The sequence below is a fragment of the Saccostrea echinata genome, unplaced genomic scaffold (assembly GCF_033153115.1).
Source record: "Saccostrea echinata isolate AGI-Se365-2 ecotype Australia unplaced genomic scaffold, CSIRO_AGI_Sech_v1 ptg000009l, whole genome shotgun sequence".
NCBI lineage: Eukaryota > Metazoa > Mollusca > Bivalvia > Ostreida > Ostreidae > Saccostrea > Saccostrea echinata.
Window position 1 is genome coordinate 36,445,431 of NW_026889758.1, and position 72,089 is coordinate 36,517,519.

Here is a 72,089-nt window from a genome sequence, read left to right on the forward strand (position 1 = left end):
CTAGGTGCATGGTTATGATCAAGGTTGCCTCTTCCAAAATTGTGAAATTTGTGGCCCCAGGGTGAGGAGTCCTGCAGGAGGGGGGCTCTATTGATTATATAGTGAAAGTGCATTACTTTTTGAAAATCTTCTCTGCTCGTAGGTATTTACATGTAGCAGATAAACCAAGTATATAGTTATGAAAGGCAAGGGCGCCTCTTCCAAAATTGTGAATATCTTGGCCCCTGGGTTAGGAGAAAGTTTAAACTATAACATTTTGTTCACCTAACATACGTTGACGGGTACTCATTACTCAAAACACTTGTACAATACATGTATGTAATGTAATATTATCATATTGAGCAATCGACAATATTCACCTCTAACTTCAGCTGTCCTCATGTCGTGTAATGACTATGTTGACCTCATATTCATGTAAGTCAATAATAGTATCATAATGTGCAAATTGTTCTTTTACATTATTTCTTGCATACTTGAGTAATATCTCAAATTATTTAGTGCATTCTTCAACGATTTAAAAATACATATACATGTATATAAAATTATACAAACCTTATCGCTCTAAAATGAAAAACGTTCAAAGAATTTGCATTTTGAATAAAAATATTAAACTGAAGTACAAAATTCAAACAATAAATTCCCTTCTGCTAAAGGTGTTTATTTGCCTCTTTCTGAAGATATTCCAAGTAAAACAGTATCACGTATTTGATTTCGAGGTGATGTTAAGTAAACAATTGAATACGAAAGGATGACCGCATTATTTCCATATTTGTTTTCCAATTAGTGTGACTGGCAAAGTTTATCTTTGCTGGCATCGTTGGAATCTTTTTCCCTCACATCTGGGCCGTAAATCTCCTTTCTTAATCAAAAAGAATTATCTAACAAACATTTTTATCATGAAACTGTATATCACACTTGCAAAAATTTTTGCTCGCACTTTTCGAAAATCTAGAATGATGAAAGCGAGTTAAAACGTTTTAATTCCAAGATTTATTGGCATATTATATAATATACATGAACCTTTTTTTCCATTGAATCCAGTGCTCTGGCATGTGGTTAAATTTACGTTTATCTTTTGCATGGTTACCACTCTTTTCAGTATATGTTAATTTCTTATTTTGTATTTTTTATAAAAGCATATAAGTATCATCATTAATATTACTGATTTACAAAAAGTTTATATCAAAAACTGAAGGACTTACCTACTCCAAAGAAAACATTAATCGTCCAAACTACGAATATATTGCCTTAGTAAGGTTAGTCATTTTGTCATTTAGACATGTAGATTTAGATTGTTCAAATTATAATTAGAAAGTAGAATCAAGTTTAAATAAATTAAAAGCATGATCTCAAGGTTATAGGACTAAGTTGGGATCACACATTGGGATTGAAAAGTATTATTCCGAAATATATCGACATTTACAAGTCAGAACACGATGCTTTGGTAAAGCTGACATTAATCCTCAATACACTGTAAATGAAATTGTTAAATTCATGGACCTAATTTAGTGACCACATAAGAGTTTTATTTGTCAGGAAACTAACAGTGACTCAGATGAGTGTTGTGGCTCATGGGCCTCATTGTCTTGTATTGATTCAGTTGATTCAGTTTGTTTTGATTCAGTGTGTTTTGATTCAGTTTGTTTTGATTCATTTTGTTTTGATTCAGTTTGTTTTGTATACAGATCAGAATAAACCTTGTAGTAAGTAAGCGTACTAATTCTGTAAGTTAAAGCAAATCACCATGTTTTTTTCCTTGTTATTGATCCGTGTCATAAGCTTTTAAAAAAAAATTAAGCATGGTTACAATGAGCAACAAGCTCAACGGAATGCCAAAAAAGCCAAATTGTTGCCTCTTGGGTACAGGTTCTATTGCGGGGTCAAATTGAATTATATTATTCTTATCTAAAGATATACTGATTGAGCAATACGCATAATAATTATGATATTTATGACCCCTGGTTGTAGGATATCTGTCCATGGGTAGAACTATTAGTTGGTCATGCATCAGAAATGGCATTACTTTTTTGAAAGTCTTTACTTTGTAAACCTAGTACATGAAGAAGACTAAGTGTTAACTTTGCATGATTATAATAAATAATAAACTTCTTTAAGTATGAAATTCATGACATTAAAATATTGGGTTTAGGCTCCAGAATGGGATCATATATTGGACATGTAATATATTTTTGAAAATATTTATCTCACCTGAGATCTAGCAAGGAAATTATTGCATGAATCTTCTGCAGATTTAGCAGACAAATTTATGCATACTTTTTTTAGCAAAGAATTATTCACTTAAACTGAGAAAAAATCTATCCCTTGTGCAAGGTTCAGTCTCGATTTTGGAGCTATATTTTTTTGATAATTTATTTTAGATCCATACGCTATAGAGTATATATATAGTTGAAAATCTTCAACACCTGGAAATGTGGTAAAACAACTGTGCGTATGATCAGAATAAGTATCAAACCTCTCAAAGCTTCTAACGTTCAGATTCTATAATAAGGAATGGAAGGAATCTTAACACCTAGGAATCTAGCATGCAAAATGAATGAGCGATATGCCTCGTTCCAAAATTGTGAGAAATGAGACTCCTGAGTTTAGAATTCAGGCCATGACAGGGCTTAGTTGAACATAAACTTGAAATGGTTTATTAGTAGAAATCTTTATTCATTTGTATCTAGTAAACAAAAGTGTTCGTACATAATTCATTATATCAAGCAATTAATCCTTTGTTTTGGGGTTATTTTTTTTTCGTTTTGTTTGTTTGTTTGCTTGTATGTCAAACTATGAACGCTTTGTTTTTGTTTTAATTTGTTTTTTTTTATCAATACGCTTCCTATCGAAATTATAATATGCGAAAGTTTAGAGTTCAGTCGTTCAGATACAAGTGTGGGAATTAAGTTATATTTACATTAAGGAAATCGTTCTTGTGATTAGTGCTTAGTAACAAAGGGACATTTTGTTGACAAAAGAGAAAAATGCTAAACATGGTTGGACAATTAAGATCTAGACTAGCATTGCCACTTTTAAAATGAACTTGTACGGGTGTGCCTGACACCAAGCTAGCTTTGTAGCTTTGTCTTAATATGTAGTTTGTAGATGAGTGTTAAGGCGCATTGACCTTTTTTTCTTTAGAATGATGCCCCCAGAACACATGCATTGATTTCTTATCTAAATTCAGTCAGTTTTGCATTTTAGTTGTTGATATATTATCAAGTATAAATCCAAATGCAATTAATTTAGGGCGGCCTGTTTACTCTCTCGTTATTTCTATTTCCCAAATTTATCTCACATTTATTTGTCTTATTATAAGGCACATGATTCTACCCAACCTTAACATGTAAAATCCTAATGCGATTTCTTGATCTTTGATGATTTATCAGAATGTTTTAATTATGTGCCAAAAATAATCGTGATACATTTCTTTTTGTAAATATTAAACATGGTCGATCGAGCATATCTATTCGAGTTAACGATACAGATAATAATACGCTGTATTTGTCTTTGTGTAAAGATACATTGAATACATTCATTTAGAACAGATCCTTTTACATGCTATTTTTTCAAGATATTTTCTTATGATATTTTCTTTTAATAAAAACTTACTGATATTATTTTGATACTATTTGATATTTGAGGGAGTACATTTTTTTTAACTTAAAATTTAAGAAGCAATTACACAATACTAGTTAATGTTTGCACTAATGCGTAAATGATGGTATAATCAAGAAATTTACCTCTGTGTTTTAAACCTTTAACCCTTTGAAGAACCATAATATACCATAGAAATTATTAAGATATTAATTTTGTAATTTTTCTTGTGCTAAAAAAGTGCATGGATCGGCAGGAAGTAGCGACACAGTCTTCTGAATATTGCCAGTGCTGAAGTATGCGATCCAAAATGAGTTCAGTGTACACAATAGCTTTCATCGCAGAAAGGAAATGCACCTGCCTGTCGGAAAGCACCTGTGGTTGCGGCAGGAGAGTTTATCGGTTTTCGCGCCAGTCCTGCAGGCGTGTCCATGGCAATACTTGCCAACATCGACATATCGAGGTGGGAATCTGACAGCGCCCAACCGTCATTCATCGTTAGTTAATCAAAGTTACAGTGGCCTTGTATGATTTTAATTTTGAAAATATTTGTTTTAAGTCTATCAGTTGTATTTTTTATCATTTCGAGTTGCTATTGCTTCTAAATCTTCCCATTTCCTTTGATTTAAATTTAAGTGTTACGAGTTTGCACCTTGACAGAAAGCTGACTTGTGATTTTTTTTATATGTGTAAACACACACACACAGATGTTATAACTCAAATTGTGATTTATTTACGTGCATGTGTTGCAAGATTTATTTGCAACAAAGATGTACATGAAAATTCCTAACTCCTTTGAAAGTTAAACTTCCGCAGGCATTTGGAGAAAATAAATGGTCGACACTAGGTGCAATGAAGTTCATAATGGGAGCAATTAATTTGATATATGTAGAAGAAAACCCTTCATCTGACTGAGAGAGAAATGTCAGCTTAATTTTTCTTTTTATTCCCTTATCATACCCTCAATATCATTTTAGAGAGACAAGACTAGTTATAATAATGTTACTCATGATAAATAGTATTACTGTTCAAAATCAGTTGTTTTTTTTTTCAAGAATGCGTTCATTTCATTTGTCGGTCAGAATATCATGCAGGTTTCTCTCTCTCTATATAAGCCAACTTTCTGCCATTTGCTAGCTTTCATTTACAATTTTATAAAAAGGCTCATTGCAACACATACTCGTGCAAAAAGATTGTCTGTTAGATTCCCAGAAGTTGAGAAGTTTTTATTCAGAAGACAATGTATTTCCAAACTTAACCCCATTCTAGGACAGGAACGCTCTAGCCAGTTATTCTAAAATTCACAATTTTTAAGCAAGTTTTTGCTCAGTTTAAACATTTATCCGTTAGGGAGGCATGTTGCATTTTCATTTTTAGAAAAGGCATAGATCATTTAAAACTCTTATTCTAAAGTTCCACTGGACCAGAAAAAATACAACTTAGTGAAAGTTTTCTGACAAAGTGTTAATTCAAATTTGTTCAAATCGTGGTCCCGTAAGATTAGGTTACAAAAGGGGATAAAATTTCTACAATGGGAATATACTGTATGGAAAAAAACTCTTTAAAATCTTCTTAAGAACAACAAGGCACTGATTAGTCATATCAAATGCAAGCATCATCAGGTATAGTGCAGATTCAAGTTTGATCAAATCATGATAGGCTGGGGCCACAATAGGGGATAAAAGTGTAGGGAAAAAATCTTTAACAATTTTCTTTATGGTCTTATGTTCAATATGGAGTTTTCGCCATTTTTATTTATATTCCTGGCGTTGCTTTTTTAATTAAATTCTCATCTCTGTAAAATATTCGCTGGTTTCTAAGCAACATTAGCCCAATCATCAAGATATAATACAAAATGATTTTTTTTACCTTTAAAAACAAAACGACTAATTACGCGATGTATAAATGACATCCCTAGTGAATTAAATTTGTTGTATCTAGATACGGTGACAAGTACAGCTCATCGGGACTGAATTCTGAAATGATAGACATTGCTCATACAGCATGGCAAAGAATTGTTTGTTGAACAGAATCGGAAATTGTTGATAACGATAACAAAATCTGATACCTAGTTTTCTTCTGACATGCCATGCTATATTGCGACTAACACTTTGCTTTATAGAAAGAAGGGGAAAAACTGACGAAAAGGAACTAAGCAGTTTGTCTGTTCGAGCAAGAAATTCGCCTACTTGTACGAGATTATATTAATTCTGTTACTTCATCTTGTTCTTACACTGTATTCAGCATAAAGGTGTAGTGTACATAAATTTAAAGTAATAATCCATAACAAAGCGGCGAAATGGTACAGCTTAGACTTCACTATCTAAGGATAAATACAACTTACATCAATAAAAACATACTAGGGGTGCCAAATAGTAGATAAATAGATAGTTTAATTTAGTTCAGGTCTTGTGGGTTTTTAAACACCTCAGACTTAATCAGATGCATGTTAGTGTTAATTGTCAACAGGTTCTTTTGATACGTTGAAAATTTCATCTATTAATCAAGTATTTATTTTTATTGTTAGGTACTGCTGTGCCTACACCAAGTAGGTATTTTAAGAATGATTCTTGTTCCCTGCGCTGCTGCAAACCTAATTTAAGACGTTTAACATAGATAGTGACTGTTCCTTTGCCAAGCGCTCGGTATAAAAAGTGAACATCACGGGTCTTTCAGTAAACTATAAAGAACCCTCAAAATTTGAGACACTTCATCTACAGCTGGTGACGTCTCTTCTTGAGTGAAAATTTTCAGATGGGACGTAAAACAATAAACAAACAATCAATTCCTACTTTGAGAAAATCCAATAAGAATACTAAATAATCAAGATTTTGGTTCAATACCCTGGGTTGAAACATTGGGTGTTTTAAATATCAAAGTAAATTTGAAGATGAAAAAGTTCCTAGAAATAGTTTTATTCAATATAACGTATGAAAATGAGAAATCTACCTAGTCCTGTTCCGCTTATTTCAGGCAAGATAATATAAAATCAAAGGTACGTTCATACCTTGTCTCCAACTATCAAGGACTGGGTATCTAACTGAAAACATTCACAAAATAGGTCAATGGTTACTTTCGTTGGTAAAGTTTCTTTAAATATAAAAGGTAAATAGCCAAACCTCGTAAGATTTCTGACCTACTTCCTATGCATGGTCTGACCGATGTCCACTGGAAAGCGCCTTCTAAAAAAAATCACCGTACAGAATCCCTAAGAGCATACATTCCCCTGTATAAATCATTGGAGAATCAATCTATTGTGTTCAAGAAGAAAGATATTACAAATAATCTTCTAGTCTGCAGTCACTGGTATAAGGTGGACAGTGGAATAGAATCTTTTTAGCACATGACCAGCATCTTTTTGGCATTTGAAGGCTACATGGCTCCAACCGAGGCTCTAAGTTTAAAATGAAATTGTCAATTGAAATCCATACAGGAGGTTTTCTTATCTACTCAAATTCAGCAAGATATTTCAGCGTTAGAGCCACTGTTGGTCCAGAATCCAAAGTTTTCCTGTAGTTGGTAATTAAATAGGCATTTCTTTGCACCAACATTAACTCTATAAGTACCCAAACAATTGGCAAAATGTAAGTTAGAAAATTGTAGCTTGTATGTTTTCTGATTTTAGTTCTATTTATTTATCTGTGTTCGTGTCTTAGTTCTGTGTCTTCATTCCATTATAGTCGCGCGTGGTAGAGCGTCTGCTCTAGAATCGCGGAGTAAGGAGTTGATCCTTACGTCGCGGGTTGGAATCCCACTGTGGGACGTTGAGACTCCTCCGGATCAGACCGTATAAACTGAGGTCCTGTGTCGCAGTAGATGCGGGCACGAAACAGATCCCTCACTGCTCAATGGCCCTGAGTGCCGGCGAGTATGGGTCAAAATTTGCAGCTCTCCACCGGCATGTGGTGGAGTCTCCATATGAGTGTAAAATTCTCGAGAGGGACGTAAAACAACAAACAAACAATCATTCCATTATAGTAATTCGTGTTTTTTGTTGTCCGTAGATTCATGGTAGCATCGTGTTGGACTGAATTCGCTCCGTGTTCTTGCATCAAGTTCTGCTAAAGTGATATGAAATCCAAATCTAGATAACATAACCTGATCTGAGCCAAATCATGCTGATAAATATATTCGGAATTAGTTGTTAAGATGCAAAGTGATACGAATTCTTAAAGGAAATTGATACAAGCAGTATTCTTACCCCATCCCACCCCCACTTAAATTAAAATATAAATGAATTATATAGTAGTGGATGAATCGCAAGTGTTTTTCCTTTAAGTAATTTTGTCTGTAAGTTAGCTTCTTACCGATTGTGCATATTTCTTAACACAAGCGACAGATTTGTTTTCCGAGTATAACCAAAGAATCAAACAGAAAGATGTTAAACGTTTATTTTAATGGTAATCGTAAGATTTTCTCCAGACTACTGGACCCTCCACACGCCCGATAACTTGAAAGATATGCCATCCTATCAAAAAGGAGGTCGTTTTTAGGGTTGCGTTTGATAAACACATTTACATAACATGATACACAAAAACAGTAACAGGAACTACATGTTTAGACGAGGATGGAATGGAAAACTGATGACAAAAACTGGTACTCGTGAGCGTTGCACTGTTCGAACACGTTCTGTCGACACTATACATACCGATTAATTCTCACTATACACTGCACATCTAAGAGTTCTAATTCCATGGTATTTTCTATGCAGTTAGATACTCCATTTAATTAAAATTTATGAACTGAAATCTACTAGTATTACACAGTTTAAAGCCAATTCAAATAATCTCAACACTATATTAGACCAAATTGAAGTAATTGAATGCTTAATTTGCATGTGTTTCCTTATACAAGTAGACAACTTTGACTTCTCTCCATCAATACTTTGTTTGCCTTTAAAAAATTTTCTGTGAGAGAATGACAGGTACCCTTTGTTGAAAATGAAAGATTAACACAATATTTTCACCTTAAGGAAGCTCTAAACACTAATAAAGATGTTTTATTAGACTTTGAAAAAATCATATCAGATAAAGGTGTACATATTGAGTTTAACTAGTTCATTTTCGACATAGGGTATCTAGCCGTCACGGTAGCTCAGTCGGTAGAGCGCTCGCTCCGTGATCGGAAGGTCATGTGTTCGAATCAGGGCCGCGAATGACCTAAGCCGATAAAAAAAAAAAATAGGTAGCAACTGTTCCTCCGCTAAGCGCTCGGCACTTTGAAGTGAAAGTTGCGGGTCCCTCGGATAAGACCTTAAAATTCCGAGACCCCGTATCACGGTAGGCGTTGGCACGATAAAGAACCATCTCTAATCAATGGCCCTGAGTGCCGAGTAAAGATCTAAATTTGGAGCCCTTCGCCGGTATATGGTGACGTTTTCTATATGAGTGAAAAATTCTCGAACGAGACGTAAAACAACAACAATCAATCAATCAACATAGGGTATCTGGCATATTTCTCCAGGAAAAAATCCCAAAGTGAATTGAATATAATAGTGAACAGAAATCAATATTGTTTCCTTACTATGAGAAAATACTAGTCTAGTATCTATAGATAATGTCTTCGATTACTTAATATTGGTTTGTAATATAATGTTTTGAATACTTTACTAGTAATCTATTTCAAGTTGTGCTAACTGTAGATTTCCATTTATCATATGAAGAAATGGTGTGCAGTTCATTGATGAGATTGCTTCCATGTGATTTACTTCTCATTAAAATTCATAAGATTCTGTATAAACTCGGAATTCGATTTTTTAAATTTTTTATATCAAAACCTGCAAGCCCGTTTCGTTTTTTTTTCTTCACTCCCCCGTCAAAGTGGTATGGGTAGAAATTTGTGTGATTAACAGCTGACAAATCAAGATACCGATTTTTAAATAATAAGTAGGTCACGTGGTCACACTGATTCAAGAAATTGCCGTTTCCAAATTAAAAAGACGGTAATAAATCTTCAAGAAATGATAAATCATTTGTATTTTATAAAGATAGGCTTTCTCGTGCACCTATTAATCCACGGAAGAACTCTATCAACTTGCACTAAACACATACATGTACATTTTATCATCAAAAATGATAAAGACGACAATTCTGTGCTCTTTTCTTCAATAAAACAATGTACTCTTGCTTCGAATTTTCAAATCAAAAAGGCGGTCGGAACTTTCACTTTGGTGTGAACAAGTATCATTTCCGGTAGAAAATATGAAGAAAAGTTAAACCATCGGCGGAAGAACTTTATTCGAAATAGTGTATAAAAAATTATATATAATTTTATAAATATAAAATAAAAAAAAATAATCAAATAAAATAGTGTATAAAAAAGCGAATTTTTATACTTTCTCTATACGGAAACCTTTATGGAATGCCGCCATTATAGCTCCAATATAGCCGATATGCAATGATCAGATCACTCTAACTGCATAAAACTACCATGGAATTAGAACTCTTCAGTGAGCAGTATTTAGTGCTTCCTTAATACAATACAACTTTCTAAAGTCTCCAAAACATTTTTCATTGGTGTAAAAAGGTAGGGTCCTTGAAGGTGTCAAGTTACACGCGTGAAAAACCCAGTGCTATCAGTAAGTTCGATTTATTTTTTTTTTTTAACAAAATATGAGCATATCTAGCAAGAGCTGTAATTTTATTCTCTATTTATATGAAGGGAATTTTCTAAATTTGAAACTACTGTGTACAGGGATCAGTTACGGATAACTGTGCCAGATTGTCTTGACCCGTGGTGTTTTTATAAGACATGTTTAACAATCCATCTGTGTTAAGATGTACTCTAAACAGAACCGTTATCAGAACAGCTTCGAAATAGATGAAATATGTGTCTAAGCGTATGTATTTCATTTGTAATATCTGCATTAAATTTCCATTTCAAACCTTCACTGCCACCAACGAAGGGCATGCCTTGTCTTATTGCTGTAGGTTAAAAAACCTAAAATATCACGTTAGCAGTTCTGCTTCATCAGAAGCCACAATGCTGACTACAAATTCTGACACGTATACGTAACGCTTCATGTAAATAGATCTGCATGTGCCACGTAAAAAATCTTATGTATTTAAAATGCAGAAGATTTTTTACGTGCTTTGTGTAGTGTGTAGAACTCAGTTTTAAAAAGTGAACATGGGTTTCAGGCATGTAGTACGAGAAGGGGGTACATTTTTGGAGAATAGTCTTTCGCTGTAATTTATTATGAAAATTTTCAATTATACGCTGCTTGCCCCCCCCCCCCCCAGCAGACGCTCACACACACACACACTTTTTGTTACAATATGGTCGAATTCTTACACTAAAAAAAATATATGTCGAAAATATATAGAAAGAACCCCCCCCCCCCGATAGGATTTTCGAGTCTGAGCATTTTTTTTGGGGGGGGGGGTCTTTTAGTGTATTTTTTAATTTTTTTTTTTTTGTAGCCCCCATCCTCTTTGAAAAAGTTTACGTTAGGATGTGGGAAGGTTTCGTTTTGATTCTAACGAACTAATAATCTTACAAATCTAACAAAAAAGGTTATAGTGTTGAAGGAAGCAATTTATTTTCTGTGAATTATTTTAAAATTTATTATTTTTCCGTGCAATTGCACATTGTCTATATATACCTTTATGAATGTTACTTTTACAATTATAATAACATGGACCTTCCAGAATTTCGAAAAAAAGCAAAGCAAAGTTTAGCTCTGGAATAAATCATTCCCCAGATTAAAAATTAGAGCAAATTGCATTAGACCTAAAGGATTTCACTGTTTGTGACGTGCTGACGCTTTGCTTGTCGAGAAGTTTAAATACTACGTCACATTGTTACCACATCAAAGGAAGTAACCGAGATCGCTTCTCTCCCACGCTAAAGTCGGTCAACTGCAATACACATCGCCGACGTATAACGGGTTTATAAAAGGGGACAGACAGTCCAGCCGTCCTTTTATTGAATATTTCCTTCACAAATCTTTTAAAAACAATTGAAAATAGAGCAGTATGCATTTTGATAAATTGAAGTTGAGGTGATTGTTTTATTCCATAACATATTTTACCTTTATCATATTTGCGTATAAAAAGTAGTGCATGATTGACTGGATTTATCAGTATCAATCCAGGTCATGCATTCTTAGATTGTAGCAATTTATTACAAATTACTGCTGAAAAATGGAGCCCACTCTATACGCATGTATTCGAAAGAGACAATAAAGAGGGAAGGCGTGTACATTTAAGTTCAAATTTTATCGATTGAAGTTCAATACATACATTTTGTATTCACAGTATAAATAATACCGAAGGACAGAATGTAAAGCCTATATTTAAATATTAACACCTCTTGATTCGGCGGCCTGGCAGATTTTGGAAAAAGATAAGCTGTCCTCGAAAATATTGAAAATAAATAATCTGTCCTCGACCGGCGAGAAAATAAATCTGTCCTTGACTAGTACTTCTACCCCCCCCCCCTCCGAAATAGAGTTTCCCTTTTTTTCTTTTGCTTGTCAACCTTATTTCAGAGTAGAAGAAAAGAAGAAAATGAATAATCTGTCCTTGACTGGTGTGATGATATGAAAATAAATAAATTGACTCTTGCCAGCCCCATGGTTTGGTTTGGTTTGAACATATTTTATTGTGATTTCTAATTACAAAGGGATTGGGCACAAGCCCTCTCCCTCAAGATGTACATGTGTATATATTATATAGGCTATAACAAGGAACAATCGTCTCTACTTCCTTTCTTCTGTTCACTTTTCCCGCTTCCCTCCTCTAATCTACTTTTTTAAAACCACCATTCATTCCAGATTCGTAGCTTTTTTATTTCAAAGAGAAGTGAAGACAAAGCTATCCAAAAAAAAAAAAAATTAGGAAATTTCAAAGAACTCAAAATTAAGAATTTGGCGGAGAAGAGGTTTCTTTTCTCATATTCGTCACTTTTTAGACACAATAACATGGAAGAGCTTAGATTGGACTGTAAAGAAAAGTTGGGGGGGGGGGGCTTTTGTGAAACAGGCCTCCGAATGAAAATTTCAATACATAAAAAAATAATAACAGTGAAAAAAAAAATTTTGTGAAAGGAGGGGGGTAAAGAAAACTGCCATTTAGAGTTCCAAAAAAAAGTTGCCGGGAGGGGTTTCTTATATTATGTGCCCGTTAACATACTTGAAGGGATAAAAACGAATCGGATTGAAGTGAGAGCTCCCCCCACTTTTTGTCGCCAATTACTCGAGTCTATGCCGTATGTAACACATCAAGGATTTGGAATAATATCAATTGGTTTTTATAGTTTGATTGAGTTAAAACAAGATAAATACTCCATTTCCAGTACGAATTGGTGATAAATATTTAGGATGCCATATTCTCTAAACGTCGTATTAGTTAATTCTGAAGCATATAAAGTAAGACAACACGCATAAGATCTTAGAAAACAAATTGCATCGCATAATTATTAAACACTGTATTAATATGTGATAAAGTTGTCTCACAGTTGCTGAAATCGCACCTGTTTCCTTTCTAACCCCCCCCCCCCTCAAACATACACACAATGGAGGATGTTTGCAAAATCTCTGTGTACGCAGTACTCAATACGTATTGTGTTCCTTGTTATGGGTATACATGTACTTACTGCTTTCTCAGTTTTATAAAGGATTGCGTTAAAAAGTGTCTCTTTTACGTAATACACAGTATTGTTAAAAAAAACCTTCTCATGCAAAAAACCTGCGGCAGTCTGTCTGTATGAGCAATGAGAATGGGCTTAAACTCTGCCAACTGATAAACTGATTTATAATTTATATAATAAAAGAAATAAGAGTGCCAAATTACCCCCCCCCCCTCCCCAAAACGATTTTCCCACAGAAATATCATTTTTGATTCGTGTATATGACATGTAGACCGAAGGCTAAAGCATCTTGTCATAATATCAAAATTAATGAAAATACTAGATCATTTATTTATTTTTCACACAATAATGATAGAATAGAGTGAAATACATGACTGTATGCAGCCACTAAAAGGTTTTCTTAGAGAGGGAAAGAGAGAGAGAGAAGAAAAAAGCTATTACACATGCGTTTTTCTTTTCGGACCACCTCCGAACCCCCTCTCTAGATCCGCGCATGATAAGGTTGTTTGGGGTATACATGTAGATCTATGCACTCAGTTCTAAAGTCCTTCAGTTCATGGTTTAATACATACACGGAATATATTTTTTCAAAGAAAAATCATTATTTTCAACAGTGTTTGAAACAAACTACTACAATCCATGACAAAGACTGATACGGAAACATTCAGCTTCATCAGGCACATTTTATGTGGCATATATACAATGGCATCACTTCAATTATTATGGACTCTAAAAAAAGCATACTGCTCTATTTTCAATTGTTTTTAAAAGATTTGTGAAGGAAATATTCAATAAAAGGACGGCTGGACTGTCTGTCCCCTTTTATAAACCCGTTATACGTCGGCGATGTGTATTGCAGTTGACCGACTTTAGCGTGGGAGAGAAGCGATCTCGGTTACTTCCTTTGATGTGGTAACAATGTGACGTAGTATTTAAACTTCTCGACAAGCAAAGCGTCAGCACGTCACAAACAGTGAAATCCTTTAGGTCTAATGCAATTTGCTCTATATATTAAGAGACTTAGTTGAGTACACTGTAATATATCGTGTAAATCGAAAAATTATATTTTCACTGCACCAGTTCGGTTATTTTGGTCCAGCGTGTAAGATTATGGCCGTAACGGTGTCTGGTAAAATAACTATATATACTAAAGATGCAAATATCAGCATCATCCCATGAATGAAAACAACACACATCGGTCATAACAACACGGCGGAGAAGAGTTTTGACATTTAAAATCAGGATGTAAGAGATAGAACTGTCTCAGATAATAAGTTCCGAGTCCTGATTCCACACAAGTTACAGCGATACAACTCTTGTCTCTATCAGTACCACCAATTACTTAGTAATTAGTTTGTAGAGGAAACAGAGCATTGTATTTATACAAAAAATATAAGTGATCTCTTGTCTGGACATACGCATATGTATGATATTTCATTTTCTTTAGATGATTTGATGTGTTTTTTAAGTCTGAAAGAGATAATGTGTGCAATCCCTTGTCATGAAATATGAATGTTTGGAATTAGCATTAAAAGGGCGAAACATATGAGAATAAACAATTTACAAGACAAAAGACTGGACGAAGATTGCATTTCTCTTTTATAGCCAAATGTGATGACTTGTGCCGTTTCCTTGTCGAGGTAAGACTAATATTTACTTCACAGAAGTTTTTAATTATAAGCTTGAGTTAATTTTGTTGATTTAAAAAAAGATTAGTTCTTTTAAAATATCGCTCCTTGCATGACCTTTCGTAATTGAAAGATATGAGGATATTTTTTTGGTCTGGAGTTCTTGAAAACAATGTTATATATGTATATACCTTTGTACAATGTATATTATAAATAACCATGTGAATCAACAGTTCCTATTCCTGACAGAAATCACTCTCTTTCAAATGTTCACCATAGTTCTTATTCTCATCAAAATTATCCATATGTAAGTATTAGCATATAATGTCTGAACCATTCGTAGATTTAAGTTGAATAAATACTTTGAAAAATTTAATTTAAAGATGATCTTAAAGCATTGGCCAAGTAAAAAATGCATCGTATTTTAGCATATTTCTGCAGAAGACTCCAAAGCTTAAACAGGGAACTTGGATTTAAAGACGTCATATTATGTATATAAAATGTAACAAACTGACATGATCAAACAAAAAATTCCTTGGAGTAAACAAGGTATTCTTGTCATTCTGTAAGAACTACGTCGATGCTCTCTGAGCTTATTGCAGTGAGGTACTCGGTGTGAGTAGAGAGGCTTTGCATCAGAAGGTAATGCTTTTGTCATTTGTGAATAACACTATATACATGTGTTGATACTTATCATTGTGTCAGAGTAATCACAAGCCGATCTGCAAGTCTGTGTATGCAAAACTTGTGTGCGTACCACAGCTTTCTCGGTGTCACTGATATTGGAGTGTCGTAATATACACTGGGGTTTGTTTGGTTTAAAAGTAATCACTATTTTGTCTCAACAATTCTTAAAACGGGAAAAAAGAATGTATGTAAAATATGGTAGCAAAAGTCTTTGTTTGTGTGTGTGTGTGTTTGTTTTAGTTATTTTTGATTGCTCTTGTTGCAATTTAAATTAATATCTTGTAAACCTAATTGCAAAATATACTTTTAGAAATTCCGGACAAAGGAGTACTAGTATGTCCAATAAATAATTTGGATAAATACAGAATGGGTTCGATTGCTGTTTGGGCAGCAAAAAATTACAGACCTCGGTTTTACTGTATCTTTTAATAAAAATTAAATGAATGAAGATACCTACCATGGAAAAGGTAGACCACCGTTTATGCTGCAGCTTCATGCGTATACGACATTGTATCAAAACATGGCAAGAAACGTTGAAAACAAATGGTTCTCCTATTGATTTTGTGCATAAACATGAAATGATACCTTAGAAGAAATAACTATACGTACATGTATTTCAAGTGTGATCAAGTAAATAATAGGGGACGTTAGTTGTCTTGCAACATGATTGATAATTATCCTGCTGACGTCATCTCTGGGAATAATATCTATAATTCCAAAATTACAATGTTTTTCCGTCGTTATGGGGAGGTCAGTTCACGTTAAGTGGACGTAATTGTGCGATGCCTTCTGTTCGTGCAGATAATTAACTAATTTCATACATGCAGTCACAGTAATTCTTTTAAAACATATGGGGACAAGAGTCGATCTTCAGCATTCGCAAACATTGTCTTGGTCAGATAACAAAATACATAGTTTAAGAAACGCACACGATCGTCATCAATATATTCCCTGGCAATAATATTTATCGGTAGCTTGTTGCTGTGACAAAACATCCCTATATTTAAGCATAGATCGATTAAATCTGGTTTATGTTGACTATAAGTTGATTGAGCACATGTTGAAAGATAATCCACTTAGCAGAATTGTTAATTAAGACGAGGCTTTCGTCATGATGATATAGATCTTGTGCACAATCAAATCGCCAATTGTTACTTATTTGTAACCTTACAAAATACTTATTATTTAGTCAGTTCATCTGCTTTTTATGTCTATCAATCAATTAATCAACAACTATGTTAACATGAAACATCTGAAGAAATATAAAGTTACACATCCTCTTAAACAATTTATATTTTTAACTTCACATCGTGGTCCAATGACTTAAACGATATTGGGTTTGACAATTCTTTGTTCACTATAAGCAACTGCGATCTTTGCAAAAGCCAAAAGCCAGCCAAAACTTCATTAAAGGCAATGCTATAAATTCCTATTAGAAATCCTTGCAGTATGGTTAACATTCTTGCCGCACATCGACATAAATCGTTTTATGGGGATCCAATATACATGTATTTACAACTTCTTTGGACACTAATTTTGTGACCTGAAATTGGTGCTTCTGGTAGAAATTTAAAAAAAAAAAACGTGTTTGCTACCTGTTTCAACTTTGCTTCTAAAGGATATAGAAGGGCAAAAATATTTAAAGACATGATAATGATATCTGAATATCTAATTTTTTAGGAGAAAAGGGGGGGGGGGGTGGCCAAAGATTCCAGACGAGTATGTTTAAAACACTCATTGAAGAACCGACCCACAAGAATAAAATACGTTACCTTGATCTAGCCTTCTCGTATCATGCCAATCAAGAACAACAAATTCATTACCAGAACACAGATAATTATGTCAATTGGGGGTCATTTGGCTAATGCTATATTGCAGCAAATAAAACTGAAGTGAATTTTACAAGCTAATTTTATTAGCTGCCAATGTTCTATTTGGGCCATTGACTCGATTAGCACTGGGTAATTATTCAAGGATGGGCTGGTATTGCTAAAATTCATTTATCCAGATATCGGTGGGAAAAAGAAGGAAAGAACACTTATAAAGTTTTCCAGTTTTCAACTACTTGATAGTCTTCAATTTATGATGATATTGAATCACGATATATAGTTCTGTGGAATCATTCCTTAAGCCGAATTCAATCAGTAATCGTTAGTCGATTTAATTCAGTAAATGAAGTGTGAAATTTATTACTTTTAAGATAATACATCACCTTAGATATCCTGTTTGCACGCAGTTTAATGCAACTCAAAGATTGACGTGCTCTTGGATGAATACAAATTGATGTTAACTAAGTGTGAAGTATTTTTTTGCAAATCACAATAGTTTTTTTTCATAAGGTGCCAAGTTCAACCGTAACTGGTTCGAAAAAATCAAAGAATGATGTGCTAGATATTATCATGCTCGTTATTTCTAGACATCTTGACGATTCTTAAATTCTGTAAGCAAAATACTTGCGCTTTCTTATGTAAAGAGATTGTAACATATACTCCAAGAATTTTATACATTAAACTACGGTTCTTTCCACTTCCCTGTGATATTCTTACGTTTATCTCTATTGAGCGTTTGAATTTCTTCATACACTTACATTCTTTACACTTACTCAAACGACTGGAATTGTGAAAATTGGTTATACAGTATTGTTTCAGTATTAAATTTTCTACTCCAGTTCATTCGTATCTACTCTAGTTCTTGCGTATTACTCAAGTACAACATAAAAATTCTACGAATGTTTGCTCTTACTTACATCAAACACCCTTCTGAAATTGGGATGACCTCTAAAATGTTTTGTCAGAATTATCATGCAACATCTGATCTACCTGGCACAACTGTTACATTCAATGTGGTGTGCTCAAAGAAACAAGAACTTGTCACAAATTATAAACAGTATTTTGACATACTAGAATAAAGATTAAAATAGCCAGGGACAGTTCGATTGGCATTAAGGTGTTGAAACGAGGTGTAAGAAATAATCGATCTTAGCATTCCAAAGGACACACTGATTGCTGTCGGCCAAGCCCTTGTGCAGGTTAGACATTCCACTAGCTGTCCTAATGTGACGCTGTGATCTTAGGTTTGCTGAGAATTGTTTTCAAGATTAAGCATTTTGGTGAGTAGGTTCAACATTTTTTTTCTGGTTACTTGTTCACCTCCTGTTGTATATTTAAATCAAAAGGAATATTTCTAGAATTACTTAGGTTTTTGACTTCGTGATTTCCAAAAAATATATCTATGCAAAGTAAGCTCATTTATTGTTTATTTATTTGTTGTGTTTGTTTCAGTTTGAATGTTTTGAGGGATGGGTTGTGGTATCTTCTAATTTTCCAGGAGCTTTCCAAACATTCATCTTTGATGGTTGCCTCATTTATTTGGTGGTGCACAAATGAGCTACTTATTTTAGTTTATAAAATAAATTTTGGTAGCATTCAAATATCTCGTATTATGAGATTAATGCTTTGAAATAGTGTGTTTGGCGTTCATGTACATGAAAGTAAATTATATTGATTTTTTTTTAAATACACTTAAGCATTTTTCGTTCAAAAGTCCAACTCCGATTCTCCAGCTCTGTTAAAAACTTAAAAGTTAAAATCTTCATTCAAGAAGATGAGGGAAAAAAAAGTTTGGAAATTTCATACTTTTTATAAAAACTAAAGAACATTAAGAGATTCTAAATACGATAAGGATTCACTTCAAGTAATTATTTCTGGTGCAGAAATTTTCTGCATTTAGGTTTAATGCATGTAAATGACTTTATGTTCTAAATACATCGAAAATATACAGCAAATCAAAATTCCCATTCAGGTAGAACAGGAATATCATTTAAGGTCATTGTTATATCATTTTGAAAATTGAATATATTTCCTCTCAGAGAAAATATAAACAAGTAACATTAAAAGAAAAGGGGGTTGTCGGCATTTGAAATCCTCTAAATGCAAAGAACCTCATTTGACATTTTCTGTGACTACTTCAAAAATGTATATGTTATACAAGTGTTGATTTTATATAGAAAAGAAACACTTCACCTTTTATTGTCAAACTTTGCAATTCAAAGTGATGAAAAATGCATGTTAAGTACGAATATAGAGTGTCCTTAGCACAGACCTACGCAAATAGATAGGCGATGAAATGTTTTCGAATTTTACTTAAAGTGCAGTTTTAGATAGTCCAATATACCTTTAATTTCACCTGTGCACATGAAATCGTGTCATTGGAATATTTGTTTCATAGAAATTCCAGGGACATGAAAGAAGCTATAAGATTACAAGCAATTTCATGTTCTGCATTTGTGATCAGGTTGATGTCAATATTTTTGCTGCAAAACCAGGCACGTCTTTCTGTGACTAACGAGGGTCTAATTAGGAGAATCAAAACTGTTTGCTTTCATGAATGCACGTGTGTTGTAGGCTTACGGAAGGATAGTTTTGCTAATTAGTTATGTTTATTTAATGAAAACATTTCAAGTTCGGAGAACGGATCGTGTATTCCCCTTCACTGAAATTTGGAATAAGATTTGAATAAAGTGAATACATTCTCTAAGATTTGTGGATTTGTACTTTAACAAAAGTGGATTGTGGATTTTGAAATATAGCATATAAAATTTAAGTTAAGCTTACACACCTTTGTCATAATTTAAGTTTTCTTTCCAAGGAAATGTTTATATACCCGATCATTTTTTAGCATTGTACTACTTTGTAATTTACGTTGGTATACACGAGTATGCTAGATTTACCTGCACATTTTTCAATATTTCAATTTTATCACATTTACACGGATAATTTTTTCCTCTCTAAAATCATTGTGCAGGATTAGTTATAAAATTTAAAAAATCCTCTCTTAAAAATGAAAATTACCACTTAGTTCAATATGCCAAAACCTCATCACAAGCATAAATGGACAATAGAACGATGGAGATCATTCCACATTATAAGAAACTCAGGGGTTTTCATTGAAAATTTAGTCTATTATGATGTCTTGGAGGAATTTTACCTTATTTTAAATATACTATTTTGTATGGGGATCTTTCCCACCCAGAGTTAACATACTTGTATGTTTCTATTTTCTCTCTCTCTCTCTCTCTCTCTCTCTCTCTGGATTCATTCTACACATGTACCAATTAATGATCTATTTTACATACTGCTTTTTCAGTGAATCAGTAATTATTATACAGTGTATGTACCTTGACCTGTGGAGAGAACTCATAGGCGTTTATGCTGCTGTTCGACCCAATTCATGTGTAATGAATAAAATATTTTCAAAACAATCATTCATCATTGATACTATTTGGAATCGACGAACGTTTCCCGGAGACTGATATCGGGTATTTGAGTACTTAGGTAGAAATTATTCATAAATATAAAACCCGGAAGTACACGGACGATGAATCGCGGGATAGTAATCCAAGAGGTGATTATATAATGAGATATGACAGCTTGATGGAATCAAATTTGAGCCCACTAATGTTAACGTTTCTACGTGTACCTCGCTGAATTGTTATGTATCTGGATATTGACCAGAAATATAAGCATTTTATATTAATTGAAGTTTTTTTTAACAGAAATGGCGTACAAGTATTGTAACATTTTCTTTAATTACTAAAAAATGGATACCTGTTAAATGTCAATATCATTCTTTATGAAAAGAAAGACTATATTATTTTGTGATGCAACATATAGATTATATATAATTTTCATTTTATATGAAATTTTTGCAATTTTTAGTACTTGCTGCGACAGGCAAATACCATGTCAAGCTATGCCTGGAATTTTTATGAATTACCATACATTAACTCTTTTGTATAATTTCTTAATTGAATGGAAATAACAAATATCATGAATTAAATGACTATTTCAAAGTTGATGTGCCTAAAACAAAGTATTTGCAAGATTTCTCAAAAGACATTGGTGCATTAATTCTCATTACTACTAAACATTTCCTACTTTTTTCATATTAACTGTTCAAAAGTACTACCTCTTTAATTTCAGCGAGTCATAAATTACAAAGTTTTAACCAAACACACTGTCATACACTTGCGTAATAGGATGATATTTCATAAACTTTAAAACTACTGTCATGTGCAGTGTACAATCGTTAAAGTGTCCTTTAAGATTTGTACGCATAAAGATGACGTATAACGTTAGGTCTGCTTTGAATCAGTGATTTTGGACTTATATCGTGCCCTTCACAGGTAAGGTCACCCAGATTACAAGCTCATCATTTCCGCTACTGGTATACTCATTGATTTGGTCTGATCTTATCATGTTTATAAAGGTAGATAGGGAATATTTTCATTTTCCCTAATCTTACAATCTGATCTGTTATTCTGTTCATCATTGACCGACCGGACTTCTGTTTAGGCATTTCTTGTCGTGCCTTGCAGCTGATAGTTACACGCTGCATCACCTTTCGCCCTTTTGCGACCAATTGGCCTTAAATTATTCCAGTCAGTGGAAAAAAATGATTAAAGATAAACAATTCTGAAAAGACATCATTTCTTAATTACTCTTACATGAAAATGTTCAAAACAAGAAAAAGCAAAGACGTGTTCGTCTGGTCACTCAATTATTTATGGTTGTTTCATATCAAAGCAGCATATTGAATATCGGAGCCGTTTTATTACTATTTTCATTTTCCTCTGATAATGGTCCGTCGCTATAGCTTTTAGATTTATGATTGTAATCTGTCTTGTGCATTTAGTAAGCTTAAAGAAATCGTTTGGTAATATTTGCGTGATAATGAGACCAATAATAAGCCAACATCATGTCAGCACCAACCTTTATTAAAAAGATCTAAACAATACTAGATATATACAATATTACTGCCTTTTACAGTTGATAATGGGTGGAGAAAGTAGGGGCTAAGCTTAGGTACGAATTGATTTTTTGTAATTGTAATCTGTAAAAAAAACTCCATACTAGTGCTCGTTTAAGAAATGCTAGCGATTTTAACCAAGGAAAAGGTCAATTGATGCACACAAATATAGCATTTAGTCACACTTTAAATCCTAACAGTTTATATCGGCTTTGTCAGCTATTAAAAAATTAATTGATCTTTATTTTTATTCAATAAATGCAAAAAAGACCTTGAAAAGTAATTATTGGATAAAAACTACTGTAAAGAATATTGATTCCTGTTAATCAAATTCCAGCTGTTTTTGGCATCATTAAGAACAAAGCTCGAATTCTGTCTTTATATATATATATATATATATATATATATATATATATATATATATATATATATATATATATATATATATATATATATAATGTTCATTGATTTTTATATCAAAAATTCAAACAGAGGCGGAACGGGGATCTGTGTTCATTAAAAACACATGCATTTATGCATTTATAATTAGTACTCAAACAGCAAGCTCTTCCTGGCCTCAATTGGTCGTTGTCACTCGAGTCGATGATCCTATATAGATAAAGTGATATTTTTTGTCTTATTTCCCCCTTGTCCAGTCGATTTTTGTCATCGATCGGCCAGTCAATCGGGTATTAGTATTTGCTTTTTAGATAATCCTGGCTCTCGCGTGGAATACCGAGAACTTTTATTTACCGAGGTGCCTGAAGCACAAGAAAGTAAGCGGGAGTTGTGCGTTTGTTTTAGTTCCTGTGTTGGCTCTAATTACAACTCTGTGTTAGAAAAAGTACATTGTTTGATAAGTGGATTTAAGGGAGACATTTAAAAGATCCATATTATACTACGAGTGATCTGACAACTTTATGAATTATTGTGATGTGTTCTTACCGTATGTTTAAAAAGATATGATTGGATTCATTAACTTATTCTGTTAAGTGAAACGGATGATTCCAATTTATAGTTCATAAGCAGAACATAGAGGTTTGTAATATTTCTCTGGGGAAAATTAGGGGACAGTGTTTCATTCTTTTCAATAAACGCACAATTAATGACTCAGATTAAGTTGTCGCATTCATTAGTTATATCAAAGGGTAAGAAAAAGTTGTTGACCTCCTGATCAAATAAAACCAAGCTGCTATTAAGGTTAGTAAATAAATAAATTAATATTCCTTTTTTTTATCATGCCCTCCAAGCCCGCCGTTTTAATCAAATATGCAAACCAAACAACATACTCTGGAGAATTTACTGTCGATTTTTAATGGAATCGAACATCTACTGATAAATGTATCTGTTGTAGGACACTCGAGAACGATCATACATGTACAATGAAGAGTCATTTTAGCTCACCTGAGTCAACAGCAGCAATCTTACTGAACGAAGTCTAAACGTCTTTTAAATAGAACTACTGAATTCAACTTCTTTTGAAGAATATCTGGACCGATTAAACAATCATTCTTTGGTTAATTGTCAAATTAAATGTCATGGTCAAGCGTCAGGTTTTCCTTCTCGGAGAGATAACAAGGAACAATAAAAACAGCAAAGTTAATCCTTCTCTTAAAAACATTGATGCCAGATGGAACAAGTTTCTTACATAAAATTATTCAAACCTTGACCCATGAATTAAGACAGGTGTCTCAGTAAGGTTCATTTAAATCATTTTTTTTAACTGAAGGACGATCCAAGTACAATAAGCCTTCATTTAATTTTTCAAATTGGTATGCAAAAATACTTGAGTGGTTTTTTTTTTTAAATTTGCAATCAAAAGCTTATCTAAGATAAATGGTATATAAGCTTGTGTCTTACCACTTTCTAATCAGAAGACAGGTTTAATGTAACGTTTAATTTCCGTAGACTTTTTTGTGCACTAGATTTTTTAAGTACGTACTTGAAAGATTTTTCTTCTATATACGCATATATCTTAGATATTTTGTGGATTAAATGCTTTTTCGAGTAAAAACAAAAAAAAGATACACATTCGCTGTACCCAAAATCTCGTAAAAGTCTTGAATGAATCAAAGAATAGAAAGTAAAATGGTCACCCGAATTATCATATTTTAGCATTAGTTCAATAAGTGGATTCATTGTGGCAAGCTTGTTGTCGAGTTCAGTTGCCTTTACGATATCTTGTCCTAAGATATGATAGCAAGCTTGTATTCTTATACGAGTTAAGTAAAAAAAAAATGTATGATTTAGAGCAAACTTCGCGAGGAATTTTAAATCCAGCTTTTACATAATAATAATATATGCACTGTAAAAAAAAAAATCAGCATGATTACATAAAGAAAATCAAGTTTGTGTACAAGCCCTCTGTGTAGTTTGAGAAATGAATATGATATATTGTTTGTGTTTTATTGGTTAAATTTGTAATAGCAAATGGTGAAAGCCATATTACTGTAGAGAGAAGAATAATCCCAGAGCCTCTTGTTTTAATTTAAAAGTAGATATTTAATCTGCAAATGGAAACTGTACAAATATTTATTAAATATGCATCAAATCAATCTGGCCTTCATCCTTGAAATTTTTGAATTATTCCCTGATCGCCATTCTTCTTATCAGAGAATACATTGTAGTTCAATCCACATTGCCAGACACAGAATTGGAATCTCAGCTGTTCAGCAGGCTTGTTGTAATTGTAGAAGCCAGAAATTAAAATTAAACACCTGCATGTGTTGTCTTAGGAAATTTATGAATATAAATGTCTATAGATCTGTAGGTCCAAGAACTTTATAAATAAATTAATTGTGTTTCCTATAGATAAGAAATGCTACATGTATGTATGGGGATTGCTAGTCTAGTATATATCATTGAAAAGCGTATGAAACTATGCTCCTTTTAAAACCTATTTTTCTTGGAATTAAACAAAGACAAAAAAAAAAACTACATAAGTACTTTGGTATGTGAGCTATAGTTTGATATTTTCCGTAAGAAAAAACATTTTAAAATATCTAGGAAAGTTTATAACGTAATACATGTATCTTTCTACAAAGTTATTTGTACAAAAGATAGATCTTTTTGCCCTACAATAACGTCAAAGGTTTTCTTGTTGTAAAATTTCCTATTTAAAGCAGAAACAGTGTCGATTTAAAATCATTTTTCGAGGGGGTAGGGATTCAAACTATTATAATGAAGCAGATATCTGTGTTGAAAAGAGATATGGGCGTTTTCTAAGGTTATAGAAATCAAATCAAATAGCTTTCACAGAAACATATATAATTCATCTGTTTAATTTTTTATTAATCAAAATGATTTCATTCTATTTGTTTTTCCCCAAAAATTCTATTCATTTTAAACAACTACATGTACAAAACATATTTTCAGATGTCAACAAGTACAAATTTTACCCATTCGGAGTACCCAAAATATCATAAAAGTCTTAAAAGCGTTAAAGAATATATCACAAAGGAAATATCTGAGTTTTTAGCATCATTCCAGTAAGTGTATACATATGACTATAGCTTGTCGTCTTCTTCAGTTGTCTTTACTTCTTGTATTGTCCTGAGCTGGCCCTATTGATAGGATCGTAAGCTTGTCTTTTGTATAAGGTTTAATTTATATGCACAGTTCATGGATTGCACGTTCGAAAAGACTAAGATCGATACTTTTTAATTTCAGACAAAAGATTTCTTTCATAATGAAAGAGACAGAGGAGAGCCATGAAGTATTCGAGAAATTCCGGGATAACACGAGAACTTAGGACGATTGTTGGAATTCTGACCGTTCTTATCTGGCGGACTAAACAGCAATGATTCGGTGCTTAATAAATATGGAAATATCCATAGAAACGTTTCTTTGAATGTAATTGAGGATAAAGAAAGAACTACGTAAAGAATGTTTTATCTTCCATGGAATTTACCTAAGGGAGTCATTAGAAAAGTACCTGTGTGAAATGTGTATCTTTTTTTCGTTTTGTTCTTATAGGAGGAAAATTCCTACAGGTTGTTGTGATCTCTTTGTGGTTGACCTGTTGTAAATATTGTAACATAAATCAGGTATGGGTCTTGAGAATGTATCCTGGGATAACTTGATGGTGTCGGCCTCGGAAGCTGTGTTTAACGACAAGTGTAATTTTGATAATTTTTCTCATACACAAATGAACTGCAGTGAGATTGACTTTTCAAACAAATCGGATAATATTTCTGTGATAGTGTCTCAAAATCTTTCCTATTTTCTTCCTAATTGTTCTTTTGGGAATACGTCGCTTGGGAATTGTTCCACGGAAAACGTTTCAAATGTTGCCACCAAACCTGGAAAGTCTCTTGCTGAAATAATTGTAATAGCACTGTTATGTGCAATTCTTTCCATCCTGACTATAGGGGGTAACTTACTGGTTATAATAGCTTTCAAAATGGATAAACAGTTACAAACAATAAGTAACTACTTTTTGTTAAGTTTAGCTGTTGCTGATATGACGATTGGATTTGTATCAATGCCTCTGTATTCTGTGTATATTATTATGGGAGAATGGCCCCTGGGCCCTGTGTTTTGTGATTTCTGGTTATCCTTGGACTATTTGATGAGTAACGCATCAGCTGCAAACTTAATGCTGATTAGTTTTGACCGTTACTTCTCCGTAACCAGACCTCTGACTTACCGTGCAAAGAGAACGACTAAGAAGGTCGGAATTATGATTGGATGTGTATGGTTAATATCCTTGTTATTATGGCCGCCATGGATTTTTGCATGGCCGTACATTGAAGGGGTTCGATCTGTTCCAGAAAATGAGTGTTATATCCAGTTTATTTATACAAACATATATGTGACAATAGGGACACATTTTGTTGCTTTTTGGCTTCCTGTTGCGCTAATGTGTTTTCTTTATTTTAAAATATATAGAGAAACTGAAAAAAGACAAAAAAGAATGCCAATGCTGTTGGCAACAAAAGACTTTAAGGGGTTCAAGAAAAGTTTATCACAGGAACAGAACTTGATGTATTCGCCACGATCCTCGTCTTTGGAACTGGACGACATGTATGAACTAGCAGAAAGCCTGGCCCAAAACGATAGATCGTGTTCTCGTTGGTTTTGCTGTAAAATAGATCGCGATGACGACTGCGATGAGCTGAGCAGCAGTGACCAAGCGTTGCCGTTAAGCTTAGAAGTTGAGTCGACAGGCAAACCTGCGCACCCATCTAAACATGCCAATGGTTGCCACCGAAATGGAGGACCTTCTCGCTCAAATGGATTTGTTATTCCGCTAATTGCGATGGGTTCGAGTCGAGCGTCCTCTGTCATCACTTCTCCGGAATCATTAACCAAAACGTCAAGTGCGAACACAGATTTATCGGCGTTGACCAATGAATGTCAAAGTCCACTTCTCGATGATACTGACGAACTCTACACTATTGTCATTAATATCCCTAGGGAGGAATCAATTAACATAACCCCTAGTCCATCCATTCAGATGACTGCAGACACGCAAGAAGTCAATCAAAAATACAAATCGGGACCAAATAGGAAATCTGATTATGAACTTGAAAAAATTTCGGAGGAAGTTATAGAGCGTATATCCACCGAAGAAGGGTTAATGTCAAGTAGTGAGTCTATTCCATTACCAAAAGGGACTCCGGCACTAGGACGTCGGACTAGGTACACAGACGCAAATAGAACTGCTCAGCAGGCAAAAATTGCTAAACAAGCTGCACTTAAAGTAAAACAACAACAAAGAGCTAGGAAGAAACGAACAGAACGAAAACAAGATAAGAAAGCTGCCAAAACCTTGAGCGCCATTTTATTTGCTTTTATCATTACATGGTTGCCATATCATGTTGCGACTTTAGTAGAGGTTTCGTGTCCAGGTTGCGTTCCTATGACCCTTTACACCTTTGGTGAGTACTAACAACCGACCTTAACTTATTTATAGTTCCCCTTTATTAAAAAAAGAAGTGTTTAAGGGTTTCGTGACCGTTCATTTGGTCCGTAAAATGTCTTTGGCAATCAGGAATATTATAAGGCATTATTAATGAAGCTGGCATTATTATCTTTAATTTATCGACCTACTCAAGTAAAAATCAATTCTATTCGTGTAAATTGTAAAATAGGGCAAATGCCACTCAATGTGATTTATAGGAAAAACCCTGATTTAGCTTAAAATGTGTAAATATATTGAATTCCAATCTCAAGCATTCAATTAATTGCCCTTGCTATATTTCTCCTTTTTTTATAACAGACATGTTTAAATAAGGACAATTGCGTTCGATCAGTCTTGACGCCTGCTCCCTGGTATAAACCTTCGACCTGATTGACCGTCATACGACATTTGTCCAGGGAGGGGGGGGGGTTAATATATAACTGGAGCAAGGAAAACTTCGTGATAAATATATGTTTTAGCAATAATAAAGCAGGTGCAAACTGTTTTACAAATTTCTATTAATTTTTTATGTATAACCTTTCTTTAAATACAACCGAAGCCTTTTATTTAATTAATTAAAATACGTAAAAGCAATTTAACTTTCTGCGATAAGTCTGTGTAAGAGTGTAATATGACCATGTTCTTTTAATTGTTCATTAATTGGAAATGATTAATTAAAAGGACAAAAAATCTAATATTCAAATTTTTTTAATTTTGATTTTGTAAACATGAAAATCAAAAAAACAAAACAAAACCAAAAACAATCTAAATAAGTAAATACTGTATATAGGGTTTTCACCCCGTGTTATTTTCGCCCTTTCACACTTGCAAACAATTTTGCCCTGTTTTTGATTCGCCCAGTCACAGTTCTGTTAAGAAATAAAACTGTCTTCTTTAAATTCGTCCCATCTTAAATTCGCCCAAATGTGTCTATGGCGAAAAAGGCAAAAATAAAACAGAGGCGAAAATTTCCCTGTATACAGTATACGTATGATGCAAAATATCAGATGTACATTTACATGCAATTATCAACTTTAATTTTATAGAAACCGGGGTTATAAGACAACTATGGATAAAAAACATCAGAAATTACTTCTTCTAATCGGAATTAAAAAGTTATATATCCTTCATTCTAAGTTCGTCAATAATGTTGCTAGGCATATGTAAACGAATGTATGGCACTTAAAAGATTTTAATGGCAATATCTATTTTTAGTAAAAATTTAAAAATTCACTAGCAATTATCAGGAATGTGGGCTAATCTTAAATTGGAACTTCTGTGAGGTGTGAAGATTCAGATTATGTGTTCCTCTTCTAGTCCTTCTCAAGTAATTTTAAGGGTGATCCAAAGTGTTATCAAAGTGTCTTTCATCTCACGCCATAACACATGCAGACGTCAAACTCGCCAGAAGAAATTGACAAGTTACCCGTTTTATGGTGTAGTGTGATTGCTATTACTGTATTACTGCGCTTCTACTGTCAGGAAAATTAATTCTTTAAGTAAATTATTATCTTAAGGAAGCAACATACTCGTGAATGGAAGCCTAAGTTAGGTAATAAAAATGACGCTTTTAGCCACTCCAGGATATATAATGAAGTAATGGACATACGGAGCTGGATTAATTATTCTGTTAACAAATTCATCTCTAGAATGAAGTTTGTACCCTTCTATTAAAGAACTTTTAAAGAACACGGAAGGAGATACTATTTGCGATCTACAATTTTGTTATAATCATAAAGGATTAAATGAATTTACTGCGGGCGATTGACTCCCAATGAGAAAAAAAGATTCCATAACCAGTAGTTAGTAACCGTTTTTTCCCCTTAAACTCGAGTTCCTATTTTTTTAATTTTCAAGAGGCACGAGGCTTGCTGAGTGTCTCTTAAAATAAAAAAAAAAATTGAGGAAAGAGAGTTTGAAAAAATAGGCTACTAACAAACGTTGGTTATAGGACCTGTTTCTCCATCGTACAAACATAGACTTGTACGTAAAGATTCAATCAAAGTCGTCCTAGGTGCTTCCTAACCGTTACTATGTCTAATATTTGAATATCGATAGAATATAATCCTTCGAGGTTACGATATGTATTACAAGACTCATCTTATTTTTGCTGCAAATTCAACACTCTTCATAACAATAATCATATTAATCATTTTTTAGTTCATATCAGGAACATAGTTTATTTACAATAGTACATTTTTATTGAATCAAATTTGAAGCAAAAAGTGAAGACATTTCGACTACTTATTTTGGCACATTTTTCCCCCCTTTTGTTTATTTCCATATTATCAGATGTCCTTTGTTATTATCTTGATATTCCTAGAACATTTTTTTCTCTCATTAAGTTTGCTTGAAATATCTGAATAAAGAGTATTCTAATGCACCTGAAGAAGATATTATATATCGTGTAAGGGAATTTGATTACTGGCATACTTATTAGGGCTATTAGAAATTTATAATATTACGGCACGCGCAGTTTACTGCTATACACATTTTCCTATGTTAATTAAAGAAGTGCTGAACAGTAGAGCCCAGCTAATAGTGTACATGCAATGCAGCTTTTTTTCTCTGATCATGAATTATCAAAATTTGAGGAACAGTCAACTTGTACAAGTAATGCAGCCTATCGATTATAAGGTCTATCTATTCTCTCTGTCCTTAAGCTATAGTTACTTGGAAATTTTACTCAAAGCAGTTAGAGCTCAGTTAGCCTAATGGCTCTCCTCATAGTATCCGAGCATCCGTACAATTGCATAGAGCACTACACTTTAGCTCTGTTTATAGGGCGAAAAATTTACTCGTGTATATTGTGTGCAAAAGTATTTAAATTTTCTGTGCGTTCACTTGGGGAATTGGGTACTATGAGTATATGTATAGCATTTAAGATAATTTTTCAAATATTGTTCATTTGCAAAATGGCTTCAATAAGGCTCGTTTCCTCACGGAGAATGATTCATTGGTTGTATATTGTTTTACGTCCCATTCGAGAATTTTTCACTCATTTAGAGACGTCTCCATATACCGCTGAAGGGCTTCAAATTTTGACCTTTACTAGGCACTCAGGGCCATTGAGCAGTGAGGGATCTTTATCGTGCCAACGCCTGCCGTGACACGGGGCCTCGGTTTTTAAGGTCTCATCCGAAGGACCCGCAACTTTCACTTCAAAGTGCCGGGCGCATGGCGAAGAAACAGTTGCTATCCATTTTTTATCAACTTAGGTCAGTCGCGGCCGAGATTCGAACTCACGACCCCCCGATCACGGAGCGAGCGCTCTACCGACTGAGCTACCGTGAACGGTCACGGAGAAAGAGAATGCTATAATCACGTGTTCATTTTGGGTGCTCCCATGAACAAAATATTTGGAGAAACCAAAAATTCAACTGATCGGTTTTAAAAAGATATGTCCAATAGAATTTTTAACGGAACAGTAATTAGAAAATTTCGGAATGCACAGAATATCTGCCGGGCCACGGACAATTGTTACCATCACTGAACACAACGGATGAACCACTCGGTTATCAGATGAACGTACGCGCGAGCTTGCTTCCAACTGGTAAAGCAAATTTTATTATGCGTTCATTTGACGAGAATTGCACGCAGGAACAAAATATGTGAGCAAAAAGATATGTACCTATCCCAAAATAGGTGTAAGTTAACTTAAATAAGTAAATTCTTCGTACGAGCAAATGTGTTTATATGTGCCGAAATTTCTTTTGTGATATATTTGCATATCTTTAATAGATTTGGAATTGTGCATAGCTCGCCGTATAAACAAGGCTATACATGTATATGCATAAAATATACGAAACAAAATAATTCTTCATATTGTCAATTACGATGAAATTATAATTGCATAAATTAATCTTAAAGGAATAAAGATTTCTTTAATAACTCTTCCGAGCTGAGAGCTTAAGTAATTTTTTGATCACCCGTTGACCCGCGTCCGTCTTGTCTGTTCATCCGTACGTCTGAGAACTTTACACATTTTCTACATCCTCTCAAGAAATTTCAACCAAACTTGGCACAGGGTATCTTTTGGGTAATGCTGGTTCAAACTTCTTTTTTTAAATGAGGGGACATGCCTTCAACAGAATAATAGTCGAGAAAAGGCAAACATAGGGTTGGGTCATTAAAAGCGGCCACAAATGGGTTCAAAGTTTAACGTAGGAATTTTTTAAAGCTTCTTGTCAAGAACAGAAGGGTCATGAGAAATCACATTATAACGCATCCTGGGGTAGTTCAGATTAAAGATTGTTCATAGTATAGCTTTAGAGGTGAGGTTACAATAGGGAATCAAAGCTTCAGGGAAAAATCTTTATATAATCACCTTCTACTTAAGAACACCAGTTATTAGTCATATTACGAGGGAAATTTGAAAAGTTCTGAGAACTGTTTGCTAAAATATTAACCATTTCACGGTAGATAATGTTATAACGACATCATTTTCTTATTTTTATTAGTCATATATTTCTTATTTTCTTTTTTTATGACGTTATGACCCGGAAAATGACGTCAGAGTTTCGAAACTTAGTCGCGGTTTTGTCCACATGACATTCAAGTAATGAACAAAGGTTGACTTTAAAATTTTACTTCGCTGAAATTGTTCACTTGTTACGTCATTTTTATGGTCAGCATACTAAACACACGGGATTCTGACGCCATTTTCGGAGTTATTACGTAATAAAAATTAAAAAGTGACGTCACAATATGTTTATATCTTTGTGATCAAACTCAGTTTTTCTCCGTTTAACGGTTAATATTTTATCAAACAGTTCTCAGAACTTTTCAAATGTCCCTCGTAATATACTAGCATCTCAGGTAGTGCAGATTCAAGTTTATTCAAATTGTGGTACCTGGGGAGAAAGGGGAGGCAACAAAAGTGGATCAGAGTTTTACTTATAAAATATATGGGATACTTAAGTTATTTTTAATTTTTTTCTAAGAAGAACTGAAAATGATTATTCATACTATGCAAATATTCTCAGGTAAAATAGTGGATCACTGGAATACAGTATATTGGTATCTAAGTAAAAGCTAGATATTTTTTCAAGAGTAGAGACCAACACTAAATCATACTTACCGGTATATCATGCCAACAACCCCAAGTTGTGTGGATTCAAATTATGAACCTCGGTTTAGGCTTGAGTTAAAATCGTAATATTTACATACATTTCCAAATATTTTCCCTTAAGATTCTTTGCAAATTAGAAAAAGTTCATGTTCTCATGAACTACCATGAGATGAGTAAGAATATTTCCATTGTGACGTAATTGAAGTCAAAAAATAGTGCGATTTTTTTTTTTCAAAATAAATCACAAATATATGTGGCAAGTCATCAGGAGAATAATTTAAATGTAAGATATGAATTTAATTTTTTGATAATTCATGAGGTACATGAACTACAACGCTTCACACCGGCATATTTATCATGAAGCCCTAATACACTTCATGAAATATGCCGGCGTGAAGCGTCGAAGTTCATATCCTCATGAATTCTCAAATATTAAATTCATTTCTCGAAACAAACTTTATGCTTTTATACTGAAAAAAAGCCTTTAAAAACTTCTCCAGAATAGCAATTAAGGCCATGTTAGTCATTGATAATAAAGCAATATTACGGAATCAAAGTTTTGCTTGAAGTTTTATTTGTTTGGGATGAAAATTGTCAGTACATGTAATCATTTAATATTCTGAAAAAATGCATTGTTACAATGTTACACCTCCATCTCTAGTTTATCCAAAACAGGAAAATTCCACTCCGATACAGACGTTAAGTTTGCTATTATCCTTCCGTTTTCTAGTATCCTTCCGTTTTCACTGATAGAAGACTTAGTGAGACTACATGAACAATCCCTTATGGTTCCAGCCGACAAGGCTTGTAATAACAATTTCGTCTTTGTTGCAAGTTTCATTATTTTAAATGTACTGTAGAAGAACTTGGTTTTAATTCTACGCCTGGAAAACCAACTTATACTCGCAGTTAACTTTCTAACGACGAAATTCTTCAAAATCAAATATCAGTGTTTAACATGATACTTTTAACACTCCAGTCAACGAAGGTGCGTTCGATCTTCCCTACCTATCTGGATTCCTAAACTTCATAAAATTCCTTGCAAACAAAGATACATTGCCAGATCAAGCAAATGCTCTACCAATCCCCTATTTTGCCCTTTACAAAAATATTAATTGCTGTAAAGGAGAAACTTCAGACGACAGGCTACTGACAGATAAGTTGATGTTACCGGCATTTTAACAACCTCGTTTAAAGTCATAATAATATGCTATAAAGATTCAAATTTGTTCAAAGTATGAGTTCGTTATCTGGGCCATAATAGAAGATATATTTTTACATTGGTATATAGGGGTTACATTGGTATATAGGGGAGAGTCTTGAAAGAACATTTGGTTATGGCTAGTCGTTTTAACAATGTAGTGTATTCTTATTTTCATCATAATGGTATATCGGTCACCAGCATGGTGTAGAAAAATTAAATGACACGCTTAAGCGAGTCAATGAAAATTTCCTACAATGATGACAACCTTCTTACATGTGTATTTCCTATGATAACAATAAAACATTATTTTCACTTAAATAATATTTATTGTTTTCTTCTCACTTCTTTCAAAATTTATAGATATTTACAGCCCTATCGTGGAATCATGGAAGTTTTGCAAGTATATTGAAAAGCCATACTAGTATGTCAGCAATGTGACTTACAGATAAGAAGTAGTGCAATTTTGATAAGCATTAATAGCAAGTACAAAATGTACAAACCTTTTAATTTTCAACATTTTTAAAACAAGGAATAAACAGTTTTATTAACAAGACTAGTTTTAAATAAATTTTCATGTTCTCGAAAAGGTAAACCGGTGTCATCGTCTAGTGAGCAACCCCCCCCCCCCCCGGAAGCCTGGCTATATACTGGGGGGGGGGATGACTACGTACATGTATATAGTGAGCCTTCCCCCCTAAACGACCGTAGTGAGGATTTTATTTACATCGACGATGTATTTGTATTTGCATTAGGAACCGTATTATATAAATTATTTACAGAATTCTTTATTTACCTCTGGAAGCCCGACATTTATGAGATTAATATCATGAAAGAATCAGTTTAAACTGTTTCAGTACTATTATCCTTCAAAATCTGACTTTCTTGTATAAATTAATTCAGCGCTAAAATGAAATGGCAATGTTTTAAGAACGATGCATGCTAAATACAGATATATGTAAAACATTTTTAGGCCCCGTCTTACATTCATGACCGTAGGAACCGGGGACACGGCCCCCGTGCCCTCCCCCCAATAATTTTGCCGATATATAGAATACTAAAGTAAACATAGATACTATATGCTTGTGCCCCCTCAATAAAAAGGTCTGATGACTTTTTTTTTTTTTTTTTTTTTTTTTGCTTGTCAGGAAATTTTTGGTAGTGCCCCCTCAATTGTCAACTGAAAAATATATGGCTGTGCCCCCCCCCCCCCCCCCCGCCAAACTGAAATTGCTTCCTACGGGCCTGTTAACATTTTTTACATAACGTATGTATGCGGCATATATCTCATATAGATTAGCAGTACAATATCCGTTGATATTTTATAAATTTAGGAAATAGTGAATTTTAAATTATAAATACGCAAAACTTGCTAAAAGTATACTTGAAAAATAAATACATGTAGTTTAGGTTTACTAAGATATAACACTTACTTAGCTATGCATAATCGTCAATTTTAGATGTCGCGCGAACATAATTTGTATTATAGGGATGCCACGTATATTCAGTATTACTGTATGTTTAACTTGTGCATACCATGCAAATTTAATTTTATTTACTAATTTAAAAGTTTGATTTACTAGATAGTATGACCGTGTGTCGTTTACATAATGCTGATTTTCACAAATCTGAAAAATACCTCATATGTTGAGTCTGTTCTTATCAATATTCATGAATACATTTTATCATTTGAATGATGAAACAAATAGGGAAATTGAAATTTAAAAAAAAATATAACTAAGATGTTTTAATTATTAATTTATATGACGGAGAACTTTATATTCAAACACTGCCGAAAACGTCAGTATAAAAAAAAACATTTTTTACAATAAAAAAAAAATATTATTCCGGAAACTATATTTGAGGGGGAAGTCTCACTGTGGAGGGGGGAAGACTGGCTATATAGTGAAACTTCCCCGGGAGAAGTCTCACTATATAGGCAGTCTTCCGGGGGGAGGGGGGAATTTCACTATATAGCCAGTCTTCCGGGGGGAGTCTCACTATATAGCAAGTCTTCCAGGGAAGTTTCACGGGGGGGGGGGGGGGGGGGGGGGGAGTCTCACTATATAGCCAGTCTTCCAGGGGAAGTTTCACTATGAGGGAAGTCTCACTATATAGCCAGTCTTCCGGGGGAAGTTTCACTATGGATGCACTCTCGCTATACGACATCGGATCAAAGATTGTAAATTATATTCTATTTCTGTAAGCGTACAGTGTTGAAAAGCCATACATGTATGTCAGCAAGGTGACTTCCGGGTTAGGATTTACAAATAAAAAGAAGGGATCCCCCCCCCCAAGTTATGACTTGGGGATGGGCCTACAAACGGGAATCATAATTTATACGGGAAAGAAAAGCAAGACCATGTTTTTTTACATTAATATTGTGGATTAAATTTTGGTTACTTCATGACACATTGGCGTTAGGGGTGCCACAATATGTAATCAAAATTTTTCATGGGAATATTAAATGTATGTGAGATTTGAGGTTCAAGGGCCTCTCTTTGTATGTGTTTGTTGCGGGGTTTTTTTTTTTTTTTTTTTTTCGTTAATGGAATTTCATCCTTTTTCACAATATTTTTATAATTAATTAATGAGACATATGATTAAAAATATGAGTTTATAAGAAAGAATTGAAATACAATCATCTTTATTTAGAGTACGCCCATTTTGTTAAAGTCATGGCTTCTCCTGCTATGAGGGGAGCTTGATAAAAGTCTAGTACTTAAGTGTCTTAAAAACTTTGTGATACTGTGAAAAGTTTCGCCGTATATGAACAAGTTAGATATGTTGCTGAGATCCTAAGAAGCATGGGCCTGAATTTTATATTAGGAAGGGTTCATGATTTGAAAATTGAGAGAGATACAATAACAAAAGGAAACAGTCTACTGAGTACGATGATTTAGGTACCCAGGGAGTATTTTATTGACTTAAAACAATAATTGTTTTATTATATGTATATGATTAAGTAATGCAAACTCGTCTAGCAAACCTGTCATATATTAAAATAAGATGAAGTTTTAGCGGAAGCTGGATTTCATTGGACACTTAAGTAATTGAAAGTTCTGAATGGTCTAGCATAGAAAAAAATCAAATGCTAAGTACTTTTACCTGAAAAAAGAGTGCAGGTTAATATAACCTTATGATTTCTAGAATGTCTGATTTCAGCCAATCAGAAAGCTAAGAACCAAATGAATCAATCATATAATAAAACTGAATGTTAACTCAACGAACGGAATCATGTATATGTTCTACACAGAAAATCGATCTTGATAATGTGAAAATTGGTAATATTATTGCTAACATCTTATTAAAGACATGGAAAATCTCCGTTAAATCTGCTACAGTGAGTTGCCGGTAATGGAAGCCTTATTATCCCTTATGTAACCTGTGACAAATAAAATTCTTTACATAAGACCTATATAGATCAGGTTCGATGTATATGCGTCACGACAAATATGGCGCGGACGTCATTAGAGTTTTTCTCTTTATAAAGATATCATACGACCATTATTTTTCTTCTTATCAATCAAATAATATATTTGTTATCTAAATACTTCTGACAGTGATATAATTAGTGTGCAGCTGGATTTTGATCAGTTCACGGTCCCCAATATCATGTTGTCAATAGTCGAAGGAACACAAAAGATGAAAATTGAGAACGTATTGATATTTTTGAACTACAAACCAAATAGTTCTTTGTTACGAAGTATTTCATTTTTGGAAACAATTAAATATCAGAGTTTGTTCTACATCAGTCTTCATCAGCCTGGGGATTGGATCATTTTTATTTGACAAATTAATACAATTATAAGATATCTGTGACAGTAAAACACATGTATAAAGATTTACAATGCAATAATTTTCTGCACTTCGTTGCTACCGTATAGTAGGTTTTTGTTTTTTAAAAAAGAAATTGACAAAATCATATAATAAAATTAAATAGATTAATTGATATATATGTATATCAAACAGATCATCGTGTACATGTGTTTACTTTTAAAATTTCTGAAAAAAGTGCAGGTTTTGGAAGACAAATTCCCTTGCCCTTTTAATTTAATCATAAACTCAGTCGTTAATCGTATTGTGTTTTCTCTTCAAATCTTTCAGAAAATGTGTAGGATTTTAATTATACATGTACCATCAATTGAAATTTACTTTACCTCACAATGCTTTAATTTCTAATTCTTTTTTTCAGCTTACTGGTTTTGTTACATAAATAGTACTATCAATCCAGTGTGCTACGCACTTTGCAATGCCAACTTCAGAAAGACTTTCTGGAAGATTTTAACTTGCCGTTGTGCACGCAACCGGACGTTGATGCAGCGTCGTATGACGTCAATATATTCGTTTGGTGCTACAAACAGATGACCCCTAGCCGGTTTGGACCATGAAATTGGAACACCGACAAGGCGTGAGAATGACGAAGTAAATTGTGATGGGATTTGATACCTGCATTACAAAAGAAAATGTTAAATTAAATTTGAATGAGCAGATGGAAACATATGTTGTGATGGTCGAAGATGATGTCAAAATATGACAGATTCCATTGTATTTATTGTTGACGCACAATCTAAATCAATCTGCTTTACTTGTTACAGATATTGCATTGCCTTCTCATTGTCTGTAATTCATAAGTCAGAACTTTCGATTTCTCCAGACTGTGATAATTTACGCGATTAAAACTACTCATTTGGACTTATTAATAAGTTTTAATTCAAATATTGTTCTGTTTGAACTTTTAAGAACCCTCTATACACTGCACACTAAAGAGTTCCGATTTTGTGGTATTTTTATGCAGATAGAGTACTGTAAACCAACTTTTATTCGCGTGCGAGAAATTTTCGCGAGGTTCGCGAGAGCCTCGTCATCGCGAATATTTCTCGCCGTGAACCGGTCCTTAAAGTCTCTCTTTCTATTAACAACAGATAAAAAAGGCTTGGTCGCGAAAATTAATCGTCGCGAACTAGTTTATCCCCGGTAAATCGCGAAATAAAGTCGTCGCGAATAAAAGTTGGTTTACAGTAATCTGCCCTTCGATCTAGAATATGATAATTGAAATGTACAGTGTATAATACTTAATTTGTGATCAAAATCAAGCATTCATACAATTTTAATAGGCCAAGACAAACATTTGCAGGCATTTTGCCCACTAAAATAAACAACAGAGATTTCTGTTCATCAGTACTTCATTGTGTTTGAACATTTTTATTGGGGTAAATGCAAGGTACCCTGTGTTGAAAAAGTAATAGATAAGCTCAATATTTACACCTTTACAAACTATTATTTTCTCAATGTCCAAAAAAAACTTTACTTTTAGTGTATAGAGTTAAAAGACATATAGTTAACAACATTTTGACCTATGCTTTATCAATCAGTGACAGGATAGATTCTTCCTGGATCACAATGGAAGTTGCAAAATGACAAAAATATGCAATTTTATTGAGATATTTAAAGAGATCAAATGACAACCCCTCCCCCAAAAACAAACCAGATTCAATGATAAAGCCTACTACATGTAGGACATGCACTGATACGTGAGTAACCGTAGCAAGAATCCCAGTTGAGCTTCTTATGATATACATGTACCTGACCAACCCCCCTTCGGGCCCGGTGATTGGTTCATTTCTTTGATGTAAATGTACATGCAAGAGAGATAAAAGAAATAACAAATAATAATCTTAGATTACACTGTAATTTACGCTTTTTGTAATTCTCGGTTATAGCACCAAAGACATCGATGTTAAGGGATCAATGGACGAGTGTGCAATTCTACAGGTTACTGATTTTTAACATGTTATTAGCATTTTTTCCTTTTTTTTGTATGATGAATTTATATAACAATCATTTTGTTGATAATAATGGTTGTACGTGACTACTTAATACGGTGTTTGTTTAATAAATGATGCTGCATTGTAAATTAAAGAGCTATGATAATTTTTTTTTTTTTTTTTTTTTTTTTTTTTTTTTTTTTTTTTTGAATACAAACATTTTGTGTATGAGGAGTTACTAAACTGTGAACCCACGTTTAATTATCATGTGGCCCCTTTTAATTAATGAAAGCGTATGTGTTTTGCATTGATCCGTTCCTGGAAATTTTACCGCAGTACCAGAATCCATGAAAGATCATTTAATCACGACTTGCTAATATTATGATGCTGACATGCTGTTAGAAATATCCGGTCATACTCCGGATAATGAGGCTGTAGGGTTTATATATTGAGTAATCCAAAAGCAGTGGGGCCTTTTTCGGTTTCTTTTTTTAAGCGCCAATCAAAAGTTAATAAATTTAGAATGTGTTCATAGTCTTGATATGTAATATCCCGTGGGTCATTCATTTATTAGTGCAGAAGCATGTTACAGGACATGCATACATGTATAACGACCAGGTTTCAACTTGAAAACAAATTTATGATGTTGTGAGGAGATTTGGCTCTGGGGGTATTTACACATGAACTCTTAAACATAATATGACGTATTTTAATCAAAGAGAACAATTTTGTAATCAAATAGTTTATATGACTAAGTTTCAATGGCCTAATATAAGGGGAAGACGTATCATTTACAAGTTTGTTGACATCTAACGTTTATAGACCTTGCATTTGGAGTGGGAGGGCCTTTTCTAATAAATATTCGTTTATTGTCCATTGCATTTTACTACATTGACACTGTATATTTTTCAGAACTGGATGTATACGATGTATATGTAAATTGCATTCGATTGGGTCCAATTGAACAAGTTCAAAAAGGTTGTATGCGGAAAAATTAAGCTACATGTAGTAGGACGAAAACACGAAAATTCTTTTATCAAGTCACTGTGCTAGAAATGACAATCTATTACTTAAATGATAGTATTTCTCATTTAGAGTAGATTGCAGGTGTACCAAAGTTCGAGTCCGATGCTTTTGAACAAATCTTTGTAAAGGGTGTCTACACTTGTCAATTGTCTTTATATATTAACATCGTCTGTGGTGTAGATTTCCAAGCTCATCTGAGCTAAAAAATTTTGATCGAGGAAAGTATTTTCCGGCATCTGTCTGCTAGTTTATCGTCTATAAATTTGTTCATATCTTCAAAGTCTTACATAGGAATATTTAGAAAAAAAATCTTTAAAGTATTTTTCTCAAGAGCAGGCACCAGAATCATAAAACATCTAAAGCTTAAGTCAAAATCTTTATAGTATAATGAAATAATGACAAGGACCAGACAGCGGGTATAACCGGTCAGCAAGGGATGCTCACTCCTCTATGGCATCGGATCCCACCTCTGATGTTTTAGAGGTCTGTGTTTGCTCTGCTCCTGATTTATAATGTTTGAATGGATTTTGAGCTTGATATCTATATTTCTGTAGAAGAAAAACAATCCAAAATAAAACTGCTATTCAACCTTGCATCACCAAACTGCTTTTGTCTGTGAATTAAGGGTTTCAGTACCCAAGTAATAAATATTTTTACAGATGATTGAAATTTTGACTTAAGTCTAAGTCTGTTTCGTGATCCCGGGGCCAGCAGAGCCACAGCATAGCCATATTTATAATATATAATAATGAAGCATTCAAATCATGGTCCTCGTGACAAGGTTGAGACAATTAAAGGTCAAAGTTTTACCTTAAAATATAAAGGAAAAATATTTTCAAAATATATGAAAATATTTTTAAAATATTTTAAAAATCTCTTCAAGAAAGTCAAATTGATATGCAACCATCCCGATGCCATAATTTATCAAGTTCACTTTAAGTTTCAATTCAATATACTGTAAACTGACAATTTTGAAAACATGGTTTTTAATATAGTGACCACGAATAGGAGTTTCAGTTATCTACATATGCATGTTCATTTGTCGGAAAGAGAATGGTGGCTCAGATGAACGTTGTGGTCCATGAACCTTGTACCATTCCAGTTAAATCCTTCCCTGAGCCAAGCTAAGCGGATAAGAGTCATTGACTTCCCCTGGATAGGACAGCAGTCCATAGCAGATTAACCCCAGCGTAAGCCAGATATCCACTGCAGCTGGGTTGACTGAGACAATGCAGATAAAAGTGTCTTGTCTTAGGAAACAATACACAACATCAAGTGTCCATAGTGGGGCTTGAACCAGCGATCTTTGGGTTACTGACAAACCACTGAGCTACATGTATGTGCTCCACATCTTTTGCAATAGCTTGTAGTGAAAAGCCACGTCTTTTCCTATCGTCACCTCTTGGCATAGTGTGCGGACTCTGTTCACTTTGTCATGTTGTAAATTTGAATTATACTAAATTAGAACCAATTTTGTATTTACTGCCATCCGGTAAATTCAAAATTTACAACGTTACAATATTTTGCTAATTCATTTATTTCCGCATACTTTTGTCATAGAAAGTTGACACAGAATTAGAATCCAGGACCTAGTTTTGGCAAAAGTTTGATTTATTTTAGAGTGTTGCATAGTTTTTGTCTGATCAGATGCTACCCTACCTGTCTTAACATGGGCAACGATTTTATTGATACTAAGTATTCAAAAATGTTAAAAGAAAAAGAAAAAAAAGAAAAAAAATCCTACTTAGAATATGAATGTATTTGTGGATGAACTAAATCAATGTATAAATACGAATACATACATTAACGTCTTCAGTGCCTGTACACTTGCAGATCTAGATATGCATAGTTTTCCTTTCAACTAGGTGTGCATTGACTTTATTTTGCTAATGTATAGGCAACATAACAAAACAACTTTGTTGTACATGAGAAGACACGACATGCAAGAACAGCCGAGAACACAATTTCCAGAACACACAATGAATCGACGGGAGAGAAACTTTCTATATTTAAATTAACTGATCTGAATTCCTTCCTGGGAAGCATTATTTGTCTTCCTGACTGACAAGTATTGTCTGTCAAAGACTGGCATGTATAGGGTATCAGCTGTGGAAAAGTGGTTAGACAAAAAGCTTCGCTGGACCATAAATATGATAATTGACAGAGGAAAGTTCTACTGGTCCTTAAACGGCTAGGAGACTTTAAGCACATTGCATGTAACGAGGAAAGACGGGAATCATAGATGCATTTCTAAATGAATTCATCTGTACAAAATCGTAAACGAATCATCAATAATCAGTATTGTTTATCTATCCATTTACGGTAGCTTGGGGGAAAAAGTCATTGGCAATCGAATGTCATGTAAGTGCAAGTGATGATGGTCTTTAAATCCTGTACCCATTATCTAAAATGCATATTTACATATATTATCCCCTCCCCCTCCGGTAACGATGTGATATATAATTTTTGATGCGATTAAATTTTAAAATCAAAGTGTATAAGAGGCATGTATATGTGCTTCCAAAACCACTAGTAATTTGAAAAACCAACTGAATTAGAAGAATTTTAACAGAAAATTGTGATAATTTGATACTCTAAGACTATACGGTAATTAAATCAAATAAAACTCTTGGCTACTCTTTTTGCAATATAGTTGCATGCAGTACTTTTCGACGATGAAAAAAATGATAAAACGTACTGGCATATTTGTAAAATGCAAGATACTAAAAATTCAGTAATCCAGATAAGACTATTGCATTGAATTTGTAGCTGAAAACCTCCGGAAATTCACTGTGTTACCTCCAGTATCTTTGATGTGCTGCTTTATAACCTCCAAACGTGGCACCATGTCCAAAACTTAAGAACGAATTCCATTTCCACTGGACAACATGCTGTTTTTGCATGCATTCAAATTGCTTCATGGTAGGTCTGCTTCGTCAAAGTCCAAAATGTCCTGAGTTTATTTTTATGAATGTACCGAGTATTTATTTATTATCTCTTTCTTTCAAGATAAAGATTGTAAATGGGAATCAATTAAGTAATTATGTGGTCATTTGTGTACATGAAATTAATGTTCAATAATGGGAAAAAACAGCACATTGTTTAACATTTGATTTTCAAAAATTTAAGATGTTATGGAGTGAAATCATAACCATTCAGATCGTCAGTTACAATAATTTGTAATGTTAACCAAAGTCCTAGTGCAATTTGCTTTTGGTCTATGTGTTAAGGTAATTAAAGTTTAATAAAGGGATAGCTGCTAAATTCAGTATATAATGCTAATAAAATGAGCCTACAAGATATTTAGAATAAACAACTTGAACTACATTGCAGATGAATTTATGCAGAGAATCCTTCAATGTACTTTCAGTGTAAATTGTTAAAGTTATCTCCCCTTGAAAAATGTGTTTCAAATTGATAATAATATCCTAATTTAGTTTGCTTATAGGCTTCTATGTTAGATTGATTAGGTCATACATATCTCTATCTATTTTAAGATCACTTTGAAAAAAAAAATCTCATGGTAGAGATTCTTTGTTTACTTTGATCTATGGAATATTCATCTTCTTTGATTTGACTCCTTGTTAAGATTATTTTTTATTGCAAATTATGCATTGAATACCTTAAGCTTAATATTAATCTTTATTAAATTGTGTGGTATGGCTTCGATCGATCCATCAGCATTTCTCAAAAGCTAACACTCTTGGCTACTTTTAAATCATTTACGATACTAAAAAGGAGGAAACCTTGAATTTGCCAGTGAAATGGCGGATCGAAAAGAGATTCTTGCCAGACATGAAACCTTTGTAATTTTGTCATTAATACTTAATCTTGATGTGATAAAATTGACGCCAATCTCTAAACGTTTTGATGTACACTCTTACGCCTTTGACTTTTAAACCAATACACACAGAGTGTTTAAACAGATAATTAGTTTCGCGGTACTTCTTAAGTAATTCATTAAATCTTGATGTAGGGGCAAATATTAAAAGGGATAAATCATGGGAATTTTACCCCTCATATAAACATTACATTTTTCTTCGCCGTTGTAAGTAATTATTTTGCAAGTTCATCAATATGTCGTCTGCATATCTCCCGCGAATATCATCTGAAAATTCATATAATCTCTGTCAGAGGAAAATGTGCGTCATCCGGCTTATTAAAGCCATGGTGTAAATATATTTTGATTTAAAAGTCAATTTTTGAGGGTGAAAAGTTCATTGTCATAAGATCCTTCTAATTTATAAATCGTACTGTCATTCCTGATCGTCATCACAGTGATGGTACCTACATGTATCGTGACAATCACTTTATAAATGCAGAAATCTTGCATTTTCTCTCTCTCACATGTGATCTGGTATTTCAATTTAATTGAAAAAAAAATCATGGTATCATATCTGTGCGCATATCGAATATATTTTAACTAATGTTTCGATCTACACTGTAAAAACTGTGTTTAGAAAATAAACACTTCCATTACGTGTTTAGACCTAAACATGTTTAATATTATGTTTAAAAACTAAACACTTACGTCTTAACATGTGTTATATCTAAGCGCGTTTAGATATAATACGTGTTTAGATATAAGTGTTTAGAAATTGAACACTTTTCTTTGAAATACAGAGTTATCTTCCCGGAAATGACGCGTATATATTTGAACGTTAATTAGAGCGGTTATCGAAACAAAGAAAATCCCAATGTAAGCTAAAAGAAGATGTATCAAAGGATGTGAATGATAACCAAAGTGATAACTATGAAGAGATTGTGATGGACATTTGAAAGGCATCTTATTACTACGATACAAGGTCTGTTTACTGTTTTTATTTTACATGAATTGACCACAATGAGCAACGTAAATATAAACATGCACTTACACATGAATGTAGATCAAGATTTCCTTCGGTCATTTTGCATTCATGAAAGCTAGAGAGGAGTATCTATATCGAATTTCATTAAAAACATCTATATCAGTATTAGTACTATATAATAGTTAAATGAGTTTCACTAAAAGTTGCACAATAATGTCTATCAAACAAATGTAAAATTTCAGTGAGGAGCATACTTTAGTATAATTTAAACTTCTTTCTTACAGGATATGGTACAGATCGAACTTAAAAGCAAAAACACATGTATCAGAGTAACTGGTGTCATCTCCAAGTTCAAGTGCATTTGTTGTTACAATTCAGCATTTCTCACATTCTAGAGGAAACTGGAATTTGAAAAGTCTACTGTTCGGTAGTTTTGAATACCATTCTTGTACATTGGAAATGGATTACTTCCTAACTCCTGACAGTCATGGATGTATACAAATCATACACTGTGTATGTGTTGCTAGAGAAGGACTTGCTGAACCTTAATAAATTTGATGAACCTTTTGTTACTGATGTGAGGAGAAACTGCTTGCTGAACTGATTAATATTGAAATTAACTATAATAAATGATTATGTTTAAGCATACATGTATATTTAATTTAAAATTCTTCATAATAAATCTATGTTTAAATGTTCAGTGATGTTATTGATAGTTGTTCCTTTCTTTTAACATGGGTACCTTTGAAGTTAAAAATGTTGTTATATATATATGTAAATACCAGTGCATTAATATGATGTATTTCTAGGAAACTTATCAAATACATCCAGTTTTTTTGTAATCGTTTATCATGTAAACAATTGTTCTGGAACCAATGTTTTAGAACTAAACATGTTAAGCAACTTAACACCTGAAGTTGAAATGTGTTTAGAAATGAGACGTGTTTAGAGCTAAACGTGTAAAAAAAGTGAAACAAATTATGTGTTTAGCTAAAAGTGTTTAGGGAGTAAACATGTTTAGCAACTAAACACATGAAGTCTACGTGTTTAGAAATGAGACATGTTTAGAGCTAAACGTGTAAAAAAAGTGAAACAAATTATGTGTTTAGTTTTGTGTTTAGGATCTAAACACTGTTTTTACAGTGTATGCAAATTGATAACAGACAAAAAGAGGGAAAGTGGGCCCCGAACATTCTATTTTTGTGATCGGTCGGGAATCATGTAAAGTATACCAATTTATTGGTGAAGTATCATCTTCTGAGGTTTAATTTATAAGTCTGTGTTTGACGTCCCCCTGCTTTTCAAGTGTTTGACCATGCAACATCCCCTTCGATTTATTACCACTTAGAAATACTGGGGTATTGGATAACAGGGTATGTACGTGGAATGCAGGAATATGCGTCGAAAAATGATACATTATTTAAGGATCGGTTTAAAATAAGTTCATCTCAGCTATACTAATCGATTAAAGTGCCTAATATAATTAAGCGATTTATTTAAACCTTTTCATTAACTGAATTTCTTGAAAGCAGAGGATAAGTGATGACCTATACAGAATTAGAAATAGTACTTCCTCCAACAATTCAGCCCTGTGCTCAACAAAATTACATCTCTAGCTAGGTACATTAAGGTAGTTTGGACCTTACCGATATTTCTTAAGATATTCCTGTCCAGTCACATCTTATAGAGAGAGACCAACCCCGGCTGATGAAGACAACCCTTCCTCATCAGATACTGTAGTTTTTTAACCAACGTGTCGAAAAATGATTTGTATCCAGCTTGAAAATTGAAATGCTCTACGCTTCAAAATTGGAAATTACGGGATAGTTTTTAAAGTATCATATACAAAAAATCATTAGTGTACAGAAAAGTGTCTGTTTGTGTTGTTTTATTTTTTGATCATTCAGTATAAAATGAAACTACCGTGATGTTCGTATGGGTGATCACAACATTGAAGACAATATAACATTTAGACCTTTCTTTTAATAGTATGGACTTAACGTTGTAACACCCAGTTATACAATGTAATCACTATAACCTGCTTACATTTACTACATTTGCATCAACTTCTTTTGTTTCTTCTGAAAGATCACTGTAAATTTAAGGACAGATGATTAAAACTCTTATCAACAATTTTAAAAACAAAAATTTAAGTCATGTTATATAAATGAAATGATTAAGTTTAATTGCATAGTTTTTAATTTTTCATTCAAAGTTGTATAGATTAAAAAGGATGGTTTCAGAAAGGTAGTATTTAGAACATCATAGAAAGTTTACAATTTCTTAATATTTTAGAAATTTATTTTTCGCATCATTTACAACCAAAATAGTTCCAAAATATATACCAATCCAGGCATCCATTTATTTGTTTGTAACATCTGTCCTTTATGTGCAGTTGTATCTTTTAAGCTTTGTGGGGATATATCTTTATTCTCTTTCTATACCTGTTTTTCTGACTTGTTCTTCATGTATTGAAATGTTTTTTTTAAATACAATTTTGTTCTACTTTGTAAAAATATAGAAGACAGAAAATGCAATTTTTTATTCAATTATTTAAAACTCCTTACTTTTTAATTTTCTAATAAAACTTATGGTTAAGATTCTTTCCTCACTTTTATCTCTAAAATAATGTCATGAAATAAAGTAGATCATGAATATATGGATCATTAACATATTTATGATTGCCAATAATTTTCTTAATTTTTTACCTTTCTTTCTTTAATATTTATTTATTTATTTATTTATTTATTTATTTTATTTTATTTTTATTATGATTATTATAACCATTTTCTAAAAAACAAATTAGCTGATGAAACAATGACACCCACAAATTTAACGTTTATGAGAATGATCGATAACAAGAAATACCAAGAAATGTCGACCTTTTCTTTGAAGTTTTCTTCAGTGTCAGTTTACTGGCGTCTTGGCACGGAACTCCGAGGAAGTAATATCCCTAGAACCTACTGGATAGGGAGGTAGGAAAAATATGTCGAGTGATTATCGAATCCCCGACCGAGAAAAAACAATTATTCCAGTCATTTCTCAAATAGATAACTTACAAAATTTACTGTATTGTGGATTTTTTTTTCTAAATTAATTTCACGCGTTGTCAAAATAAATCACCGAGAGAAACTTAAATTTTATGTGTAATGAGTAGCAAACATCTGTGCACTTCTTGGATTTTCCCTCCTCTTTTTATGTAATTTTTAAAAAACTCAAAGAGAAAATAGACAACAATGTTGGAATTATATATAGCTTTCTTACTCCGAGTATAAATTCAAATAAAGCTGGATTAATGTGTATATATGATGGTAGATTCGGGTTTGGTTCTAGTCACTGGCAGCAAATCAATGTCTATATGATAGTATCCCAAACCCCAGTCTCATAAATCTATCATTGCTTGCACAAACTCTGTATGTGTACGTAATAAATTTGCTAAACGAAAAAGCAAGCATTAAATATATAGAGATCTGATAACGATAATATATTGAAATATGTTATCGTCTGTGTATTGTGAATGATGAAGAAAATTTCTGAATCATTATGTCTCTTGATTTCATTATAAGCATATAATTCCTACAGATATTGAGCACACTATCTAGATAAATAGCCATTGATATCTGTTATATCCGATATCTGTTATTATCTGATATTCTGGAGTTCCGACAAACAAATGAGATGTAAATCTTTAGTGTCTCAATCTGTCCCTTGTATAAAAAATTGAGAGTATAAAGAAATCATTGCCTCATTCATCAGAGCAGAATCACATACATCAGATTTGGTCGTGAAAAAAATGATGTTTTTAATACTAGGATTTTTATGAAAAAAGGATAATATTTCAGAGAGCGTAACTGCAACAATAATTGAATTTCATAGACAAGGTCAACAGTAATGATGTTTGGTGAGTATCTAGTGGTACAGATGCAGCATCAAGTTGACGATCGAACGATATATGCCGTAAATCCCCCCCCCCCCCACACACACACACATGCAAACAAAACCAGCCAACTTATTTCCTCAGATTCTAACTCACAGATATGGAGAAACGGATAGATGCCCACTGTCAATATTTGTAAAATTAAAAATGGTTTTGTACTGGGCAAGACTTTTCACAGTCCATGGAGATATACTTACAAATGTTACTTATTTTTATTTTTAAAAGTGTTATGTAGATGGCTCTTTTGTAAACCCATGGCTATAAAGTATACAAGACAAACTTAATTCTTAAGGACTGTCTTACATGCATATTTGGATCAATCAAACATTTCATAGCCTTAACTGGCTTTTAGTCTAAGAAACCAATTTGCAATTGTATAAGAATGGAGAAGTATTGTCGATAGCTCGTCCAAATTGTTAATAATAGAATTTTTTTTTTAAACGGACTTTGGTCTCGAAAATTATTGGCTGAATTTACCAAAAGATTTAAGAATTACTCTTAAAAAATTACGAACATGTAATTATCGTTTTCCAGTTAAAACAGGTAGATGGAATAATATTGATAGACATTAAAGAACATGTACCATTTGAGATTGTAAAAGTGTGGTAATGAATTTCATTTTGTAATGGAAAGCAAGTAATTCTCGAACGACAGAAAAATATTTTTTTTTTAAATAGATATTGTAAAATATCCTAACGTTTTCAAGTATAATGAACTAATATAATGGACACAACCATTGTAGAAATACAAAAATTGTTGTTAAAATGTATTAAGAATTTTTTTTTCAAATCTGTCTGCCTTTCTTGGATCCTCTATAACTTATTCTATGTTTACTTTTTTCTTTTCGTTTTTTCTTAATAAACTTGTGTTATTTTTGACTCTTGACTGTTATTTGTGTTTGTATATACATGTAGTTGTATATATATGTACCTATTGGTTATAGGAGAATAAAAAAAATTAAAGACTAAGGACATTCCGTCTTCTGACAGTATCAGGAATAAATTTGTTAAATAATCATAATCTGCACTTCTGCAAAAAGTAGTCTGGGGAATTTCTAATAGTGTTATCTTCTTGTGTAAGATACTATATTTTGTATAGAAGTATAGATACTCAATTATATTGTGCATTTCATACATTGTTAATTTGTTTTTTAGTTTAGCTCTGTTTCTTCTGTGTTCCGAGCGTTTCCAACCTGTTTCCAAGTACAGGTATAATTAATTTCTCCAACCAATAATTGTAAGCCCAGTAACTTGCTGCAAATAATAACTTTTCCAAGCTTTTCAATGTCTGCCTTTTTTGCGTTTAGACCAAACTTCAACAGCATATTTTAGTTGTGGCCTAATAGAAGATATATACACCTGGGATAGGATATTGTATTGAAGACAGTAGTATCCCAAGATGTTTGTGTTCTGTGACATATTCTAAATGACAATTCTCATGCAAAAACAAATTAGAAAATTGTTGCACTTTTTTCAAATTAAAAAATACAGCTTTGGTTTTCTTTGGGCTAAATTTGTACATCAAGCTTGTTCCACTATGAAGCTGATTTTGTATAATTAAACTACCATTAAGAATGAAGAAAAATTCATATTTCGGTTTATTTAAGTAAGTTTCTCTTTTTACTTCCTTTGTTTTTACGGAGCTTCTCCAAACCTGCAGTAGGAACTCCGCTTAAAGCCGATCGGTTCAAGTTTGTGAAATGCTCTAGCTTTCCAGCTTTGAACTGAAAGACACAATGCATACGTTGTCATTCGTTAGTAACAGTCTTTTTTTAAAATATTGTTTTATGCTTAAATTCTGGGGGGAAAACACAATTTTGACAGTATGACCACCTACTTATATCATCCATTACAGAAAAAAAAAATGAAATTCCTCAGATTTCTTATTGTTACATGTAACTGCATAAAACATTAAAAAAAAACACACTTTGAACTATATCAGACTATACATTAAATAACAAGCTGACTTCATCATTATAATTAATTTTAGAAGTGTGTTTTCTCCCTCATACTAGTCATATTGCTACAGTCAACTTCATCAACTCTCAGTATTATCAACAACTTTCTACATAATCACCAACCGTCGTTAAAAAAGATATATCTAATCATTAACTACCTATTATATCCAAGAACTAGTTACACTAACTAATCAAAAAAGTCTGCATTTTCATCGTATGACATTTTTGCTAATTACATAAACATTTAATTACTTTGTAGTTAACAAGACGGGTTGCAGATAAAAATATGATTGTAATCTTTTTGTTGCATGAGAAAAGGCTGTATAACATTCAGTACCTCTCGTAGTGAACCCTGGGATTCCTTGTTTATCCTGTAAGGCAGCCATTATTTCTTCCAGAAGTTTGGCCTTGTAAACTCGACTAAGCTTCTACAAATTAACATAAAAAATTGCTCATAGGATAAATCAAGAAATTTACTAATTGGTTAGTATAAAAAAAAACTTGATTAAAAATGATTTGATTTATTGACCAATTAATCTTTTTATTTATTTGTTTATTTATTTATTTTCATTCTTTTACCCCAGGTTGTCCTGTGATTTTGACAAACAGAAACATATAAAAGTTTTAAATAAAATCATATACTAAAAAGGCTCCACTGTTTACTAATTAAAAAAATTGGGAAATAATTATCATTTGAATTAATTATATGACGTCATATGACATCACTGAAAAACAGATAATTTCATACTTAAAGTGTACTATTTTAAGACGCATTAAAGGGCATTTTACTATTGTACATTATTTTTAATTTTTTATACATGAATTTCAATAGCAACACGGAATTGGACCCTGTGAACAGAGTACGGGCTTCCAACAGTTATCGTATCTGTATCTAGGTTGCAACAGATCTTCAAACAACAATGTACAACACATTTCCCTAAAGACGCGCCAACGAATAAGGTGATCGTTCAGGTATATTCACTATTGAGAAGTTGATGGCTCGTTTTATACTCCCCCTCAAAACGAGCCATGTAAACTTCTCAATAGAGAATAGATCAGGTACAGCTTGAAAGATATCAATCAGTTGGTTGATTTAAGAACCATTAATTCCAAAATTAGTTCATCTTCACCTACTTTCATATCCTCCAAAAGATGTGTCACATGACAAGAAGAGGCCTCATAGTGTGTACAAAATGAACCAGACACAGAAGAGCTACGTGTAGTAGGCGTGCGGAACAGAAAATGCAATGCCAATTCTTCAAAACCATATGCCAGTTTTAAATATTTTAAATATTTCCAACAATGAAGTTGAATTGGAATTACCACACCTAAACTGGAATCCTAAACTTAATAAAAATCCTTGCAACCCAAAATACATAGTGGGTTCCAGTAAATGTCCGACCAAGCCTTTTTCTTTACTCCTCACAAAAATATTAACAGCAGTTACTGAACCATATGACAACAAATTTGAGAAGATTTGTTAATCAAATGTGGATAGTTAAAAACTCCAAGGAATTTTTAGAAAAATCTTACCAAAATCAATAACATCAAAATGCATACCTTGACATTTGTCATCTGCAAACTTATTTTGTTAAAGATTCTGATTCTATACAGAAGTACTCCGATGTTGATATTAAAAGAATGCTTGAGTCTCATTGGCAATATAGTTTTCGTAGAATAACTATCTTCGCCTACTTTTAGATCTTCACACATGGTCCCCAAAGGATGTGTTGGAGCTCCAATGGGCACTAATTGTTATTGACAGACTTTTTTGTATTCACATGAAGCAGAATTTATCTAAAAACTTCTGCATTAAAAGAAGTCTCTTGTCGTGGCCTTCAATTCGAAATTAGATATATCGACGACGTTTTATCAATTAAAAATATTCAATTTCATTCCTACATTGATTCGATATATCCCACTGAACTCGAAATAAAGGACACAATAGAATCTGAAACATCTGTTTCCTACTTTGCTTTTGTTTGTTTGTTGTTTAACGTCCCTCTCGAAAATTTTTCACTCATATGGAGACACCACCACTTACCGGTGGAGGGCTGCAAATTTAGACCTATACTTGGCACTCAGGACCATTGAGCAGTGAGGGGTCATTTTTGTGCCAGTACCTAGGGACCTCATCCGAAGGACCGGTCTCTACGTCCCAGAGTGAGATTCGAACCCGCGACTTAAGGATCAACTCTTTACTCCACGACTCTAGAGCAAACACTCTAACCAATACGCCAGGCGGATGACGTTTTCTACTTTGATGTTTTACTCAAGAAAGACGCTGGTGACAAACGTACAACTAAACTTTATGATAAAGTGATGACTTCATCTTTTCTATCGCCAACTTCCCTTGTTTGTTTAACAATATACACTGTACCATTATCACCTGCATATGGAGTTTATTTTTCCCAGTTGATTCGATAAGCAAGAGCCTCTTACGAAATTTCTAAAACTAGACAGGCTATTAACAAATAAGTTGCTGATACAAAGATATCAACAATATCGTTAAAAGTAAGCATTTAGCAGAATCTAATGACCTTGTTTGTAAATACAATCTGTCGTTAGGTCGAATGTTGACTTTTTCATACAAATTGTTAGGCCATTATATTCACACTGTATTCCGTTTGCCCGATCATGACAAGCACACGTCGGGTGTGCCCAGTCGACAGGGGATGCTTACTCCTCCATGGCATGTGATCCCGCCTAACTTTTCAGAGGTCCGTGTTGGCTCTGCTCATAATTTGTATTGTTTAAATGGACTTCTGAGAATGAATGTTCGTTATCTTCACATTTCATAATACAAACCGTCACTAGCTGTATAGTAACATAAAATGTGATCATTGCACTTTTTTCCTGCTTACTTGTGAGAAATTCATTCAATAAAAAAGGTATGAAAATAAAACTTGACAATATGTAATTTCATCCAACACAAATCAGCTGGCAGTTCATACACAAGAAAAATTATATTCTTTTGTAAATTTATTACAAATTAAATGTAAACAGTCCTCTTATATATATAGAAATAGCTTTTCATTTCATACCTTAGGGGATACATACGTGTGCTCTTTAATAAAACCTCTAAATTGCAACTTAATAATACATTCTTGAGTAATGTCCAAATACAGTGCAGTCCTTTTTGTGAAATGATATTACGAAAAAAAAATTATTTGAAATGTCACGTATTGGTTCACATTTTTTTGGCGTTTTGGTTATGAAAAGTTATTTCATCTGCACCTGACTTTCAGGTGAACATAACCAACTGTATCAATTTGGAATTTCCCGATTCATTCTTAGTCCAGTATAGAAGAAAAAATGCTTATGTTCACCTGGAAGGTCTCTTGCAGGTGAACAGATTTCTTAAATCTCTCACATCATTCGGCTGGGGCTTCAACAATTAAATGTAAACGATTCAGAGACATGGCACGGTTTGCTTTCTGAGTTTGTATCATTTACTCATTTACTCATATAATTAAACAATTATTGCCGGGGGGGAGGGGGGTCCAATCCATACGATGATTTAGCCACCCTCGAAGTATAAAATTCACCTCGGCCTTCGGATTAGGTGCATTGTACTCCTTGTTGGTGGCTAAATCATCAAAACAGTAATAATTGTAAAGTATTTATTATGATTGCATATTTATGTATTTGCCATAAGATGTGGAAAAAATTTCTCTTTTCTAAAGTTCTGATAAAAAAAAAAGAAAAAAGGAGAGAGAGAAAGAAAGAAAGAATTGTGAAAAAGTTGTTCCACCTTCAAACAAATAATATTCATAGACGCACGAAAAAAATACTGTAGTTATAGTAGATGAAAAGCCTGATTTAAAGGAAAAAAAACTCACCTCAACACCTTCTGTCGGCGATACAAGAGAGAACACTAGCATGAAAACGAGACAAAGGGGTAGCAGTTTCATCATTTTTCCTATATCTATATATTACCCCAGTATTTCGTCTCCACTTTATAAAGTTTCATCATCTTGAATAAGGTACCATTTAAAAATAATTTAGTTTGGAATTTGTCAGGTAAAACGGAAAGAATCCGTCAAAAGAATTTGAGAGGAGCTTGTTAAAGGTGGATAAATTATCATTAACACATCTCTTTCTAGATTTTTAAAAATGATTTCTTGTCCTTAACATGGCATTCTGAAAAAATTAATGTATATTTTATGAAAAATTTAAAGATATAAGAGAAACTGACGTAATCATTAAGAGAAAATAGGTAATTACCAGAATTATTTTCATCACTTGCATCTTTTAATGGGGGAAAAACCAGTAAAAAACAAACTTGTCCTTTCCTAATGAGTGGCTTATGCCTTTCTTGAAAAAGTATATTGCATACGCAGTGTTACATTACGTCAATATCATAAAATCTTCGGTTATTGCAACCTAACATCAGAGGAATTTTCTAATTTTGCAGCATAAGAAATGTCTGTACTTAATTGAAAATTTGCAATATCTGTGCATCAACTGCAAAAATGACCAATAAGTGCATGTTTACGCATTTTCTTTAGATAATCTTGCGTTCTTCCTGTTTATCATTATAAAGAGCTTATATTGCAGAATGTACTCAATTCATTTTCAACTTTCTGTCACATGTTAAGAAAGGAAGTACATGTATTTCTATAAGCTATCAATGTAATGTACAAATAAACAACGCAAGAGTTCCAATGCATGGCTTTTACGGCTGATTGTATTTATAGCCGAAAGAGCCACTTCTTCAAATAAAAAAATTATTCAACGGAAAACAATGATTCAAAACCTGTTTCAAAGTTTCTGTGCTGATGCCGCGTTTCCGCAAATATTTTGTAAAGATTCCTCACAAAACATTTGGTATTCCACAAATATGTTACCTGAATCTCTGGCACACAGGTAAATGTAATACAATTAATGTAATGTCATCATGCATGAAATGTAATACCTGAATTGTGAAATTCAAGACCAGCAGGCCGATTGTTCAGGCCCTAGGATGGGGCTAAATTGGTCATACAGAATATTGAAAATTCATTACATCTTTGAAAATCTTCCTCAATTTCTAAAGAATTCATAATGGGCAAACTAATTATATTATTACAATAAGTTTGTTAACACTGCATCCAAATTGTACAATTTATTTCCCCTGGATACAGTGTTTAGGCCCCAGGGTGAAGCTAAGTTGGTTATTGAACATGCATTAACCTTTGAAAATTCTTCCTTATGTTACATTAAAGTTTTAGAATTCATAGAATTTAAAACTAACTATAACAGATTGTTATAGTTAGTTTTAAATTCTATGAATTCTAAAACTTTAATGTAACACTTATACTCAATGACACCTAGCAGACAGACTGTTAATATGTTTATAATCAAAATATTCAGCCCTCAATTAATATTTATATTTATGACATTCATGGCCACTGGCCTATAATTCATTAACTAAGTTGGTCATGTATTATAAATACAACATTGAAAATCTTCTCCTTTACTCATGGCAAAAAAGAAGGCAAACTGACTTTTAAAGTTTCGTCACATGAGCCCAGTTCCAAGTGGGGCCAAAGTAGTCATGATATCCTAAGAAACTCATGATATTCAGGTGATTGTCAAGGCCCATGGGCTTCTTGTTCTCCTAATCTTTACTCATATGAAAAAAAAATGTTTGTATAACGAACAATACGAGGCCAATGGGCCAAAACGCTCACTAGAATCATCTTTGTCCTGCTGTTCTGCTGAAGAGTTATTTCCCTATTTATTCCCATGAAAAATTTGACCCCATATACATTGTAGTTGTCCCACCCTAGCCCCAAGGGTTAAGTTACATAATGTACATAGTATGGGAATGCTACAATAACAATACGACTAACATGGCCTTGCTACGCATTATCAGATTTTTTTTCCCGTGTACATGCATGCAATTGTGTAAAATTTCATCCCCCAGTATAGCGCCCACTCACTCTAACCCAACAGTCATGAATTTGAAAAAAAGAAAAAAAAACTACACACAACTAAGGGATTTTAGTATATTAAATGATTTGTATGGCCCTGATAATCTTGAAAAGATTTTTTTTCAATATTCTCTATACATAGAAACATAGCTTATTCACATATAAAATCCTGATCTCCTATTGTGATCCAACCCTACCCAAGGGAGTTATGATTTTAAAACTTGAATCTGCACTACCTGGGAATGCTTGTTTATTAATATGAATGTGATCATGGCCCTGCTGTTCTTGAGAAGATTTTTAAACACTTTTCCTATATATTTTCCTGTATAACTTTGATTCCATATTGTGGCCATCCCTTTCTCTTGGAGCTCCTATTTGCACATACATGTACTTGAACCTGTAACTACTAAAGGATGGTTGCATATTGATATGACTAATCATTGCCTGACTGTTCTTGAAAAGAAGATTAAGGACCATAGGCCACATCGCTCACCTGGCCCTGCTGTTCTTCATGGTTTTTATCGGCCGCAGGAGCGGCCGATCTATTTGTGGTTGTGTTAGTGCGTATGGGGAAATGAGGTGTTATTTCGAATATAATAAATTAATTCGTCGATGATAACATGTATAAAATGAGTAAAATTTTTGTAAAAATTTAAATAAGGTCATAAATGTTTTTTATCATGTATTATTTCAATTTTCATTCTTCATCAAATTATTATTAATTTATGATTATAGAAAATGGATTTACGATAGGTACTCCCCGACTTGGGAGAGTGTAATATATGAACACAGATCGTTATGATTTTCCGGATAATAATTACAGTGGTTTGTTTGTTTGTATGTTGTTTAACGTCCCTCTCGAGAATATTTCACTCATATGGAGACGCCACCACTTGCCGGTGGAGAGCTGCAAATTTTGTCCTATATTCGGCACTTACGGCCATTGAGCAGTGAGGGATCTTTTTCGTGCCAGCACCTACTGCGACACGGGACCTCGGTTTATACGGTCTCATCCGAAGGACCGGTCTCCACGTCCCACAGTGGGATTCGAACCCGCGACGTAAGGATCAACTCCTTACTCCGCGACTCTAGAGCAGACGCTCTAACCATTGCGTCACGCGGGCGACAATTACAGTGGTACATGTAAAAACAAATGAAAAGTTCGTAAAACTAGTATAAATAATTTTGTATATGCTACAGCTGCGAATGAAACATGGATATTTTTTCTACACTTTGCATTTTATTATGTTGTCCATCACCGAGCCATGCATAGTCTGTATCAGCGGCATCATCACGTGACAAAGATCGGTGTATCAGCACTGGTTCATCTGTATATTTGAATGGCTTACAATATTTATTATCTATTACATGTCATTGATTTTCTTATCGATGAATCAATTTGATGAACAAAAACACAGAAATTTCTTTTCTCTTAATTTTTTGCCCATCCTTTTTTTCTTTTTTTTGGGGGGGGGGGGGTTGTATCCTGAAATAAAAATGTTAACTCTTTCAGCTTTGAATATCTTGCGCTTTCCTTAAAAGTTTACTTGTGAAAATACTTTGTTCCCATAAAACATATTGACCCCATATTGCAGTCACAGCCTAAGCCTTGAATCCACACATTTGAATGATCCAGTATCAATATGTATAACATGACCCATGGAGAAGATTTACCTCCCCTTCAAAAAGGGCATGGTTCTTCACTTGAACAAATTTGATCTCCTTCTCCAAAGGATGCTTTGTTGAAATTGGCACACTGGTTCTGGAGAAGTAGAAAATGTAACAAGATTACAAATAATGGACAACACACAATGGGCACTGGACACGCTTCTCTCAGAAAAGCTCACTTGAGCCTTTGGCTCATGTGAGTTGATATTTTCCCAGTGTATTCTCCTGTAAAACTTTGACCCTCTATTACAGCCCCAACCTACCCCCAAGGGCCAAGCTTAAGATTTAAACAAATTTGGATCTGCACTTACATTTGATGCTTGGATATTAATATCACTTATCATGGCTTTGTAGTTGTACAAGATTTTTCTTCCTATATATATTCTCCTGTAAAACTTTGACCTCCTATTGTGGCCCCATACTTCTTCCAGGGGCCATGATTTGAACAAACTTGAATTTACATTAAGTCAGGAAGATTTTGTATAAGTTTCATCTTTTCTGGCCCAGTGGTTCTTGAGATTTTCAGGATAACCATTCATTTTTTCATATCCTTGATTATCTCCCCTTATAAGAGGGCGTGGTCCTTTAATTGAATAAATTTGAATTTCATTTACACAAGGATACTTTGTACCAAAATTGGTTTATATTGGCCTGGCGTTTCTGGAGGAGAGGATGAAAATATCAAAAGTTTATGACAACCCCCAATGACAACAACAGACGATGAACAAATTTTGATCAGAAAAGCTCTCTTAAGCTTTTGGCTTAGCATCGTTTCAAGCCACTGTTCAGAGTCTGCATTTAGCTCTCTCCTGAATGGGAGAGGATCACATATATTGACTGTGGTTTGCAACAATGTTGGCTTAGGCGAGTTAAAATGAGAAAGGGGGTCTAATCCTAAATCCACCGCCAGAGTTCATTTTCTGACCATGCTTTAATCACTCAATCTAATCATACGAAATATTCTCTTCTCATTCTACCACTGCCAGAATAGGAGACGATCATACATTTTGACCGTGGTTTGTGATGATATTGGCTTAGGTGAGTTAAAATTAGAAAAGAGGTTCAATTTTAAATCTACTGTCCAGCAAAATGGCCTGAATTAATGTGTTCGGTATTCAAATTTTCTGCAAAAATTACAAAAAATACAAATAGAACAGGCATTATAATCAATTTATTGAAAAGCATGTACAGAGTCCTATTTATAATTATACTTTAACTTTCTCTTTTGATAACAATAATCTCAATAACTTTAACAAATATCACAGCCTCATGGCACTTTAAGTTTTATCACAGCAAGAGAGATAAATCAAATACAAGGGTGGAAACTGGAAATATCAAAACACTACATTTATGATTATTTCTATATTTGATAGCTTAAGTTAACACCATTTTACATCCACGATACAATTTTACATCTCTTCGTAAGAATTTTGATTTAACCTAAAAGCTCAATAATTTGTTTACAAGTATATGGTGGTGCAAAAAAAAAAAAAAAAACAGAATGATGCTGCGTTTACTTGCTATCTTTGAAGCTGGCTGGCATTTTTTAATACAACAAAATAAATAAAATTTAAGACAGAAATCAAAAGACACATAACCAACCAATAAAATCCATATTAGCCTATGGAACTATGAAGTATTCATTTAATTTCTTTTTAATATAAGAAAAACATAAAAGAATACAACATACAATCCATATAAATGTATGGAGGAAAAAGTCTTAACATTTTTACTCTAGCTACCATACTAACAATGACCACTCGTTAAGTATTTTTTTTCAAAATTATAAACTGCAAATGTGGGAATATCAAATGCAATATTTAAGTACAAGTAGCTAAATCACTTTCATTCCCTTTCCAATTTACAAAAACATTGGAATAAAAAAGAATGTTTAACTTGAAAATTCATAGTAAATTTTCAAACATCAAAATAGCTGCAACAATTCATTAGCAATCATAACAATTAGTACCTTGTAAATCTTGTATGATATACAAGAAAGCATACATGTCAATGTCTAACATAGCTGCCTTTAGACCTTAGGCTTTGTACAAGAATACTTTTTTGGGGATAATTACTATTTCAGTGCTTTTTAGTATGCATATAGGATAATCAGTTTATTTATTCACCTACCTAAATAAGTAAGAAACAATGCAAGAATAAGTCTATCTGCAAAAAGCAATGCCCCTTTGTGACAAAGACTTAATAAGTGAACATTTCATCAAACCCTATTAACAAGAGTATTGTTAATTGTACAATATATACTCATCATTAGGTTCATAAGATCTATTTCAATTTTATTTTAAAGTTTCTATTACATGTACCATAACTCTATATATAAAAATCATAATCAATGACTAAAATGAATTTCAAAAAAAGACTATACAAAACATGTTTAAAACCCTAGTAAACAGAAAACCAAAAGTTCAAGTCCTGGAAAATCTTAATATCTTTTGAGATATATAGGTGAGGTCAATAATGAAAATGAAATACACAAAACATTACTGAAGAAATACATTTACATAAATGTAACTGTAAAGATTGACAATGAAGTTATACCACATGCTTGAAAAAGCATACATTTCTAATGACCAATGATCAATATTATTTTATCATTCATGATGGAACCCATAACAGGCAATCATGTCTACAAGCAGCAGGCTAGTGAATACAATCAATCTAAACGATAATATTCTGCATTGCTTGATATTTGTAAATACCTTAAAGGTAGAATGTTTGTTAATTTCAGAAAAAAGAAATATTAGAAATTAAGGAAAAATAGTAAATACAAATTGTGAATGAGCATCTTACTTGTAAGTACATATGTACAAATTATGGCATATGGCAGCATCATCATTTGACTGGCTGTTTCCTATAACCTAATGACATGTTCTCTCTGACATATGGACATCTAAGCATTCTCCTACCTTTCAATGTTCTCAAAATTATCACAGGTACTGAGTACAAAAAATATCAAAAGATTACATTAGAGGAATAGGGTATTTCTTTTTTAAATACTGTCAGAGAAAAACTCTGATGCCTATGATTGAATATAGGACCAAATGCTGTAACTCTGTAAAAATTGGAGAAAATCACACTCTTGAAACCAAGTACAAAATCAAAATGTCAAAGCAAGACCCTCAAAAAGTCCAGAAAACTGATTTTGATGAAAAATTTTCAAAGGGCCATAAGTCTGGTAACATCAGACAAAACCCCTTAAAGGACTTATCGCATGATCTTTCAAAAATCGTAATTTTATGAAAAATATTATCTACAACCTTGTTTATTAAAATACTGAATACAATAAACGTTGTTGAAAGCATATTTTAAGAGATATTGAGAGCTGGAATTCAAATACGGCAATATGCATATTTCAGTCGGATTTCGGCGAAATACTGCTCTGACGTCATAGGCGACAATTCAGTGATAGAGAGATGAGAATATGCACACTATTTACGGAGTTATCAACGACAAATGCAGCTTAATTACGAAAAATGATGAAAAAATTAATTCCTAACGTGCTTTTCTATTACTTTAGAAACATTAACTAGATCTAAAGTATAAGGCTTTTGAGATATTTTCGTTTTTTATTCGAAACATTTAGAATCTGTACAGCTCCGATTACGGCAATGTCTCGTGATCGGAAAATTATTTTTCAAGACCCCCATCCTTTACAAAACATAAGTAAATTAATGCCATGCTAAAAACCAAGAATAACAAAGTTATACAATATTAAATTTGTGAATCAAATAAGTTAATACATGTGATAAGATGACAAATCAAATTGTATTGTGATAGCGAGTTTCTTCGTCTTCGCCGAGTCTCCTTCGATATCGTCGCTTCTATTTTTACCACTGTTTACAATGTTAACAGATTTTTCAGATTTTTTCTTGCTGACAATTCTAAAATATAAGGTTGGATTTTCAATTTCATATCGATAAAATCAGTGATTTGGTCGTCCATAATGCAGAAAATTCAGGTTGTATCGCATATATTTTAGTAAGCTAAACGTGAAGAGCTGATCAGCCATTGTCGCCTTTTACGTCACAGGGTCACGTGATCGCTATCTAATTAACTTAGATTTTTAATTCAGAGGTTTTCATTTGAGTCAATAATTGGTTAATTACCGCGGTTTATTCGCAGTAAAAACACAAAATTTATAAACTGTGGTCATAAGGAACGTTTTACGCTTTTAATTTCAAATAATTTAGAAACATGCGATAAGTCCTTTAAAACTTGAATTTTTAATGTACATACTTCATCATTATAAGATCAAATGGCAAATCTAAATTTCCTACCTCTATCCACCTCTATCCAAATGAAAGTGTGAAGAAATGAATTGTCCACAGATGGGTGGAGAGACAAACAAAAGGACAGACAGACCAAAATACCTCTGTCTAAAAGATGGGAATGCCTATACATAAGCAAGAAAATGTTGACTGCCTTAAAGGGACACAACTGCAGTGCATCTAGTAAAAAACATTTACCGGGGTAACAATGTACTATGAATTCAGCCGCAAGTCACCTTTAAGATGATTAAGTGGTCATCTTTGTAATAAAATTTATGCCAAGTTGTTACTGAGCTTAAAGTACTTCAATACCCCTGTTTCAATACTACTGTTTCGCACACACATTCACACACACAAAAAAAACCCTGCACAATCAAGACTACACACTGCTTTCCTTTTCTTCTGGACAAGTCTACTCCTCATATTTCTATTGCCATGTTATAACAAAAGGTACTATTTCAAGCATATGTAAGGTTGAGAAATATACAGAAACTGACTTCCCAAACACAATATGTAACATAAAACAAGTTTCTAATATCAAACTTGCAAATATTAATATCTTAATTAAGTTACTTGTGCTGCACTTTCTTTGCTATTTTCCACAGGTTAGGTTTTCTGGGAGTCTGCAAAATAAAAAGGAGTAAGATTATATCCCTGTACTGCATCATAATTGCTTCAAAACTTTGTAAAATAATCTAATTTAGCCACAAAGGTTACTTTTTATATAGGCACCTTGCCTGTAAAAAAAAAAAAAATGATTTTCTTGCAAGTATATGTATATTCATATATTAATTATTTCTTGATGAGTTTCTGTTATATTACATATTTATTGATGAGTTTGTCTGTTGAAATCAGCGGCATGACAGATGGACGACCATGAGCACACTGGAATGGGAGGTGGCACTGGGCTAAGGACACTAAAAGGTTCATACATTCCTCCTTAGAAAGAGGGTCACCGAACTTGATAGCCCCTACAATTAAACAACATAACTGATACAAATGTGCTGCTGTATAGGTAATGGAAACTAACCAATGACAAGTGCTTCGAGTATTTATTACATATTTGAAAGATATTCATATATCTATTTTTCAATATACAGTTAACTTTGGTATCTCAAACACCGATATCTCGAATACCATGGATATGTCGAAGTCATTTTGAAGTCCCAACTGCTTATTCCTTATCTATTTTACCCTGGATATCTCAAATCCTCAGTTATCTCGAAGTATTTTCTCAGTCCCTTCGAGTTCAAGATAAGAAGGTCTGACTGTATAATGTTTCTACTATATAATGGAAGAGGCTCTGAGTATTTGCCTTTCATAAATTAAAGGAAAACTTTCCCATAAAATTTTCCACAGATAATGAACAACATGAATAATTTGTGAGAACAGACCTCTGCAAGCCAAACCACATAGCAGTTTATGAATTGTCAATGGCATGTGATCTTTGGCACCTTTAGTTGACTTTAAAAACTGAAAGAAAAAAAAGTTGATTGAACATATGAAGATGGCTTTAGCAAATATTCTTTTCAAGTCTTGACTGTTATCCTGCTTTATCAGTTGTAAATTACTTGCTTATACCTCTAGAATGTTGTATCATGTGAATGCATATATATGTCTAGGCCTTTTGAATAATTCAGAGTAAGGAGCCTTACCTGTACATGTTCTGTGATGGTATTCTATAAAAAAAGAAAAGAAAAACATTGGTTTATAAATAGTTTTTGACAAAAAGTGTATCTCATTGAAGACACCTCAATTACATATTTTATCCTCAATTTAACATTTTTTTGCCAGTGACTACCTACCTTGAGAATATTTAAGATGACAATGCCTTCTCTCTGTTTTTCTTCTTTTTTCGTGATACAAGATGGAATTTCCTTTATCAATACTGAATGTCTGGAGAGCTTGCTTTTGGAGAAACAAATTCCTTTGAAAAAAACACAGATTTATGAAACACAATGCCCCAAACATTGTTCAAATTTTTCTGAATTCAAATAACATAAACTTTGATCTTGATCTTCAATTGTCAACATTAATGGTAGACATGTGCATAACTTGTATTGTTCAAAAGTTATTACCAAGATTTATAATTAAGATGTGGACACACAAAAAGTATGACAGAGAAACCAAGAACAGAATGTCCCAAACATGCAATCTTTGGTACATAGCAAGCTTAAAAAACTTTATATTGCAATAAATTTTTGCAGCAAATGTTAGTAGAAATATAAAGAGATCAAGAACACTCTTTATTTACACTCAACAAATACTGAACTCACCAATTCTTTGGAATTCCCCTCTAAAGGCCTCCATGACTCTAACATCCTCCTCAGTCAATTTAAGTTCCTCCTCAGAACTCAAGAGACAAGACTTGAATTGTCTCCCTTCATCACTTTCATAGCAATCTACGGCATCAAACATGTACAGGCATTAACATGATTTCAATGTTACAATAACTTTAAATACATTCAGACAATAATTATTATGAATGGCAAGGTAATTTTTTTTTTAGTAAAACACATTAAAAATTTTTCAAACATTCTCAATCAGAATTTTAAAATGTATATCAAAACTATGGTAATAAGAGAGTGAAATTAATTGTGAACTACATGGATGAACAATTAAAAAACACATGTACCTTTAGTAAGTTGTTCTAGTCTAACTCTCTCGTGGGCAGCATGTTGATCAAACACCACTAATAATCCAGACCCTACAAACAACATCATCTCTTGTGAGAGATATGGTCTACTTTCAACTTTATAAAGTATCAATAAAAAAAATTTTATAAAAAAAAATCTTCCTTGGAATGGATCAGCTCTTACCTTTAAACTGATTTTCTGTTTTCAGAACACAGATGATGAACTTGTTATCCATTTGACCCAATACCTGTATAATCATCGTAATATATCATTTAAACAATAAAATGCTTTTATTATTTGTTATTAGAGAATTTAATGGTTGTGATATTGCAGAAAAAATACATGTACATACAGTAACCCATGTAAGTGGGTTATGTAATTTTGTTTATGCAATTGTTGCAGCTGTTAATCCTCCTATTTATATCTGTAGAAAATATTCATATAAAGAGGGTGAAAGTATATTTAAGAAATGTTTTTAAGTTTTATATGAGTTATTGGTGTGTAAATCGCACAGACTTGTCGCAAAACGCGCTAGCGCTTCATGAAAAATATGCCTACGTGCAAGTCTGTGTGATTTACACACCAATAATTCACACTAAACTGAAAAACATTCCTTATATTTACATTTTACAAGTTTAAAATTACCAATAATATACTCAATATTTGAATTTCTTGCTGCCCTATATTGTTACATTTTTATTAACGTCTCTGTAGCCTCATTGTAATGTTACTTTAGCGCAAGTTTCACCGTGTACATTCTTATGCGTGAGTATACACAAAAATGACTTTCAAATCAATTTCACAGTTGGCTTAGTAGAAAATCACAGCAAATGTAAATATAATGTATTATTGTTCCTCATGTTACTTTGATAGAAGAGCCCACTTCTTAAAAGATTTTGTCATACACATACACTTTATAAAATCCAATCTAACTATAGTTTAGAGTTGATCAAATGATTAACAGAAATTTATTTTTTGAAGAAATAAAGGAGAAAATATTCAGTGGATGTAAATATCACATAGTAAGTGCATATATTTTCAAGCACATAAGCACATCAACATTAGACTTTGAATTATTATTGGTGTAAACCCCCATTTCCACCCACACACTCAAAATAAAATGTATAAGTACAGAAAACTGAAGTCTCTGAATCCCAAGGACAAAGAGAACAGCGGGATTCCTTTTAATTAAAATGTAAATTTTATATAAAAAAAATATTCAAACTGACCTCTACATCTTTTAGCATGTCCTTTGTAAATGTACACGGATTGAGTGACCTCTGGGCCTTGCTGGCTCCGTACGTTCTTTCCTTTTGTGTCTCAGCATTTAGTACCTCCTACAAGAATAACTCTATTACACAAAACTAAATTGTAACTGCATTTTGAATGGCACTTATCAAGCCACCAATTCAATCTGGTTGGCATATTAGCAAGCAATTACAGTGTAATTCAAACATTGCATATTAATAATACCGTCAACAATATCAAACAAGAAGTCTGTGAGCCAATGCTCACTAGTAATACCCCCACTTTAATGTGAATGTACACAGGTCCAGTTATGGACAGACACAAGGATAAACAAGAAGTTGACATCAGACTCCTACAAAATGAATCCCTCCATATGGCATGCCTAAACAAAGAAAGTGCTAAAATTTCAAGCATCTGCAATCAGTAGTTGCTGAGAAAACTGCAACCAAAATTTTTATGTATGGTACGGACAGACGCACAGACAAACAGGAAGTTGACATCGGATTCGTACAAAAATGAATCCCACCATATGGCATGCCTAAACAAAAAATGTGCTAAAATTTCAAGCATCTACAATCAGTAGTTGCTGAGAAAACTGTGACCAAAATTTGTTATGTATGGTAAAGACAGACGCACGGATAAACAGGAAGTTGAGTTTGGATTCGTACAAAAATTAATCCCACCATATGGCATGCCTCAACAAAGTGTGTGCTAAAATTTCAAGCATCTGCGATGAGCAGTTGCTGAGAAAACTGTGACAAAAAATTTGTTACGGACAGACAGACAGATAGCTAGACAGACAGACACACAAGGGTAAAACAGTATACCCCCTCCCCTTCGGAGCGGGGGTATAATAAAAAAAAATCAACTACTCCTCAAAAAAAAAAAAGCTGAATGATGCACAAAACAATGTCCCAACCATTCAAATGGCAAGGATATACTAAAAGCTTTACATATGTTACCAGATCTGGTCTAGGAAACACTGGGTTTTCCCATTCCTTGAACAGGTCTGCAACACTTCTCCCTACAAGATCAAATGCATTGAAATTACAAACATTGAATATACATGTATTAGATAAATGTTGAGAGCGTAAGAGATAACAACAGTCTCTGAGTGTCAAGAAGGACAACTGAAGTGCTGATCACCTTTGAAGCTTTCCATTAGTCCTTTATCTTTCCACTTGATTGACAACATCTCATCATCAGCATCAAAGTGTTCCTCAATCATGGTCCTGATCGATGAAGCTGTGGAGGGACTGCTGGCAGTCACCTTTTTCACTGGTCTTCTGCACTGTGATGCCTGCTCTGTCTCTTCACTCCTGTCATCTGCAAAATAATATAACTGTGGGTTCTTTACCTAGTTTCAACGAGTTTTAAAAAATGTAAAACTGTTGACTGAAAATGAAGAAATGTTATTTACTTTGACAGTATAACATACCTTGCTTGTCTTCATCTGGAATCAGATTTTCATCTGTAACTGTGTTACCTGTATTTTGGTTTACAAAAATATCCTTACCTTAAAAAAAAAGAAATATATGCACCTCAAACAATTAAACAACAAAAAATTATGCAGCAATGCAATAATACAAGAAAATTGATAATGCAGGTGATTATAAGTCTTTTAATACCTGTCTTCTGATCTGTTATTTTGATCCAAGTCTTTTGCAATTCAGCTCCTGTAAGTTTCTCATTGCCCAGATCTATGTTCAAGAGATCACCATCTGCTACTTCTGACCAAGGACTTGTGTCAACACATTCAGAAGGACACAGAGAACCATGTGCTGCTGATGATAAATTCTCACCAGACTTATCATTTGATTTCTCTTCATCTTTGGATTCCAAATTCTTTTCATTATTGTTTACAGTAACACTGTACTCACTCTGTCGAGTCACATTATCTTTCTCTTGCAGATCTGTGTCACAGTTTTCATTCACATTTTGCTGCTGGAGTAAAGAAGAATTCTCGACACACTGTGTTTGTGACAAAGAGGCATTTGGTACACTCACAAAATCATCACTTTGTGCTCTAGAATTTTCCTCACATGAAGAACAGTTTGATCCTAGTGAAAACCACTTGGAAAACTCTTCACTTTCAAAGCTGCATTGAGATTCATCACAGTTTTCTGTTTTTTCAGTCTCTTCTCCCAAGACCCTGGACAGAGTAAAACTCTCCTGGCTTTCAGAATGGATGTGTTTCTGTTCAATTCCTTCATCCTCTGTCTTTGGATAATCCCTAGATGAAGTGGATTCAGTTGAAATAAGTTCTTCATCTGGATTTAGATTAGGAGAAAATCCTTCTGATCCTGTGGGGGAACAGCAAGTTCTTTGTTCAAATTTTGGAATGGTAAGTTCAGAGTTAGGAGTGTTTGGAGTATTTTCTCCACTTCTGTTGCCACTAACTGAAGAGAAACTAAATCCTATGGAATCCACTAATGAGAGATTTAATTTTCTCCTACTAGGTTCCTGAATTTCTTTTGAAAAATCTGAATCAAATGTCAAGTTTGTAGGAATAAATTCTTGAGAATCATCAAAATGCCAGAAATGTTCCATTTCTGGTTCATGCTGTGTAAGCTCTCTGTTATCCTTCACCCTCCTTGTTGAAGTCTCTAGGTCTGCAAGCGTTTCATCACAAAATAGATTGCACTCTAAATCCAACATGTTTTTAACTGGAGCATTTTCAGTTTTATGTGTAACATCAAATAAACAGTGTGAATCTTTTGATGCTTTCTCTGAACTATTTTGAATACGTTCCTGATAATCATTAATATCCATAATAAATGGATCCTTCAAGTGAATATTAGAATTAGATTGCAACTGTGAGAATGACTCTTCTTTTTTCTCATCAGACACACCTTGGTTGTGTGATGATTTCAATAAATTGTTTCTTGGAGGCCAAATTTCAAAGTCTTCAAACTCATTTCTAGGTTTACAATTTTTGGATGCATGTTCAAAATCTCTTTCTTTTTCTGTTTGTGTTTCACAGGAATCTGGAATTATCTGCGACAAGCAAGAAGTAGAAACTAGTTTCCCTTCCTCGCCACTTTTGCTGTGTTCTTTCTCAGCAGATGGTCCACCATCATTTTTTAACTGAAATCCCTTTTGCAAAGAAACAGGTATAGTCAAGTCCTCCAGATCAGAGTACATGGAGAAACACTTATCCTTTGGCTGACTAGAATCAAGTCTATCTAAAGAAATGCCATTGTTTGCACACTTTACTGAATCGAACACTACACTATTTTGAATCATTCTGGACATTTTCGATGCTGTTGTTTTTGCCATGTCAGTATTTAATCTTTTCCTTGTATGTACATCTAAGCCTCCAGATGTCCTTGTGTGTACATCTAAGCCTCCAGTTGTCTCATTACCACTGAATATGAGATCAGACTGTGATATTGGAATCAACATATGAACATCTTCTACCATTCTTTGACTGGGATTAATAGCACTGCCGTCACCACAGAGATCAACATTATTTGAGCACAATGACTTGCCTGTAGTGCTGTAAAGCATATTTCCATTTGCATGTGTCTCACATTTTTCCATATCACTGTCATAACAGTGACATGCAGTGCTGATGGCACTTTTCTGATTTTCCCAGCTACTTTCCTGTTTTTCAACAGATGATCCAAGACAGTGCCTTTGTCTTGCATTTTCCTGGTATTGAGCTTTTTTGTTATCATTCTTTGAGATGTTGATATGGACTGTCTCTGTGTGCTTGTCTCCAGTATGTTGATGATTAATACAACTGGTATCTTTTGTAGGATCTGACACAGAAGTGTCATGCACTGTTGATGACTGGTTCTGAGGTAAATATTTTCTAAAGGATGAAAGAGAAGTCCTGGTCCTTGATGAACAGTTTTTTTCAGGAACATGATCAGAGATGCCTGTTACGCTAGAATGTCTCACATTTTTTTCATGAGGTTTTCTTGCAGAGCTTTTTTCCTTGCTCTTTCTTTGTCTTAGTTTTTCTGTCAAGGACATTTTTTCTATTCTTCCACTTCCACCATTCCTTGAACTGAGAAGACTTTTCCTGAATGCTGACAGTGTGGAGTTTCCACCTGGACTGATATGTGGAGTTGATATACAAATATAATTTTTCCTTGTGTTAGTATCAGGGACTTCACCTTCAGCAACGGAATCAGTCATCTTAAATTGAAAAGGATCTTCCTCATCAAAATCTTGTGAGTTATCTTCTAAATCATCTTCTAATTGACTCTCTGGCACTTTTCTTGGATGAATTCTAGGAGGATCCTTTCTCTCTGCATTGATATTTGAAGGTGTTTTAAAATTCACAACTACACCATTTTGTCCATTCTTATCACATTGTGCTTCAGCTTTTTCATACTTATC

The 72,089-nt window shown here is 33.4% G+C and overlaps 2 protein-coding genes across 3 annotated transcripts in view; one reads left to right on the forward strand and one right to left on the reverse strand.

Moving 5' to 3' along the window:
* Nucleotides 1-14,480: 14,480 nt before the first annotated feature.
* On the forward strand, nucleotides 14,481-39,671 carry LOC133182312 (muscarinic acetylcholine receptor M5-like). 2 transcript variants are annotated; one of them, XM_061317100.1, is made up of 3 exons: nucleotides 14,481-14,828; nucleotides 25,980-28,192; nucleotides 38,683-39,671. In XM_061317100.1, the coding sequence occupies exons 2-3, from the start codon at nucleotides 26,359-26,361 to the stop codon at nucleotides 38,853-38,855; spliced, it is 2,007 nt and encodes a 668-aa protein (XP_061173084.1). In that variant the 5' UTR covers nucleotides 14,481-14,828; nucleotides 25,980-26,358; the 3' UTR covers nucleotides 38,856-39,671. The 2 variants fall into 2 exon arrangements, with proteins under 2 accessions (XP_061173084.1, XP_061173085.1); XM_061317101.1 differs by lacking the exon at nucleotides 14,481-14,828 and adding an exon at nucleotides 23,283-23,348.
* A 24,127-nt stretch (nucleotides 39,672-63,798) lies between these two features.
* The window catches only part of LOC133182310 (DNA mismatch repair protein Mlh3-like), a 15,729-nt gene continuing 7,438 nt past the window's right edge, over nucleotides 63,799-72,089 (reverse strand). The window contains exons 3-15 of the mRNA XM_061317099.1: nucleotides 69,368-72,089; nucleotides 69,178-69,255; nucleotides 68,886-69,065; nucleotides 68,702-68,763; nucleotides 67,721-67,828; nucleotides 66,675-66,738; nucleotides 66,491-66,562; nucleotides 66,132-66,257; nucleotides 65,661-65,782; nucleotides 65,511-65,534; nucleotides 65,250-65,328; nucleotides 64,678-64,826; nucleotides 63,799-64,478 (exon numbers count right to left, since the gene is read on the reverse strand). The exon at nucleotides 69,368-72,089 is cut by the window's right edge and continues 1,243 nt beyond it. Coding sequence (XP_061173083.1) covers nucleotides 64,425-64,478; nucleotides 64,678-64,826; nucleotides 65,250-65,328; nucleotides 65,511-65,534; nucleotides 65,661-65,782; nucleotides 66,132-66,257; nucleotides 66,491-66,562; nucleotides 66,675-66,738; nucleotides 67,721-67,828; nucleotides 68,702-68,763; nucleotides 68,886-69,065; nucleotides 69,178-69,255; nucleotides 69,368-72,089 — 3,840 coding nt within the window. The 3' untranslated portion in view covers nucleotides 63,799-64,424. The remainder of the gene's footprint in view (nucleotides 64,479-64,677; nucleotides 64,827-65,249; nucleotides 65,329-65,510; nucleotides 65,535-65,660; nucleotides 65,783-66,131; nucleotides 66,258-66,490; nucleotides 66,563-66,674; nucleotides 66,739-67,720; nucleotides 67,829-68,701; nucleotides 68,764-68,885; nucleotides 69,066-69,177; nucleotides 69,256-69,367) is intronic.

Coding starts and splice junctions, on each gene's coding strand:
- LOC133182312 (XM_061317100.1), top strand. CDS start 26,359: ATGGGTCTTGAGAATGTATCCTGGGATAACTTGATGGTGTCGGCCTCG. Junction 28,193..38,682: donor TATGACCCTTTACACCTTTG/GTGAGTACTAAC, acceptor TCTTTTTTTCAG/CTTACTGGTTTTGTTACATA.